Source organism: Lepus europaeus, chromosome 3 (assembly GCF_033115175.1).
Source record: "Lepus europaeus isolate LE1 chromosome 3, mLepTim1.pri, whole genome shotgun sequence".
NCBI lineage: Eukaryota > Metazoa > Chordata > Mammalia > Lagomorpha > Leporidae > Lepus > Lepus europaeus.
This window is the reverse complement of record NC_084829.1, coordinates 15,845,989-15,918,077: the sequence shown is the minus strand read 5'-3', so window position 1 is coordinate 15,918,077 and position 72,089 is coordinate 15,845,989. Positions and strand designations below refer to the sequence as shown.

The 72,089-nt window shown below is 39.0% G+C and overlaps 3 protein-coding genes across 3 annotated transcripts in view; all 3 read right to left on the bottom strand.

Moving 5' to 3' along the window:
- Nucleotides 1-22,342: 22,342 nt before the first annotated feature.
- Nucleotides 22,343-23,281, bottom strand: LOC133756749 (olfactory receptor 2B11-like). The gene has a single exon (XM_062187345.1). It carries the CDS (start codon nt 23,279-23,281, stop codon nt 22,343-22,345), a length of 939 nt encoding a protein of 312 aa, XP_062043329.1.
- Nucleotides 23,282-53,434: 30,153 nt separating this feature from the next.
- LOC133756748 (olfactory receptor 2B11-like) lies at nt 53,435-54,373 on the bottom strand. The gene has a single exon (XM_062187344.1). The coding sequence runs from the start codon at nt 54,371-54,373 to the stop codon at nt 53,435-53,437; it is 939 nt and encodes a 312-aa protein (XP_062043328.1).
- A 17,246-nt stretch (nt 54,374-71,619) lies between these two features.
- The window catches only part of LOC133756747 (putative olfactory receptor 2B3), a 942-nt gene continuing 472 nt past the window's right edge, over nt 71,620-72,089 (bottom strand). The window contains exon 1 of the mRNA XM_062187342.1: nt 71,620-72,089. This exon is cut by the window's right edge and continues 472 nt beyond it. Coding sequence (XP_062043326.1) covers nt 71,620-72,089 — 470 coding nt within the window.

Genomic DNA, 72,089 nt, shown 5'->3' with positions numbered 1-72,089 from the left:
AAAAGTCAGTAATTCCTAAAAAATCAGCAAAATATGAGATTATAAATCAGAATTTTAAGATTCCAAAGAAAAACATGTATTCTAGGCCAGTGCCACGGCTCACTAGGCTAATCCTCTGCCTGCGGTGCTGGCACACCAGGTTCTAGTCCCGGTTGGGGCCCCAGTTCTGTCCCGGTTTCTCCTCTTCTAGTCCAGCTCTCTGCTCTGGCCTGGGAAGGCAGTGAAGGATGGCCCAAGTGCTTGTGCCCTGCACCCACATGGGAGACCAGGAGGAAGCACCTGGCTCCTGACTTTGGATCGGCACAGTGTGCCAGCCGTGACGGCCATTTGGAGGGGTGAACTAACGGAAGGAAGACCTTTCTCTTTCTCTCTCTCTGTCTAACTCTGCCTGTCAAAAAAAAAAGGAAGAAAAATATGTATTCTAGATGTGTTTCTTGAATGAGATTGGTTCCTACCCCCCATGTGAGCTTTATTTTATTCAAGATGAGTACACTGAATTTAGGAACATATCTTTGCATAAGATCTTTTTCTGGAGAAATTCTTTGTTGTAGGTGGCACATGAAATAAGTATGGTGTGAATTAATTGATTTTTAAAATAGTATTCTGAAAAACTCTAAACTGCCAACATCATTAAGCAATTGTGTTATAAAATATTTTCTCTATTTATGTAATATCTTTACATTTGCATTTTATATTTGTCTATTATGAGTCATTCTCCAATTCTTTAGATATCTTTTATTTGATCCTCCATGAATCTTCCATGACTAATTATGTCTAACTCTAATGACTGTAATCTATCCAGTATGTATTCAGCCATTTTATTAAATTTGTATAATTTATAATTTTGTTTATATTATTTATCATATTAAATATTGATTTGTTTAAGATTGTTGATCACTTCAGAGTCCTTTCATTTCTCTGGATCCTTCCCTGGAGATTTTGGAAAATTAATCAGTGTGATTATTCAAAGATGAATAATCATTCAAGATGAGTTAGCCTTAAAATATATTTAAGCATTGCAATGTGATACTTAAATTTTTAATCTTTTTCTTGTAGTTCTTACATTTTGTTACTGTTAGCTGTTGGATTCCATCTGTTATTTTTCAGTCTTCTGTTTTCAGCGATTTTCCATTGCTGTTTGACTGCACTAACCATCAGAGAAATGCAAATTAAAACCACAATAGGTTTCAACTCATCCCAGCTAGAGTGGCCATCATACAAAAATCAAAAAACAACAACCACTGGCAAGGATGTGGAGAAAAGTACCCTAATACCCTCTTGGTGGGATTGTAAACTAGTACAACCATTGTGGAAGACAGTCTAGAGATTCCTCAGAAATCTGAAAATAAATAAACCATATGACCCAGCCATGCCACTCCTAGGAATCTGCCCAAAGGAAATAAAATCAGCATATGAAAGAGTTATCTGGGGGCCGGTGCTGTGGCACAGCAGCTTAATGCCCTGACCTAAAGCACTGGCATCCCACATGGGTGCTGATTTGAGTCCCGGCTGCTCCACTTCTGATCCAACTCTCTGCTATGGGCTGGGAAAGCAGTAAGAAGATGGCCCAAGTCCTTGGGCCCCTGCAACCATGTGGGAGACCCGGAAGAAGCTCCTGGCCCCTGGCTTCGGATCAGCATAGCTCCGGCCATTGTGGCCAATTGGGTAGTGAACCACAGGATGGAGGATTTCTCTCTCTCTCTCTCTCTCTCTGCTTCTCCTCTGTGTGTAACTCTGACTTACAAATAAATAAATAAATCTTTAAAAAAAGAATTATCTGTACTCCTATGTTTATAGCAGCTCAATTCACATTAGCTGAGATATGGAATCCACCCATATGTCCATCAACTGATGATTGGGTAAAGAAAATGTGGTATATATGCACTATGGAATACTACTCAGCCAAACAAAAGAATGAAATATCTTTCACAACAAAATGGATGCAACTGCAGACTATTATGCTTAGTGAAATAAGCCAGACAGACACAAAAAGACAAATATATGCTTTCTCTGGTTATAGCCAATACAAAGAGTAAAAAGAAACTTAGGTATATTGAGCCAAGCTGATATCATGTTTGTTGTCTATAACTGTTTTCTAGACTCAGAACAGTGGTGGTCTAGCTTTTACTTGTAGAGCTCTTTGTTTAGAGGAGCATTGAATCTATGATTATATAGTTAATTCAAAGTGTGCAATTGCAAAAATACAAAGGAAAAAGGAAATGAAGGGAGGTTGTGGAAGGGAAGAAGGGAGGGAGGAAAGCATCATTGTATTCTTGAAATCATATCCATGAAATTAATAAAATCTCTTCTCCATAAATAAAAAATATAAAAAAACACAGTGAAATTATAAGATTTCACAGCTTACTGTAAATTGTAAAGATAATAAAAAGGAATTGGAAATAGGGAGCTGACTGTGGAAAATACATATTAGATTTGTGAATGTAACTCTTTGGAATAATAACACATAACTCCCCAGAATATTCAGTCACTTTATAAAGTGCCAGACTCTGTCCCTATTGATAGTTCCTTTGTATCTACACTCAAATTTTCATTCTAGCTTATCTTATTCATACTTTATTGTATCATATAATATTTTATGCTTCCATAACTTTTTAGATTTATTACTAATAAAACATCAAAAGAGAAAAAAGTTTATTTTTATTTGAAACCAAAATACCTGGATGAAACATATTCATAGTTAATCTGTGTAGTTTTCCCCAAATGTTAAGAAATAATTCATATGATACGTTCACATGATTCAATGACAGCTTCACACTTAACTCAGGTTTTTAATAGCTGTTGGATATAGTTTTAATTAAAAGCTTAGTGTTTTTAAATTTGGTGCAAGTGAATGTCTGAGAAGCAGATTAATTGCAATGGTAAATTTAGTTTGTTGAACGACTGACGTAGATTTTTCCCAAGGTTTGGAAAGGCTCCTTGAGATGAAATTCTCTGCCTTTTGTACATGTAGACTAGCTACTAAGGTCTGCACACTCCAGTCTTCCCTGAGGATTCCATATCTTTAAAAAACAAGTGTGTTTTACTCACCTTATTTTGATAAATATCCTTCAATAAAAAGGAATTATGAAGGAATACGGTTGAATTCTTCAAGCTTTCAGAAAAGGAAAGTGAATCCGTATGACAGAGAAGAGTGTAGTATTTATGAATTCATTTCAGAATTCGTAGTTTTTCAATTGATACAAGGATGTCAAAGAGAAAAGAACCCATAGGTTAGAAAGACAGTCATAGAAAGTGTGAAGAAGACTTTGTGTACATGTATTTGTATGATATTGTTGAAAGCTCTTGGGCATTGTTTTCAAATAGTCCCTTAATATTTATCCCAGAGAATTTCCTTGGGGCATAGCTCTCTGTGGAAATGCTTCTAATGTACAATTTGGTACTTACCGAATTGAAGTTTGGGAGCAAGACTATTTATTGTGCTTTAAATAAATTCATTCAAATATTCAAAAATTAGATATTTTTTGGAAATCATGTATTATCTTTTTTTAGTGACTGTAATTTTTTTGTGTGTTTTTTTTTAACTTTTATTTAATGAATATAAATTTCCAAAGTACAGCTTATGGGTTACAATGGCTTCCCCCCACCAAAACTTCCCTCCCACCCGAACCCTCCCCTTTCCCGCTCTCTCTCCCCTTCCATTCACATCAAGATTCATTTTCAATTCTCTTTATATACAGAAGATCAGTTTAGCATATATTAAGTAAGGATTTCAACAGTTTGCCCCCACATAGCAACACAAAGTGAAAAAATACCGTTGGAGTACTAGTTATAGCATTAAATAACAGTGTACAGCACATTAAAGACAGAGATCCTACATGATATTTTTTAAAAATTGATTACTTTTGTATGCAATTTCCAATTTAACACCAGGTTTTTTTTTCATTTTCAATTATCTTTATATGCAGAAGATCGATTCTGCATATACTTAGTAAAGACCTCATCAGTTTGTACCCACACAGAAACACAAAGAGTAAAAATACTGTTTAAGTACTAGTTATAGCATCACTACACATTGGAAAACACATTAAGGACAGATCCCACATGAGACATAAGTACACAGTGACTCTAGTTGTTGACTTAACAATTTGACACTCCTGTTCATGGCGTCAGTAATCTCCCTAGGCTCTAGTCATGAGTTGCCAGGGCTATGGAAGCCTTTAGAGTTCGCTGACTTTGATCTTATTCCGATAGGGTCATAGTCAAAGTGGAGGTTCTCTCCTCCCTTCGGAGAAGGGTACCTCCTTCTTTGATGGCCCCGTTCTTTCCACTGGGATCTCACTCACAGAGATCATTCATTTAGGTCTTTTTTTTTCCATGATATCTTGGCTTTCCATGCCTGCTATACTCTCATGGGCTCTTCAGCCAGATCCGAATGCCTTGAGGGCTGATTCTGAGGCCAGAGTGTTGTTTAGGACATCTGCCATCCTATGAGTCTGCTGTGTATCCCACTTCCCATGTTGGATCCTTCTCTCCCTTTTTGATTCTATCAGTATTAGCAGACACTAGTCTTGTTTCTGTGATCCCTTTGACTCTTAGACCTATCAGAGTGATCAATTGTGAACTGAAATTGATCACTTGGACTAGTGAGATGGAATTGGTACATGACACCTTGATGGGATTGTATTGGAATCCCCTGGCACGTTTCTAACTCCACCATGTGGGGCAAGTCTGATTGAGCATGTCCAAATTGTACATCTCCTCCCTCTCTTTTTCCACTCTTAGATTTAACAGGGATCACTTTTCAGTTAAAATTTAAACACCTAAGAATAATTGTGTGTTAATTACTGAGTTCAACCAATAGTACTAGAACAACAACAACAACAACAAATACTAAAAAGGATAAAGTATTACATTGTACATCTAAAGTCAGGACAGGAGCTGATCAGTTCATTGTTGCTTATAGTGTCCATTTCACTTAACAGGTTTCCCCTTTGGCGCTCAGTTGTCACCGATCAGGGAAAACAAATGATATTTTTCTCTTTGGGACTGGCTTAATTCACTCAGCATGATGTTTTCCAGATTGCTCCATCTTGTGGCAAATGACTGGGTTTCGTTGTTTCTTACTGCTGTATAGTATTCTATGGAGTACATGTCCCATAATTTCTTTATCCAGTCTACTGTTGATGGGCATTTGGGTTGGTTCCAGGTCTTAGCTATTGTGAATTGAGCTGCAATAAACATTAGGTGCAGACGGCTTTTTTGTTTGCCCAATTAATTTCCTTTGAGTAAATTCCAAGGAGTGGGATGGCTGGGTTGTATGGTAGGGTTATGTTCAGGTTTCTGAGGAATCTCCAGACAGACTTCCATAGTGGCTTAACCAGTTTGCATTCCCACCAACAGTGGGTTAGTGTCCCTTTTTCCCCACATCCTCTCCAGCATCTGTTGTTGGTAGATTTCTGAATGTGAGCCATTCTCATCGGGGTGAGATGGAACCTCATTGTGGTTTTGATTTGCATTTCTCTGATGGCTAGTGATCTTGAACATTTTTTCATGTGTCTGTTGGCCATTTGGATTTCCTCTTTCGAAAAATGTCTATTGAGGTCCTTGGCCCGTCTCTTAAGTGGGTTGTTTGTTTTGTTGTTGTGGAGTTTCTTGATTTCTTTGTAGATTCTGGTTATCAATCCTTTATCTGTAGTATAGTTTGCGAATATTTTTTCCCATTCTGTTGGTTGCCTCTTCACTTTCCTGACTGTTTCTTTTGAAGTACAGAAACTTCTCAATTTGATGCAATCCCAAATGTTAATTTTGGCTTTGACTGCCTGTGCTGTTGGAGTATTTTCCAGGAAGTCTTTGCCTGTGCCTATATCTTGCAGAGTTTCTCCAATGCTCTCTAACAATTTGATGGTTTCGGGTCGTAGATTTAAGTCTTTAATCCATGTTGAGTGAATTTTTGTGTAAGGTGAAAGGTATGGGTCTTGCTTCAAGCTTCTGCATGTGGAAATCCAATTTTCCCAGCACCATTTATTGAATAGACTGTCCTTATTCCAGGGATTAGATTTGGATCTTTGGTCAAATATAAGTTGGCTGTAGATGTTTGGATTGATTTCTGGTGTTTCTATTCTGTTCCATTGGTCTATCCATCTGTTTCTGTACCAGTACCATGCTGTTTTGATAACAACTGCCCTGTAGTATGTCCTAAAATCAGGTATTGTGATGCCTCCGGCTTTGTTTTTGTTGTACAGGATTGTTTTGGCTATTCGAGGTCTTCTGTGTCTCCATATGAATTTCAGCATCATTTTTTCCAGATCTGAGAAGAAGGTCTTCGGGATCTTGATGGGTATTGCATTGAATGTATAAATTGCTTTTGGGAGAATAGACATTTTGATGATATTGATTCTTCCAATCCATGAGCATGGAAGATTTCTCCATTTTTTGGTATCCTCTTCTATTTCTTTCTGTAAGGTTTTGTAGTTTTCATCGTAGAGATCTTTAACGTCCTTGGTTAAGTTTATTCCAAGGTATTTGATTGTTTTTGTAGCTATTGTGAATGGGATTGATTTTAGAAGTTCTTCCTCAGCCGTGGCATTGCCTGTGTATACAAAGGCTCTTGTTTTTTGTGGATTGATTTTATATCCTGCTACTTTGCCAAACTCTTCGATGAGTTCCAGCAGTCTCTTAGTAGAGTTCTTTGGGTCCCCTAAAGAAAGAATCATATCATCTGCAAAGAGGGATAGTTTGAGTTCGTCCTTCCCGATTTGTATCCCTTTAATTTCTTTTTCTTGCCTAATAGCTCTGGCCAAAACTTCCAGAACTATATTGAATAGCAGTGGTAAGAGAGGGCATCCCTGTCTGGTACCAGATTTCAGTGGAAATGCTTCCAACTTTTCCCCATTCAATAGGATGTTGGCCGTGGGTTTTTCATATATTGCTTTGATTGTATTAAGGAATGTTCCTTCCATACCCAGTTTGCTTAGAGTTTTCATCATGAAAGGGTGTTGTATTTTATCAAATGCTTTCTCTGCGTCTATTGAGAGAATCATATGGTTTTTCTTCTGCAGTCTGTTAATGTAGTGTATTAAGTTGATTGTTTTGCGAATGTTGAACCATCCCTGCATACCGGGGATGAATCCCACTTGGTCTGGGTGGATGATCTTTCTGATGTGTTGTTGCATTCTATTGGCCAGAATTTTATTGAGGATTTTTGCATCTATGTTCATCAGGGATATTGGTCTGTAATTCTCTTTCAATGTTGCGTCTCTTTCTGGCTTAGGAATTAAGGTGATGGTGGCTTCATAGAAAGAATTTGGGAGGATTCCCTCTTTTTCGATTGCTCTGAATAGTTTGAGAAGAATTGGAGTTAGTTCTTCTCTAAATGTCTGGTAGAACTCAGCAGTGAATCCATCTGGCCCTGGGCTTTTCTTTGTTGGGAGGGCCTTTATTACTGTTTCAATTTCTGTGTCAGTTATTGGTCTGTTTAGGTTTTCTATGTCTTCCTGGCTCAATTTATGGAGGTTGTATGTGTCCAAGAATCTGTCCATTTCTGATAGATTTCCCTGTTTGCTGGCATACAAGTCCTTGTAGTAATTTCTGATGATTCTTTTTATTTCTGTGGCGTCTGTTGTTACGTTTCCCATTTCATCTCTGATCCTATTGATTTGGGTCGTTTCTCTTCTTTTTTTAGTTAGCTGGGCCAATGGGGTGTCAATTTTGTTTATTTTTTCAAAAAACCAGCTCCTCGTTTGGCTGATTTTTTGTAATGTTTTTTTTGGATTCAATCCTGTTGATTTCTTCTCTGATTTTAATTATTTCTCTTCTCCTACTGGGTTTGGGTTTGGTTTGCTGCAGATTTTCTAGATCCTTGAGATAACTTGAAAGCTCATCTATTTGGTGCCTTTCCAATTTCTTGATGTAGGCACCTATTGATATAAACTTTCCTCTTAACACTGCTTTTGTTGTATCCCATAGGTTTTGGTATGTTGTGCTGTTATCCTCATTTACTTCCAGAAAATTTTTGATTTCTCTTTTAATTTCTTCTATGACCCATTGTTCCTTCAGGAGCATGTTGTTCAATCTCCATGTGTTTGCACGTGCTCTAGGGATTCCTAAGTTGCCAATTTCCAATTTCATTCCTTTGTGGTCTGAGAAGCTGCATGGTATGATTCTAATTCTTTTGAATTTGCTGAGACTTGCTTTATGGCCTAGTATGTGGTCAATCCTAGAGAAGGTTCCATGTACTGCTGAGAAGAATGTAAAGTCCTTAGATGTAGGATGAAATGTTCTGTAGATATCTGTTAGATCCATTTGGGCTATAGTGTCATTTAAATCTACTGTCTCCTTGTTGATCTTCTGTCCTGTTGATCTGTCTATCTCTGAGAGTGGAGTATTGAAGTCCCCCAGTATTATTGTATTGGGGTCTAAGTATCCCTTTAAGTCCCTTAAGAAGTCTTTTAAATAAGCTGGTGCCCTGTAATTAGGTGCATATACGTTGATAATCGTTATATCTTCCTGTTGAATGGATCCCTTAATCATTATATAGTGCCCCTCTTTGTCTCTCCTAACAGTTTTTGTGGTAAAGTTTATGGTGTCCGATATTAAGATGGCTACGCCCGCTCTCTTTTCATTTCTGTTGGCGTGGTATATCTTTTTCCAGCCTTTCACTCTCAGCTTGTATGGATCATTGTTGGATAGATGGGTTTCTTGTAAGCAGCAAAAGGATGGGTTTTGTTCCTTAACCCAATCAGCCAATTGGTGTCTTTTAACTGGACAGTTCAATCCATTAACATTCAATGTGACTATTGAGAAGGAGTAACTTTGCCCTGCCATTTGCCAAAGATATTTCTAATATCTGGTTTGAGATTCCTGTGATCCTTTGCTGTGAGGTTTCCTTCCTTTACCTTCTTTCATATTGGTGACCGTGTTTCTGTGTTTCTGTATGTAACACGTCTTTAAGCATCTTTTGCAGGGCTGGACGAGTGGCGACAAATTCTTTCAATGTCTGTTTGCTGTGAAAGGTCTTAATTTCACCTTCATTCACAAATGAGAGCTTTGCAGGATATAATATTCTGGGCTGGCAGTTTTTCTCTCTTAGCACCTGGGCTATATCTCGCCATTCTCTCCTGGCTTGTAGGGTTTCTGATGAGAAATCAGCTGTAAGTCTAATTGGAGATCCTCTGAGAGTAATCTGGCATTTCTCTCTTGCACATTTTAGGATCTTTTCTTTATGTTTCACTGTGGTGAGTTTGATTACGACGTGTCGTGGTGAGGATCTCTTTTGATCATGTTTATTAGGGGTTCTCTGAGCTTCCTGTACTAGGATGTCTCTGTCCTTCTCCAAACCTGGGAAATTTTCTGCTAGTATCTCACTAAAAAGGCCTTCTAATCCTTTCTCCCTTTCCATGCCTTCAGGAACTCCTAGAACCCGAATGTTGGGTTTTTTAATAGTATCCTGTAGATTCCTGACAGTATTTTTTAGATTTCTGATTTCTTCTTCTTTTCTTTGATTTGACTGTTTCCTTTCCTGTTCTCTGTCTTCTAATTCCGATATTCTCTCTTCTGCTTCACCCATTCTGTTTTTAAGGTTCTCTAATGTGTTTGCCATTTGATCTATTGAGTTCTTCATTTCATTGTGGTTTTTTGTCACTATCGCAGTTTCCTGTTCCACTAGTTTTTTCATTTCATTTTGATTCCTCCTTAATATTTCATTTTCACGGGAGAGATTTTCTATCTTGTCCATAAAGGATTTCTGTAGTTCAAGAATTTGTTTTTGAGAACTTCTTAATGTTCTTATCAATTTTTTGAAATCTGCTTCTTGCATTTCCTCTATGTCTTCATCTTCATAATCTTGCATTGGCGTGTCTTGTTCACTTGGGGGCGTCATAGTGCCTTCCTTGTTCTTGGCACCTCCACTTCTATGTTTCTTGCTTGGCATGTTAGAGATAATTTGTGGTGTTTTTGTTTTTGTTTTTTTCTCTCGTTATACTATGCCTCTAAGTGAGCTGTCTGCTTTGTTGGATCCTTAGGGGCTGTGATGGGTGTGGCCAGAGAGCTATGCTTGTTTCTTGAGGTTTAAGGCTGTGTAAAGAGCGACTCTCCCAGATTACTTGCTCCTTGCTGGCTCGCTCTCTCTCTCTCTCTCTCTCTCTCTCTCTTTTTTTTTTTTTTTGACTCAGTTGGGAGTGGAGTTGAGGGTAGTTGAAATCTGGCCTCTGTGAGTATTCGTTTGATCTACCCCTGGGACCATACACAGAGTTTATGCAGCCCTCAATGTGTTCTCCAGTTTCGCTAAAGATACTGAGTTTGGCTGAGCTTTACATATGTAAAATCGCGGTGCTCTTTGTTTTGCTTGGTGAGTGAAGGGAGAGGCCTCTGTTCCCCCTCCCCCCAATGTCTCGGACTTCTCAGGTCTTTGTCTTTCCCTCCTCCGTTCCCGCGCTGGTGAGATTCTGTGGCTCTGGCTCCTCTCCCGCCGCTGCTGCTCGGCTTGTCTCGGTTGGTTTTCCACGCGGTGGGTTCCCTGTAAGTCCTCTGTGTCTCATCCACAAGATCCGGAAGCGTTTCCTCTGCAGTTTTTTTCTTGAGTCTTTTCCTGAGGCTACAGTAATTCCACTTTTATGAAAGTTTATTTTCCCAAACTAAGGCACACGTCCTCACTATCTGCCATCTTGGCTCCGCCCCCCCCATGCTGTGCAGTTTTTATGCTATATAGGACTGAGGACATCTCTAGTGTGGAGAAAACCCTTGTAAAAACATTTGGGTTTCTACCGTGAAGAGTCTCCTCAAGGCATATCTGCCTTCTTCCCATTTCTTTTAACTTTCATATTGTTTTTAATCGTTAAACTTTGTGTTCTTCCATTTGTTTTTCAGGAAAGGCTGCTTGCTGGGGAAACAGAAAAGTTTTAGATCACTTTCCTTGAAAATTCTTTCCCAGGATTTATCAGGGCTTCCATCAAAGGTAAAGCACACTTTCACCTTCAAATATAACATGGGCCTTTGATTCAACAGAACTTCCCCAAAATTAGCAAAAATATTGCTCATGCTGCTATATTCTCAAGATATGTACATATTTTTTTCTATATATATTTCAATATATATTCCAGAAATGGAAAATAATACAAATAAAGCATATCTATGAGTATAAATAAAACCTTTCCTCTCACCACTTTTTAAAAAATTATTTATTTATTTATTTGAAAGGCAGAGTTGCAGAGGCAGAGGCATATATATTTTTAGAGAGAGCTTCCTTCTGCTGGTTAACTCCCCAAATGGCCACGATGGCCAGAGCTAGGCTAATCCAAAGCCAGGAGCCAGGAACTTCCTTTGGGTCTGTCATATGGATACAGGGGCCCAAGGATTTAGGCCATCTTCTCTTGCTTTCCTAGGCCATAGCAGAGAGCTGGGTCAGAAGTAGAGCAGCCAGGACTTGAACCAGTGCCCATATGTGATGCTGGCACTGCAGGCAGCTTCACCTGCTATGCCACAGCACCAGCCCCTTTATCATCTATTATTTGTTTCTTTAATGTTTGTAATCTTATAATTAAGATCTTTGATGTCCATGGCTAAATTTATTCCATGTATTTTATTTTACTTTTTGGTTATTATGAATGGGATTGATCTTAGACATTCTTTCTCAGCCTCGACATTGTTTGTGTATACAAAGACCGTTGATTTTTGTGTGTTAATTTTATACCCTGTTGTGGGGAAATTAGTTACATGAAGCAATTCAAAGATGGTGCCCAAAGGAAGTAAGGTGGGTGGAATCCAAAGTTGTTTACCACTAAAACTAATTGGCTGTGCAACATCAGGGGAGGTAACAAAACTAGTAACAAGTGTATAGACATATGGCTAGTCCTATAGAAATCCCCCCGTAAGGTGATTTTTTAAGTGATTGGTTGGTCCTTAGCCCTGCCCCAATGACTCTGCAGTTTTGTGCTATAAAAGGTTCTGTTATACACGAAGTAAATGAGTTCTTGCTAGACTTGACTCCCCGCTGCGTCTGATTGTCTCTGGGATAGGGAGGCTGGGGAACGGTGAGAGGCGCACTTACATTTCCTTGGACCCAGTCCATCCTTGTACGGGTGGACTAAGACCCAGCACCTGGCGCCCGACGTGGGGCTCGAACAGTTAGTTTTCGGCTGAGGCTAAGCGGTCTCTCAGGGTAAGTGAAACCTTAGTATGGGTTATGCAGTTTCGTCCCAAAAGGACCCAGCCTTAAAGGCCTTACGCTATATGTTAAAAAGTGTCTGGGAAGCCGTCATAACCTTGGCCCTTTGGATTCAGATGGCCAATCTCTTTTCTTGGAACACTTGGTCATGGGTGGAAAAACTCACCCTTAAGAGGGAGAGACACTTTGATACCGCCCTTAAAGCATCCTTCCACCCAGACGCTATAACCCCACCTTCAGAGGGTGAGAGGGAGAAAGAGGAAGTGCAGGACTTGGGAGAGCCTAAAGCCTCAGAGAAAGATGGCAGGGAGAGAAAATGGGCTAAGTTTGATCAGGAATGCAGAGAGCCCGTGGAGGCACGAACTGAGGTAAAAGCTAAAGTAAAAATCGTCCCACCTAGCCCATCCTCCCAAGAAGGGCCGGGACCCCCCCCCATACCTCCCGGGGGCAGAGGCAGCCTCCCCCTATGTAGAGCCACAGAGGGAGCTTTGTGATCTGGGCACTTACGATTGCCCAGGAGAGGAGAGGAGAAATGAGGCGACCTTTGCGGAAGCTTATCTGGTGGACATAAAGCAGCATAGGGAAGTGAACTCTGGGCCAGGGAACCTGCTGCCTCAGGCCTACCCTGTTAATTTAGCTCCAGGCAGCAACAGAGCTCTGAAGTGGTATCCCTGGGAAGCGAAGGACTTAAAGGAGCTTTGCAAGGCAGTGGTGGAAGATGGGCCAAACTCCCCCTGGGCCCAAACCCTGCTGCAAGACATAGCTTATCACCCATGTGTCCCCGAGGACTGGTTGGATGTGGCCAAGGCAGTCCTCGCAAGTTTCCAGTTCATAAAGTGGTGCGCCTTCTTTAAGGAGGAGTGCTGGGTGAGGGCCGAAGCTAACCGAGCAGCCCAGCTGGCTATCCTTATTACATATGCTATGCTGGCTGGGACGGGGGAGGGATTCTCTACCAGGATCCAGCAAGCCGCGCTACCCGCTCTGTACCATGAACAAGTAAGGCAGGCAGGACTTAATGCTTGGTACAAGCTGGATGAGGGGCCCACTGAATCTCCCATTGCGGAGGTGCAACAACAACCAGGAGAGTCATTGCCAAATTTTATAGCCAGAGTCCAACACAGTCTCCATTGTAAGTTGCTGGCTGGGGACCTTCGGGATCAGTTTGTTAAGATGCTCGTCTGGGAAGGAATGAATGCTGATCATAGGACGGCCTGCGCTGGCCTGAGGGAAGCTTTGATAATTCGATGGATTGTGGCCTCACAGGATGTAGGTACACAACAGCATCAAAATCAATCCCTGGCCATGACCCTACAGGCTCAGATGGTGGCCATGACCCAGGCCCTCTCAGCCCAGACATCAGCAATGACAGAGGCTATTACTCAGGCTCTGGCCACCCAAAGTTCCAAGTCACTCGGGCAGGCCACTCAGGGAGCCTGCTTCAAGTGTGGGCAAGAGGGGCATTTTAAATGGGAGTGCCCTCAGGCCTCCTTGACTAATAGACCGGGAGGGTCAAAGCCGCCCCATACCCCCTGCCCTAGGTTCAGGAAGGGATATCATTGGGAAAATGAATGCAGGTCCAAATCTGATATAGAAGGGAAACCTTTAAACTAGAGGGGGGGCATCCTCCAGCCCTGTTAACTCAAGGAGGAACCCCATCCAAGGGGAAACCGGGGGTAACCCATACTAGAACAATCCAAGCCCACTGGACTGCCCCCCTTATGGAGGGGCTCCATCCCAAAATGAGTATTGTCATAGGTGGAAAAAGGTTTCACTGCCTAATCGACACTGGGGTGGATAGGACGGTACTCTGAGAAGAGAAGGTGCCACCCACCTGGGAGCTGGCGGATGGGCCATCAATATTGGGAGTGGGGAGCAATTCTTGATCTAAGGAAACAGTTGCCCTCATGAAATGGGTCAGTCTTGATGGAGAACAGGGAAAAATACGGCCCCTGGTAGCAAAAAACCTCACAGTTTATTTATTGGGACAGAATATGCTAGGGCAAATGGATGCTGTGGTTACCACAGATCACCGGACCTTTTATGAGCATATTCCAGAGGAAGGAGAGGCCCAGGAACATGACTGGGGCATAAAAGAGGTCAACTAAATAAAAATTCCAAAAATGCTGGGGCCAATTAAACCCCAGGCCCCAGGTTCAGGTTAAATGAAAGGACCCTCTAACACAACTCCTTCATTAGGGGACCAGACCCCTTAATCACCATGGGCAGAGGATTTAAATACATCTTCCCCATAGGGGAGACAGCCCCAATCTGGCTTCCAGCCAGAAATCTTAAGTTTCTGCCTGTTTCCTCTATACAGGAAAATGCCCCCAAACAAAATAACCAACAACAACAACAACAACAAAATATACAAAAATCGGCCAAAGCTAATAGACAGGCATGGCCAGATATCTCTTGGGAGAGCACTGGCTAGGGCTGCTTTTTTCCTCTCCATTTACAATTCAATGTTGTCCTCACTAAAAGGGGGAAAATGCCTTTGGCTACCACTGGCCTTACCTAAAAGAACAAAAACCTTCATCCATTAACCCTTTCCAACCTGATAAGTCTTTCCTTACAGTTAATAAAACTTTTTCTCCAGCACTACAGAAGTCTCTCATTCCCTGCCACTTTGTTTCAGATGTGTTTCCCTGTTCTAAGCAATAGGCTCCTACGCTGATGACCAGCTCAATTCTGGGCTGCTGTAGTTAACTTATCAGAGTTTACACATGTCTTGAAGGTTTCGTGTTTTATTGAATTTGTCTGTCTTTAATGTTTGAGTGATTACCTAACCCTAATCAGATCTAGCCCACAGCCTTGGTTACTAGTTTTTGGCTGAGCAGTTTGATTCTCTAACAGTTTAAATTCTCAAGTGGAGTCTAACAACTTTGGGACTTCCAGTAGGATCCCTGGAACTCTCAAAGAATGAGACTCTAAATTTGTTAAAGTAACAACTGTTTGAGTGAATTCAAATTATACAAAGTGTATTAAAATGTTACAAATAATGTCAGACCTATGTTGTATTCATGTTTTTGCTTTCCAGCTAAAGTGGTCTTATATTCTGTGTATACAAGTCTTTACATGTCCTTAATATGCTTTAAACTTGTTTCTTTCACAGATCTGTTTTTGCAAAAACTATAGTGTCTCTTTTTAACAATGTCTACTTAATTGGTTACTCTGCCATTTCTAAAGTTAGGTCATGTAAGCTTTTTTTGACTCTGTTAAATAGTTCTAAGTTATATGATAATCTTGTGTGCTAACTCTTATGTTCAAGGTTTTTATTTCTGGTTTATTCAACAATAAAAAACATAAAATTCATGTTCTGCCAAGGTAATCTAGTGTGTACTCTATTGTCTCTGTTAAGTTCAAATTAATAAAAAAAGCATTATTAAATATCATTATGATTAGATCTGGTCTAAAAGTGTTAAAATCACCCTGTCTAATGAAGGGCTATCATTTCAGGATGTTAAAAAATTCTATTCTAACTGTCAATTTCTTGTTAGAGATGCCCCCTGCCTTTACCTGGCCAGCTCTCCTCCCAGGCCAGCCAAGTAATGAAAGTCAACAGAGTGCCTTCCCCTAGGAGGTTCACACCTCCCTTAGGATGTACCCCACGTGAAGAGATAGATAGGTCTGGGCCTCTGAATTTACAAGGCCTAAAGCCCACCAGATTATTATCAAGCCCCTTCTATCAGGTTCTATTTGCCTCTCAATCAGAAAACTTAATTGTAGCTTAGACAGCACCTTTCTTAGCTCCTCTAATAATGACTCTGTCCTTTGTTCTAGACCCTGTCTAGCATACTTGGGCCTCATTCCTTGGTAATCATAACCTCTACTCTACCACCAATGGCTCTACTCCCAACCTGTGTGTACTGATGGTCCTCTTCTCCACTTAATGCTGTATAATTGTTCAAACCTGGTTAATGCCACTCTTAGGATGATTGGTTACTATCCTCACCCTGTCTTTTATGACCTTGTCTAAATATGATCAGAGTCGGCAAACTTGGAAGGCTTCCATAGCCTTGGCAACTCATGACGACAGCCTAGGGTGGTTACTGGCGCCATAAACTAGAGTGTCAATTTGTTGGGTCAACAACAGGAGCCACTGTGCACTTGCTCCTCATGTGGGATCTCTGTCTTTAATGTGCTGTACATTTTGATTTGATGCTATAACTAGTACTCAAACAGTATGTTTCACTTTGTGTTTCTATGTGGGTGCAAACTGTTGAAACCTTTATACTAAATTGATCTTCTGTATATAAAGAGAATTGAAAATGAATCTTGATGCAAATGGAAGGGGAGAGGGAGCGGGAGAGGGGAGGGTTGCGGGTGGGAGGGAAGTTATGGGAGGGGGAAGCCACTGTAATCCATAAGCTGTACACTGGAAATTTATATTCATTAAATAAAAGTTAAAAAAAAGAATTTGTTTTTGAGAACTTCTTAATGTTCTTATCAATTTTTTGAGATCCGCTTCTTGCATTTCTTCGATTTCATCATCTTCATAATCTTGAATTGGGGTGTCTTTTTCATTTGGGGGCATCATAGTGACTTCCTTGTTCTTGTTAGCTTGGGTTTTGCGTTTGTTGTTTGGCATGTTGGAGATATTTGGTTTCTTCACTGTGGGGTTTTTTCTTGTTACACTATGGCTCTATATTAAGTGGACTGTCTGCTTTCAGTGGAGCCTTAGAGGCTTGAGATGAGTGTGGACTGAGAGCTGTGTTTGGTTCCTCAGGGTTGAGGGTGTGTCAAAGATGACACTCCCAGGTTAGGTGTGGTAAATCTCTCTTTCTTTTTTTGATTCCAAAGGGAAGTAATTCCGCACAGCTGAACGTAATTGGAGGTAGTTAGCAGGCAAATGATATACCCACAGGAGCCAGAGATCGGAAGCTCTTTCCCAAGGAATCACTGGGAATCTCTGCTGCTCTCAGTGTGGGCTCCAATTCTCCTGCAGTCTCCCACTGTGTTGCCAAGTTAGATCCTAATCTCCTGTTATTTCACCCCTCCCCCCAGAGTCAGGTTTTTCTGCTAGGCTCAGGGCCGGTGCAGACCTGAGGTCGCCCTGCTTATGACGTATGTCCAAAATGGCGCCTGCTCTTTGTCTTGCTCGCCTTTGAGAGGTGAGCGGAGAGAGAGAAACTTGTGTCTGTATCGGTCACTTTTTTAATTTTTTTCCTCTCTCTCTTCTAGTTAGCCTGGTGAACTTTTCCCCACGGAGCTTCAAGCCTCGTTCCCTCTAGCCTCCTCTTTCCGCTTGCCCACTGGTGTCTCGGGCTATTGAGGTTCGGCTCACCTCGCGTTCCAGCGCTGGTGTGTTGAGTCTGCCGCTGGTGTCCCGAACTTGGGCTCCCACGCTCTCCACGCAGGTCCACTGTGAATCACTAGTTCCAGAAGAGTTTCCTCTGCTGTTTCATCCCCTACTCCTCCTTGACCCTGCAGTATCTCCACTTATATTAAACTGTCTCTCCCCTGGACTAATAGTGTGCTCCCTGCCTATTCCGCCATCTTGCCGCTCTCCGGTTTTATAGTAGTTCTTCTTTAAATGTCTGGTAGAATTCAGTGGTGAATTCTTCAGGTCCTGTGCTTTTCTTCGTTGGGAGGGCCTTTATTACTGTTTCAATTTCTGTGTCAGTTATGGGTCTGTTTAGGTTTTCTATGTCTTCCTGGCTCAATTTAGGGAGGTTGTATGTGTCCAAGAATCTATCCATTTCTGATAGGTTTCCCTGTTTGCTGGCATACAAATCCTTGTAGTAATTTCTGATGATTCTTTTTATTTCTGTGGTGTCTGTTGTTACATTTGCTTTTTCATCTCTTATTTTATTGACTTGGGTCTTTTCTCTTCTTTTTTTAGTTAGTTGGGCCAATGGGGTGTCAATTTTGTTTATTTTTTCAAAAAACCAGCTCCACGTTTGGCTCTTTTTTGTAATTTTTTTGGATTCAATTCTGTTGATTTCTTCTCTGATTTTAATTATTTCCCTTCTCCTACTAGTTTTGTGTTGGTTTGCTGCAGATTTTCTAGATCCTTGAGATGGATTGAAAGCTCATTTGGTGGCTTTCCAATTTCTTGATGTAGGCACCTATTGATATAAACTTTCCTCTTAACAGTGCTTTTGCTGTATTCCATAAGTTTTGATATGTTGCGTTGTTATCCTCATTTACTTCCAGAAAATTTTTGATTTCTCTTTTAATTTTTTCTATGACTCATTGTTCATTCAGGATCATGTTGTTTAATCTCCATGTGTTTGCATATGCTCTAGGTGTTCCTGAGTTGCCAATTTCTAGCTTCGTTCCTTGGGCTGCGAAGGTGCATGCTATGATTTGGATTCTTTTGAATTTGCTGAGACTTGCTGTTTGGCCTTGCATGTGGTCAATCCTAGGTTCCATGCACTGGTGGGAAGAATGTGTATTTTGCAACAGTAGGATGGAAAATTCTGTAGCTATCTATTAGGTCCTTTTGATCTATAGTGTCAATGAACTCTGCTGTCTGCTTGATGATTTTCTGTCTGGTTGATCCGTCCATTGCTGAAAGTGGGATATTGAAATCCCCCATTACTATTGTTTCAGAGTCTATGTCTGCATTTAGATTCCTTAACATTTCTTTTAAAGAGCTAGCTGTCCTGAAATTAGGTGCATATAGATTTATAATAGTTACATGTTTCTGGTAATTTGATCCCTTATTCATTACATAGTGTCCTTCTTTGTCTCTTAACAGTTTTTGTGTTAAAGTCCATTTTGTCTCACATTAGTATGGCTAAACCAGCTCTTTTTTTGTTTCATGTTAGCATGTAAGATATTTCCATCCTTTCTTTTCCAGTTTCTGTTCATCTTTGTTGGTGAGATGTGTTTTTTGTAGGCAGCGAATAGATGGGTTTTGTTTTTTAATCCATTCAGCCAGTCTCTGTCTTTTAACTGGAGAGTTGAAGCCATTTACATTCAAGGTTACTATTGAGAAGTAATAACTTTGCCCTGCCATTTTTCCATCAATATTCTTATTTTTTACTTTGAATTTCGTTTGAACTTTTACTGAGAGATTTTCTTCCTTTACCTTTTTTCATGATGATGACCATGTTTCTGTGTTTCTGTGCAGGACATCCTTAAATATCTTTTGTAGGGCTGGACAGGTGGTGACAAATTTTTTCAATTTCTGTTTGTTATGGGAGGTTTTTATTTCACCTTCATTCCTAAATGAGATCTTTGCACTGTATGGTAGTCTGGCTTGAATGTTTTTCTCCCTTAATACTTGGACTATATCTTGCCATTCTCTCCTAGCCTGTAGGTTTTTTGATGAGAAGTCTGCTATGAGTCTAATTGGAGATCCTCTGAAAGTAATCTGGAATTTCTTTCATGCACATTTTAGAATGTTTCTTTATATTTTACTGTGGAGGGTTTGATTGCAATGTGTAGTTGTGAATATCTTTTCTGGTCATGTCTATTAGGTGTTCTATGTGCTTCCTGTACTTGGATGTCCCTTTCTTTCTCCAAGTTGGAGAAACTTTATGTTATTATTTAACTAAAAGACCTTCTAACATTTTCTCTCTTTCTACACCTTCAGGAATTCCTAGAACTTGTATGTTTTGTCATTCGATAGTATCCTGTAGATTCCCAGCAGTGTTTTTTAGTTTTCTAATTCCTCGTCTTGTTTTCTGTCTGACTGCATAGTTTCTTGCATTTTTGTCTTCTATGTTGGATATTCTTTCTTCTGCTTCACTGCTTTTGTTTTAAGAGTTTCTATTGCATTTTTTATTTGTTCTATTGAATTCTTAACTTCCAAAACTTAATTTTGTTATCTATTTAAATCTCAATTTTGTAGGCAAAATTTTATTTCATGTATATGGATTTCATTAGTTCATTCATTTGCTTCTAATTACTTCTATGTAATCTGAAGAACATTTTTTGAATTACATTTCTTGCATTTCTTCAAACTCTTCATTTTCAGAATCTAGTATTTAAGTGTTGTATTCTTTTGGGGGTACCATCCTGTGTTCCTAATTCTTGTTTCTTGAGTTGGTGCATATATTATTCATCATTTGTAGAGATACTCATTGGTTTCTTCTTCTCCTTCTTCTATTTTTTTTTTTTTGCTGTGGTATCTTTTATCTTTGGACTATGTTTGGATTAGTGGAATTTCTGCTTTCAGAGAATACCTAGAGGCACGTGGTGGGTGGGCTAGGGAACTCTGTTCAGTGCTCCAGGGTGAAGGGAATGTTAAGGTGACCCCAGGTTGGGTGTGGTAAATCTCTTTTATTTAAAAATTTTTAATAAGAATGGATTTTTTTTCTGTTGTTGATGTAGACTCAGCTTATTTCCTCTCCTCAAAGGAGACCCACCCAGTCTCAGTGTTTCCCAAACCCTGAAGTCTCAGTGTTTTCACAGTCCTCACACACAAGCTTCCCCCAGTCACAAGCACCAAGTCCCGTGCCAGTTCTCCCCACCAGACTCTGGGATCTCTGTTCAGCTGATTTCTGGGTGCTGCCACAAGGTGGTAAAGCTGTTACATATGTCCAAAATGGTGCCCACTGGGTATTGGCTTATTATAGGAGGCCATTCCAGGGTGATCAAGGAGAGAGAAACATGCCCCCACCTTCTTTTTTTCTTCCTCTAATTTGGCAGGTACACTACACCCACAGGGCTCCCAGCTGGATTCCCTCCTGGCTTTTCCATTAATTTTATCACCAGTGGCTTGGGCTGCTGCAGTCTAGTTTCACCTCTTTCCAAAGCTGGTACGGAGGCTCTCAGCTGCTGGGGTCCTGATTTGTGCATGCCTTCACATTCTACATAGGTCTGCTGTGTCCCTCTAATTTGTGTGGACATTTTTTCCCTAACTCTTGACTGAGATTGTACTCTCTCCACTATATAAAAACTATATTCTCCTAGACTAGAGCAGTAAGCTCCCTCCTTATTCCACCATCTTAATCCTGTCCCTATTTCCAGAAAACTTCTTTGTCTCTGCTCTGCCTCTCTCCTTCTCTGTAACTCTGCCTTTCAAGTAAATTAGTTAATTAAAAAAGAAGCTGAGAGATATAGAAATAAATTAGAAGCAAAGAGGGAGGGAGGGTGGGAGGAAGAGAGAGAGAGAGAGAGAGAAGAGAGAGAGAGAGAGAGAGAGAGAGAGAGAAAGAACACACTCCCATCCATTGGTTCACTCCTCAAATGCCTGCAAAGTCTCGGGACTAGGACCAAACCTAGGAGCTGGGAACTCAATATAGGTCTCCAATGTGAGTTGCAGTAGTAACCCAATTACTTGAACTATCACTATTGCCTCCCAGGGTCTTCATAAATTTGAAGGTAGAGTCAGGAGTCATAGCCAGGTATTGAACCAGGCATTCTGATATCAGTTGTGGTTGTCTTAACTGGTATTTATATACTTAACCTTTTTATTTTAAAATATTTATTTATTTATTTGAGAGTAGAGTTACAGACAGTAAGTGGGAGAGAGACATAGAAAGAAAGGTCTTCCTTCCATTGGTTCACTCCCCAAATGGCCACAATGACCAAAGCTGCGCTGACACGAAACCAGGAGCCAGGAGCTTCTTCCTGGTTTCCCACATGGGTGCAGGGACCCAAGCATTTGGGCCATCTTCTACTGCTTTCCCAGCCCATAGCAGAGCTGGATTGGAAGAGGAGCAGCCAGGACTAGAACCGGCATCCATATGAGATGCTGGCACCACAGGCAGAGGATTAACCTATTGCACCATGGCACCAGCCTCCATATATACTTAACCTTATAATGTATTTTTCTAAAGAAGCAATAGCATCTATATGAATTGAGGCTGATATTATTTTTATAAAGTCTAGTATGCTTCACAATGAGTACACAGCGAAATAATCTTGACTACTGATTATGTAGTAAAACACAAAGAATGAGATAACATTTCTGAGATAACACTAATAGGAAGTCCATAGATGGTATTTGTAGTCATGCTGTTTGATGATGGTAAATTTGAACTAATTAATACCATGTTATATATTTTCTACTTAACATAGTTACTATTTCAGTGTGTGCCAAACAGAAGTATTTTAGTGCACTTTTAAAATCAGAGGGATCATTTTGGTGAATATTAACTGAGCATGGTCCTGATCTAACATGATTATAAAAGAAAAAAACATGACATTTTTTGAAAGAAGACCATGTAACATGAAATTTGTTTATAAATCAAAAATGAGTTTTTAGAAAAATCCATCTAGATCTACATTAATTGTCATGTAAATTTATTTGATGTTTAAAAACTATCATTTAGAACTGAAAATATTTCTCACCAGGTTTCCTAAGGCTCCTTTTATGTCCTTGCTCCTAAGGGCATAGATGAAAGGGTTGAGTGTAGGAGTCACCACTCCATAGAAGACAGCCATGAACTTGGGCTGGTCCCTTGAGATGGTGGAGGGGGGCTGAAGGTACATGCTAATGCCAGGACCATAAAATAAGAAAACTACAATGAGATGGGAGGAACATGTCCCAAAAGCCTTTTTCCTTCCCTCAGAAGATTTCATCTTAACTACAGCATTGCCAATACTAGCATAGGAAGCAAGGATTAAACATAGAGGAATAACTAACAAGAAAATGCACACCACAGAGAGTGTGAGCTCATTATCCCCCTTTTCTCCACAGGCAGTCTTTATCAGAACCGGAATCTCACACAGCAAGTGATCCAGTGTATTGACTCCACACAGAGGCAACTGTAATGTAATAGTGGCCTCCGAGACAGCGTAGGTTATTCCACTGAGCCACACAACGGATACTAATAGGATGCAGATGTGCTGATTCATGATGAGCGGGTAGTGCAGAGGTCTACAGATGGCCACATAGCGATCAAAGGACATAAGCGCCAAGAGCAGACACTCTGTGCCCCCCATCGTGTGGAAGATATAAAGTTGAATTGCACACCCCATGTAGCTGATGGTCTTCTTGGAGCTTCCCAGGTTAAACAGCATCTGAGGGACAATGCTTGTGGTGTAACACATGTCCAGAAAGGAGAGGTTGGTGAGGAAGAAATACATGGGGCTGTGGAGACGGGGGTCTAACTTGGACACCAGAATGATGACGATGTTTCCCAGCAGGGCCATGGGGTATGTTATGAGGAGAACAATGAAGAGAGGCAGCTCCAGCCAAGGTCGGTCAGCAAAGCCAAGTAGAATGAACTCTTCAGGGTGGCTTGCATTAATCAGTGCCATTATCTTTAAATGTTTCCTCTAAAGAAAGAAAGTAGCAATAACCTGAAGTTATGAGGAGTGATAAAATATAATTATTCATTGGCCATTAATAGAAGATGTCAATCAGTTACTACTAGGGTAATTAATATAAGGAATCTGCCTTCAGTTGATGATATCTGCTTCCATGGCATTAAAGTAAAGCTTATTATTTTCTTGTTTTAAATTTATTTGACAGGCAGAGTTATAGACAGAGAGAGAGACAGAGAGAAAGGTCTTCCATCCATTGGTTCACCCGCAAATGGACACCATGGCCAGCGCTGTGCCAATCTGGTTCAGGAGCTAGGTGCTTCTCCTTGGTCTCTTTCATGGCTGCAGGGGCCCAAGTACTTGGGCCATCCTCCACTGCCCTCCTGGGCCACAGCAGAGAGCTGGACTGGAAGAGGAGCAACCGGGACTAGAACCTGGCACTCATAAGGGATGCCAGTGCCACAGGCGGAGGATTAACAAAGTGAGCCATGGCCTGGCCCCGCCTATTACTTTCAAGCAGTAAATTCTTAATGTGACTATCCTCTTGTGAATAATAAAGATGATGATAACTATCTATTTTACTTTTGATGAGCATTAAATGTAAAGTGGAAGTGACTCCAAAGTAATGTTGTTCAAATTTAGGTTTGTATAAAAATCAGCCAAGGAGGCTGTTAAACTGAAGTTCACTAGTTTCTATCTCCTTGTGCCTGATAGAGTAGGTGTAGCCTGGTACCCTGGAGTTGAGTGGCTCAGTTTCAGAATATCTGCTACAATACATTACCAAGATGTTCATAAGAGTAAAAACATTGAGATCGCAATAGTTCTAGAAAAGGCAGAAGATACCTGGATCTCTGAGAATCAAGATAGCTTTATCCATCTCCAGATAGTTCATTGCATAGTCATGTCTTTGCATAGCAAGATTTTGTGTTTAAAAAAGTATTTCTTAGCTATTTCACGTTAAGTAAGAGATATGAAAACTTTAGCAATAGTTTCTCTAAGTATAAATTGCAGTTCAGCTACTGTCAATTTTCTCACTGCATGATAATTTGTTTCTGTTGTCTGACTACTTTTAGACTGTGACTATTGTCCTTCAATGTGAAGTTTTATTTAATTTTTCTATATTGTCAGGGTTTTTATTTAGCAAATTGCTTTATCATCCTATTCTATTGTAAGATATTGGACAATGACTCACTGATTGTACAACTACAAATATATTTTTACCTTCAAGTAATTGTTCTCAGGGGTAAAGTCAACATTCCAATTTAAGCCCAGAGATGTACTCAAATCCAGAAGTTATTTTTCATTTTTAGGTCATATTCCTTTGTTTTTTCTTAACCTGAAAGTCACATTTAAACAAAACAAAATCAAGTTACTCTGCTAATTAGTGGCTTAATAGTACCGTGTTGTATTTTTAAGGTTACAAAGCACAGTTTCCATATGCTCTCTTCCATTGAAATCCCAAAGTCATTCTGGGAGGTGTCATGCAAAGCTACTCAGAACTAATATGTGAATAGTGTCCTTTGATTATATTCATTATAGGTCAGAAGTATAATAACAAGAATTAGATAATAATTCCAACCAAGCCTTAACAAGTGCTATGTGTCAAACACTCCAAAGGGCTTTTTACATTCATTAAATTACTTAGGATTCTCCCCCAAAGCTTACTAAAAAGGAAATTTTACTATGTATATTTTAAGGTTTGTTAACTATTCATTTCCTTTTTTCTCCCAGAAGCCTTTTATTTAAGGTATACAAACTTCATGCATTTCATAAATACAACTTTAGAAACAGAGTGATTCTTCCCATAGTACCAACCTTCTCACCCACACTGCCACCTTCTTCCTCCACCCTCTCCTATTTCCATTCATACTCTCTACTAAAAAAATTCATTCATTTCTTTTTCTTTTTTTTTTGATTTTTGACAGGCAGAGTGGACAGTGAGAGAGAGAGAGACAGAGAGAAAGGTCTTCCTTTGCCGTTGGTTCACCCTCCAATGGCCGCCGCGGTAGCGCGCTGCGGCCGGCGCACCGTGCTGTTCCGATGGCAGGAGCCAGGTGCTTATCCTGGTCTCCCATGGGGTGCAGAGCCCAAACACTTGGGCCATCCTCCACTACACTCCCTGGCCACAGCAGAGAGCTGGCCTGGAAGAGGGGCAACCGGGACAGGATCGGTGCCCCGACCGGGACTAGAACCCGGTGTGCCGGCGCCGCAAGGCGGAGGATTAGCCTGTTGAGCCACGGCGCCGGCCAAAATTCATTCATTTCTATAGTGTGCTAATAGCTAAGGAGGATTATTATATAAAAGCAAATAATTCCTAAAAAATCAACAGAATATGCGATTATAAATTCAGAATTTTAAGATTCCAAAGAAACATATGTATTCTAGGTGTGTTTCTTGAATGAGATTGGTTTCTACCCCTCTAAGCATAAATTGTATTTTACTCAAGATGAATACACCAAATTTAGGAACATACCTTTGCATAAGATCTTTTTATGGAGAATTCTTTGTTGTAAGTGGAATGTGAAATAAGCATGGTGTAAATGAAGTGATTTTTAAAATAGTATTCTGAAAATCTGTAATCTGCCAATATCATTAAGCAATTGTGTTATAAAAATCTTTTGTCTATTCATGTAACATCCTTACATTTGCATTTTATATTTGTCTACTATGAATCGTTCTCCAATTCTTTAGATATCTTTTATTTGATTTTACGTGACTAATTATTTCTAACTCTAATGACTGTAATTTGTATAATTTATAATTTTGTTTATGTTATTAATCATATTAAATATTATTTTGTTTATAATTGTTGATCATTTCAGAGTCCTTTTAAAAAGAAAAATATATGCTTTCTCTGGTTACAGCTAATACATAGAGTATAAAGAAATTTATGTATATTGAGCCAAGCTGATATCACGTTTGTTGTCTATAACTGTTTTCTAGACTCAGAACAGTGGTGGTCTAGCTTTTACTTGTAGAGAAGAGCACTGAATCTATGATTATATAGTTAATTCAAAGTGTGCAATTGCAAAAATACAAAGGAAAAAGGAAATGAAGGGAGGATGTGGAAGGGAAGAAGGGAGGGAGGAAAGCATCATTGTATTCTTGAAATCATATCCATGAAATTAATAAAATCTCTTCTCCATAAATAAAAAATATAAAAAACAGTGAAATTATAAGATTTCACGGCTTACTGTAAATTGTAAAGATAATAAAAAGGAATTGGAAATAGGGAGCTGACTGTGGAAAATACATATTAGATTTGTGAATGTAACTCTTTGGAAAAATAATACATAACTCCCCAGAATATTCAGACACTTTATAAAGTGCCAGACTCTGTCCCTATTGATAGTTCCTTTGTATCTACACTCAAATTATCATTCTAGCTTATCTTATTCATACTTTATTTTATCATATAATATTTTATGCTTCCATAACTTTTTAGATTTATTATTAATAAAACATCAAAAGAGAAAAAAGTTTATTTTTATTTGACACCAAAATACCTGGATGAAACATATTCATGAGTTAATCTGTGTAGTTTTCCCCAAACGTTAAGAAATAATTCATATGATACGTTCACATGATTCAATGACAGCTTCACACTTAACTCAGGTTTTTAATATCTGTTGGATATAGTTTTAATTAAAAGCTTAGTGTTTTTAAATTTGGTGCAAGTGAATGTCTGAGAAGCAGATTAATTGCAATGGTAAATTTAGTTTGTTGAACGACTGACGTAGATTTTCCCCAAGGTTTGGAAAGGCTCCTTGAGATGAAATTCTCTGCCTTTTGTACATGTAGACTAGCTACTAAGGTCTGCACACTCCAGTCTTCCCTGAGGATTCCATATCTTTAAAAAACAAGTGTGTTTTACTCACCTTATTTTGATAAATATCCTACAATAAAAGGAATTATGAAGGAATACGGTTGAATTCTTCAAGCTTTCAGAAAAGGAAAGTGAATCCGTATGACAGAGAAGAGTGTAGTATTTATGAATTCATCTCAGAATTCGTAGTTTTTCAATTGATACAAGGATGTCAAAGGGAAAACAACCCATAGGTTAGAAAGACAGTCATAGAAAATATGAAGAAGACTTTGTGTACATGTATTTGTATGATATTGTTGAAAGCTCTTGGGCATTATTTTCAAATAGTCCCTTAATATTTATCCCAGAGAAGTTCCTTGGGGCATAGCTCTCTGTGGAAACGCTTCTAATGTACAATTTGGTACTTACTGAATTGAAGTTTTGGAGCAAGACTAATTTATTGTACTTTAAATAAATTCATTCAAATACTCAAAAATTAGATATTAGTTTTTGTGGAAATCACACATTATCTTTTTTTAGTGACTATAATTTACAACTGAGGATTTATTTTATATGCAAATAGAAGGGAGCTCCAAGTTTCTTTTTTTTTTTGTTTTGTTTTATTAAACTTTTATTTAATGAATATAAATTTCCAAACTACAGCTTATGGGTTACAATGGCTTCCCCCCTCCCATAACTTCCCTCCCACCTGCAACCCTCCCCTTTCCCGCTCCCTTTCCCCTTCCATTCATGTAAAGATTCATTTTCAATTCTCTTTGTATACAGAAGATCAGTTTAGTGTATATTAGGTAAAGATTTCAACATTTTGCCCATATAGCAACATCAAGTGAAAAAACTACCATTGGATTACTAATTATAGCATTAAATAGCAATGTACAGCACATTAAAGACAGAGATCCTACATAATTTTTTTTTCAAATTAATTAATTTTCTATGCCATTTCCATTTTAACACCAGGTTGTTTTTTTTTTTTCATTTCCAATTCTCTTTCTATACAAAAGATCACTTCAGTATATAATTAGCAAAGACCTCAACAGTCTGCGCCCACACAGAAACGCAAAGTATAAAAATACTGTTTCAGTACCAGTCATAGCATCACTTCGCTTTAGACGACACATTAGGGACAGATCCCACATGGGGTGTAAGTACACAGTGACTCCTGTTGCTGCCTTAACAATTTGACACTCCTGTTCATGGCGTCAGTAATCTCCCTAGGCTCTAGTCATGAGTTGCCAGGGCTATGGAAGCCTTTAGAGTTCGCTGACTTTGATCTTATTCCGATAGGGTCATAGTCAAAGTGGAGGTTCTCTCCCCCCTTCGGAGAAGGGTACCTCCTTCTTTGATGGCCCCGTTCTTTCCACTGGGATCTCACTCACAGAGATCATTCATTTAGGTCTTTTTTTTCCCATGATATCTTGGCTTTCCATGCCTACAATACTCTCATGGGCTCTTCAGCCAGATCTGAATGCCTTGAGGGCTGATTCTGAGGCCGGAGTGTTGTTTAGGACATCTGCCATCCTATGAGTCTGCTGTGTATCCCACTTCCCATGTTGGATCTTTCTCTCCCTTTTTGATTCTATCAGTTAGTATTAGCAGATACTTGTCTTGTTTGTGTGATCTCTTTGACTCTTAGACCTATCAGAGCTATCAATTGTGAGCTGAAATTGATCACTTGGACTAGTGAGATGGCATTGGTACATGCCATCTTGATGGAATTGTGTTGGAATCCCCTGCACATTTCTAACTCCACCATTTGCGGCCAGTCCGATTGAGCATGTTCCAAATTGTTCATCTCCTCCCTCTCTTTTTCCACTCTTAGATTTAACAGGGATCACTTTTCAGTTAAAATTTAAACACCTGAGAATAATTGTGTGTTAATTACTGAGTTCAACCAATAGTACTAGAACAACAACAACAACAACAAATACTAAAAAGGATAAAGTATTACATTGTACATCTAAAGTCAGGACAGGAGCTGATCAGTTCATTGTTGCTTATAGTGTCCATTTCACTTAACAGGTTTCCCCTTTGGCGCTCAGTTGTCACCGATCAGGGAAAACAAATGATATTTTTCTCTTTGGGACTGGCTTAATTCACTCAGCATGATGTTTTCCAGATTGCTCCATCTTGTTGCAAATGACCGGGTTTCATTGTTTCTTACTGCTGTATAGTATTCTATGGAGTACATGTCCCATAATTTCTTTATCCAGTCTACTGTTGATGGGCATTTGGGTTGGTTCCAGGTCTTAGCTATTGTGAATTGAGCTGCAATAAACATTAATGTGCAGATGGCTTTTTTATTTGCCAAATTAATTTCCTTTGGGTAAATTCCAAGGAGTGGGATGGCTGGGTTGTATGGTAGGGTTATGTTCAGGTTTCTGAGGAATCTCCAGACAGACTTCCATAGTGGCTTAACCAGTTTGCATTCCCACCAACAGTGGGTTAGTGTCCCTTTTTCCCCACATCCTCTCCAGCATCTGTTGTTGGTAGATTTCTGAATGTGAGCCATTCTCACCGGGGTGAGATGGAACCTCATTGTGGTTTTGATTTGCATTTCTCTGATGGCTAGTGATCTTGAACATTTTTTCATGTGTCTGTTGGCCATTTGGATTTCCTCTTTCGAAAAATGTCTATTGAGGTCCTTGGCCCGTCTCTTAAGTGGGTTGTTTGTTTTGTTGTTGTGGATTTTCTTGATTTCTTTTTAGATTCTGGTTATCAACCCTTTATCTGTAGTATAGTTTGCGAATATTTTTTCCCATTCTGTTGGTTGCCTCTTCACTTTCCTGACTGTTTCTTTTGAAATACAGAAACTTCTCAATTAGATGCAATCCCAAATGTTAATTTTGGTTTTGACTGCCTGTGCTCCTGGGGTCTTTTCCAAGAAGTCTTTGCCTGTGGCTATATCTTGCAGGGTTTCTCCAATGCTCTCTAATAATTTGATGGTTTCGGGTCGTAGATTTAAGTCTTTAATCCATGTTGAGTGAATTTTTGTGTAAGGTGAAAGGTATGGGTCTTGCTTCAAGCTTCTGCACGTGGAAATCCAATTTTCCCAGCACCATTTATTGAATAGGCTGTCCTTATTCCAGGGATTAGTTTTGGATCTTTGATCAAATATAAGTTGGCTGTAGATGTTTGGATTGATTTCTGGTGTTTCTATTCTGTTCCATTGGTCTATCCATCTGTTTCTGTACCAGTACCATGCTGTTTTGATAACAACTGCCCTGTAGTATGTCCTAAAATCAGGTATTGTGATGCCTCCGGCTTTGTTTTTGTTGTACAGGATTGTTTTGGCTATTCGAGGTCTTCTGTGTCTCCATATGAATTTCAGCATCATTTTTTCCAGATCTGAGAAGAAGGTCTTCGGGATCTTGATGGGTATTGCATTGAATGTATAAATTGCTTTTGGGAGAATAGACATTTTGATGATATTGATTCTTCCAATCCATGAGCATGGAAGATTTCTCCATTTTTTGGTATCCTCTTCTATTTCTTTCTCTAAGGTTTTGTAGTTTTCATCGTAGAGATCTTTAACGTCTTTGGTTAAGTTTATTCCAAGGTATTTGATTGTTTTTGTAGCTATTGTGAATGGGATTGATTTTAGAAGTTCTTCCTCAGCCGTGGCATTGCCTGTGTATACAAAGGCTGTTGATTTTTGTGCATTGATTTTATATCCTGCTACTTTGCCAAACTCTTCGATGAGTTCCAGCAGTCTCTTAGTAGAGTTCTTTGGGTCCCCTAAATAAAGAATCATATCATCTGCAAAGAGGGATAGTTTGAGTTCGTCCTTCCCGATTTGTATCCCTTTAATTTCTTTTTCTTGCCTAATAGCTCTGGCCAAAACTTCCAGAACTATATTGAATAGCAGTGGTGAGAGAGGGCATCCCTGTCTGGTACCAGATTTCAGTGGAAATGCTTCCAACTTTTCCCCATTCAATAGGATGTTGGCCGTGGGTTTTTCATATATTGCTTTGATTGTATTAAGGAATGTTCCTTCCATACCCAGTTTGCTTAGAGTTTTCATCATGAAAGGGTGTTGTATTTTATCAAATGCTTTCTCTGCGTCTATTAAGAGAATCATATGGTTCTTCTTCTGCAGTCTGTTAATGTAGTGTATTAAGTTGATTGTTTTGCGAATGTTGAACCATCCCTGCATACCAGGGATAAATCCCACTTGGTCTGGGTGGATGATCTTTCTGATGTGTTGTTGCATTCTATTGGCCAGAATTTTATTGAGGATTTTTGCATCTATGTTCATCAGGGATATTGGTCTGTAATTCTCTTTCAATGTTGCATCTCTTTCTGGCTTAGGAATTAAGGTGATGGTGGCTTCATAGAAAGAATTTGGGAGGATTCCCTCTTTTTCGATTGTTCTGAATAGTTTGAGAAGAATTGGAGTTAGTACTTCTCTAAATGTCTGGTAGAACTCAGCAGTGAATCCATCTGGCCCTGGGCTTTTCTTTGTTGGGAGGGCCTTTATTACTGTTTCAATTTCTGTGTCAGTTATTGGTCTGTTTAGGTTTTCTATGTCTTCCTGGCTCAATTTATGGAGGTTGTATGTGTCCAAGAATCTATCCATTTCTGATAGATTTCCCTGTTTGCTGGCATACAAGTCCTTGTAGTATTTCTGATGATTCTTTTTATTTCTGTGGCGTCTGTTGTTACGTTTCCCATTTCATCTCTGATCCTATTGATTTGGGTCTTTTCTCTTCTTTTTTTAGTTAGTTGGGCCAATGGGGTGTCAATTTTGTTTATTTTTTCAAAAAACCGGGAGCTCCAAGTTTCTAATACTAAAGTAATGTCAAAGAAAGGGAGAGGTTGATAAGCTGATTTGATCAGTAAACATTGTATACATGTTGAAACATTATACTGTAGCATATAAATATGTATAATTATTTATTACCAATTTTTAAAATTGTACATAAAATTTTTTGCATATTCATAGTGTTCCATGTGATGTTTCAGCATATATATATATATATATATATATTACCTCATTACATATTGAAGCTTCATTTTGGAGTTGCGTGTATCAACTACATAATTTTCACTATTGTAAAATTGCACAGTTCATCAAAATATAATCTTTTAATAGCATGAAAATAAGGTTAAAATGGCCACTTTTTATACTGAATTAGGACAGTATTTGTCCATGTTTCTGTCTAGCATCCTTTATAGTGTCAAACAAAATCTGATGTGGATTTCCTTACCCTACCACATCCCGTTCTTCTGTGCCTCATCCTAATCCTATATTATCCTCCAGAATTCCACCAAGTAATTGGAATTCTGAGTATCACAGATGGAAAGTTGAATACTTATTAGTCATAAAGGCATTTGTTTAATCATGATCCTGCTGTGCATTTATTTTAATCATCCTCTTGAGAGAAAGACGCACTTCATGCTGTGCAGTTTTTATGCTATATAGGTCTGAGGACATCTCTAGTGTGGAGAAAACCCTTGTAAAAACATTCGGGTTTCTACCGTGAAGAGTCTCCTCAAGGCATATCTGCCTTCTTCCCATTTCTTTTAACTTACATATTGTTTTTAATCCTTAAACTTTGTGTTCTTCAATTTGTTTTTCAGGAAAGGCTACTATGCTGGGAAGAGAAAAGTTTTAGATCACTTTTCTTGAACATTCTTTCCCAGGATTTATCAGGGCTTCCATCAAAGGTAAAGCACACTTTCACCTTCAAATATAACATGGGCCTTTGATTCAACAGAACTTCCCCCAAATTAGCCAAAATATTGCTCATGCTGCTATATTCTCTCTCTCTCTCTCTCTCTCTCTCTCTCTCTCTCTATATATATATATATATATATATATACACATATATATACACATATTTTTAAAACTAAATTTTGGTTTGGTTTGTTGTAGTTTTTCTTTTTTTTTAAACTTTTATTTAATAAATATAAATTTCCAAAGTACAGCTTTTGGATTATAGCAGCTTTCCCCCCATAACCTCCCTCCCACCCACAAACATCTCCTACTCCCTCTCCCATCCCATTCTTCATCAAGATTCATTTTCAATTTTCTTTATATACAGATCAACTTGGTATATACTAAGTGTCGGGGCCAGTGGCCCTGGCCCGACATGAGATGCAGCAGGCTGAGGCTGTCCCTTATCTAATCCTGTTTCCAAGACTTTTTGTCCCATATTCCTGCAGGCAGGATGTGACTTCTGATGAAGGTTTATGATGTTCTTTGCACTATCTGCAGAGCTTGTACCCTGATCATTGCTACTTTGTAAACTTGCTCTGTTCCTGTGCTACCCATGATTACACACAATGAATGTTATCTGTATGGGGCCTGGGGTATATATCCTTGTGTTACTTGGTGCTCGCTGCTGGAGACTGAAGGGTTTCTTTAGGGAGGCTGCCTCCAGTCCCTCATCGCCGGGCCCCCTACTTTGGCTTGGAACGCGATGAGGCAATAAACGTGGTGATGAATTGACTGAGTGCTGCGTGTCTCCATGTGGTTTGTCGGGTGGCCTCCGACAGCTGGTGCCGTGACTCGGATTCATCTCATCCACAGGTAATCCTCTGTAAGAGGGAAGGCTGCAGTGGTAGCAGGCTGTAGGGATTACAAGGGAGGCACATAAGCACGAGTACGGCGTGGCAGACTAGGGCTTGCCCGGGGAGCCTCTCCTATTGCCCATGGGGAATATACAGTCACATCTAAATGTGACAAGGATATAAAGGCCTTGTTAAAAAGCACCGGGACGCCGGTTGCAGGAGAAAGGAGGGAGCAATTGGCACGTGTAGGACTTAAAAGACAAAAAATTTCTCAGGAGCCCCTCTAAGCCATAACTATGGAATATGCGCATTTAAACGTGTCAAAGTGTCCGGACTACCCATTCTATTTTTGTATTATGTACTAACTCTACCCTTATTATTGATAGGAATGCTTGGGCAGATTATGCGTGGTTGGCTTTAAAAAAAATGTAAATCAAAATATGCCACAAATAGTTAAGATTGCACAAACCTACAAAAATGTAACAATTACAGATAGTAAGAGGCTACTATCATTATGGCTAAATGGTTACCCACTGTGTTCCATCCGCTGAAAAATTTGTTGTTTTATCAAAAGGAGATGTTACAAATATTTCATAAAACCCGAATCACTAATTTCAGAGTAATGCAAAATGTTAGCACATTTGTTAATTGGATGTACACCTCAACATGTCTGTTTAACAAGTATCAATGCCTCAGATCTCCATGCCATGGGATTGTCTAGCCAGTTCTCAGGCTGTCTGCAGCAGCTTGAGTTGTTGTATTGGAATGGTACTGTTTTTTATGTCCCTGACATGGGTGCCCAAGAAGCTAATTCTCCCTCAGTTATGTTTCAATTTAACCTTAAAACACATTGAGTATTATTGTGTTTGATTACTAAATGTATGCTTGTATGAAAAATTTGTATTGTATTCTTATAATGTGTTAATTATGTCTACCTCTCAATGCAGCCCTAGGGCCAAATGTAAGGACAAATTTTTGGAATAAAGAGGCTTGTATCTAGGTTCAGCTCTGGTGGACAAGTAACTTTGTTGCCAAATGACCTTCTCCTGCTCCTTGGGAGCCTGGCCAGTTCCCAGGGAGGAGGATAAAGGAATGTTTCTGATAAACAGGTGGGCATGCTTTGTGTCTTGGTTCTCTGGCCAAGATCCGGGACGGGACGCACTGCTTGCCTAAAATCTTGGCAATGAGCCACCCTTGTCCTTGGGGCTTTAAGAGGGAGCCAGAACAAGCCTCTACTGCTGCTTCATCCCAGGGGAACACACAGTCAAGCTAAATGTTAAACATGCCTGTAATGATTACTAATAATGTCTGATTCTCAGTTGGATTCTTTTCCGGTGCTTTGTAAAGATTGCCTAGTGATGCCCACAACACTATAAATTCTACTAAACGTAAGTACAATGTAAACATGGATCAATTGGCTACTATGACTGAGGTGTTCTGTGACAGTTCCTTTGATGAAGGATTAACAAAATAAATTCACTTAAAAACAGGACATTTAGGACCTGCCACTCTACATGGTTTGTCATTACAAAAATTATCAAGGAGGGCTATGCCCAATAAATAAGGGTGCTATAAATGTGGACAGCAGGGACATGTACAAAAATTGTCCAAAAGTCAAAAATCAAAATAAGGCTCCTCCTGATATTTTCCCCCAGTGCTAAAGGGAAAGGCATTGGGCCAATATTGTCACTCCAAAACTGATAAAGAAGGTAATTCATTAAAAAACAGAGTTCAGAAAACTGGAAGTGGGGCCAGCCTCAGGCCCTTCCAACAGGAATCAGTGGACCGTCTTGCTATAGTATCATTAAAGCAATGGAGCCATGTTTATTGCAACATTCTGTTAATCTATGCTCCTTTACCATCTTTCCTCTAAATAATTTTAGTGTGCATTATAAGGCTTGCAGCATATTTCTTGCAGATTAAACTAAAAATAACTAAGTCTGTGCACAGCAGACAGCTAAAAAATAATTTACTGTCACAAATTGGTGTAGTCGACAGGATCTGCAAGTATACAAAGCAATGCCTTTCTTTAAAAGGAAAACTAAAGTCGCATGTGTAACCTGTAATGTTCCTGGCTGGAAAGACCCTCAGTTCGCCTCTTTGGCAAAGGAATGGGCTCTCTGCTCAGGATTGAGTAAAATTAAAATGACAAGTTATGGAGTGCACAGCCTCCACAAGTTATTAAGGTTTTACAATCGGTAAAATAAAGGGATCCTACCGCCAATCAATGATATATACCTAATCCAATACTGGTATGGGACATGGACTCCTAAGGGGTGGGTTTTTTTATGTAGCAAATATGCCTTCACATCGTTAGCCTCTGATAACTTCTGCAATTGCTCCCTGGACTGTGTGGCCCCGATGCTGACATCTGTATTTACAGTGGCGGATAGAGCGCGTCGGCAACATGCTTCACCTAAAGACTGTAATGGCAACGTCATCCTAATAGGAGAGGACACTGCCCTGGCCATGGCTGTACCAGTAGTAAGTGTTCCTGGACTGGCCTTTGGAAATAACCGTGGACTGCGAAGGCTTGCATATTCAGTGACCAAAACAATTAATCTTACTGCTACTGGACTGTCCAATATAGCCAAAACATTGGATCAAGTTCACTCAGGAGTACTTTTAAACCATGCAGCTAACAATTACTTAATGTTAAAAGATCATATAAGTTGTAAATCTGTAACAGGAAAATGTTGTTTTAACATTACTAACAATGTGCCATATATAGAGTCTGTCATTGATAAACTTAAGAATGAAATGCAACATATGTTTATTACTAACCCCCTAACATTTGGAGGGTTTCAATGGATTCATTGGTTATTAATGTTGACTGGACCACTACTGCTTTTCCTACTTGGTATGGGATGTTTTCTGTGTGTTCTGTATTTTATGCTGACTTCGCTACAGTCTGTATGAACTGACATTCATCATTATTTGTAATCACAAATAATTAATATTTGGCTGTATGTTTCATCTCTCACCTAATGTTGGGCTGGAATGGTACTCAGAGACGGGTAAGACGCTCAGCATCCTGTACCAACCTAAGACAGGGCTCTAGGCCAAGCTGCCAGAGTTACCAATGACGGGTAAGGACAGAGATGACTGAGGGCAACCTAAGACAGAGGCCATTCTCAGTTAAATAAAAAAGGGGGAGCTGTGGGGAGCCGGCCCCCACAACCTCTGTCTTCTGCCTGCCTGTAGACTGATGTGAAGTAATACAACCAAACGTTCCCACCGTTCCAATGTGCGCAAACAGAGAGGCTATCAAAAGGACAGTACATACCCTCTAGGACACTCTAAAACAGGGGGCTGCAGTATGTGATATGCCGTGGAAGCCTCGGTCTCTCTCTTCCTAACTGCCTCATTGACCGCTTGCTCCTACACTGTTCTTAGGGTGGACCGGTAGTCAACGATGGGTAAGCACTCGCAGGCTTCTCTAGCAACCTAAGACAGAGGGCAGGACATGCCTCCTGTATCCTTGATGACGGGTAAGCAGAGTAAGCGCTGCAGGGCACCTAAGACAGGCACGAGTCCATGCCATTCAGCGTTTAACGCGAGGGACTTGTGGGGGATGGATCCTCCCCCGTGGCCCTCTGGACAGTGTAGACACCGGTTACCATAAACACCAGGCCATTCTTGTACAAACAAGAAGGGGGAGATGTCGGGGCCAGTGGCCCTGGCCCGACATGAGATGCAGCAGGCTGAGGCTGTCCCTTATCTAATCCTGTTTCCAAGACTTTTTGTCCCATATTCCTGCAGGCAGGATGTGACTTCTGATGAAGGTTTATGATGTTCTTTGCACTATCTGCAGAGCTTGTACCCTGATCATTGCTACTTTGTAAACTTGCTCTGTTCCTGTGCTACGCATGATTACACACAATGAATGTTATCTGTATGGGGCCTGGGGTATATATCCTTGTGTTACTTGGTGCTCGCTGCTGGAGACTGAAGGGTTTCTTTAGGGAGGCTGCCTCCAGTCCCTCATCGCCGGGCCCCCTACTTTGGCTTGGAACGCGATGAGGCAATAAACGTGGTGATGAATTGACTGAGTGCTGCGTGTCTCCATGTGGTTTGTCGGGTGGCCTCCGACAACTAAGTAAAGATTTCAACAGTTTGCACCCACACAGATACACAAAGTATAAAGTACTGTTTGAGTAGTAGTTTTACCATTAATTTGCATAGTACAACACATTAAGGACAGAGGTCCTACATGAGGAGCAAGAATACAGTGACCCTCATTGTTGATTTAACAATTGACACTCTTATATTTGACGTCAGTAATCACCCGAGGCTCTTGTCATGAGCTGCCAAGGCTATGGAAGCCTCTTGAGTTTGCCACCTCTGACCTTATTTAGTCAAGGCCATAGTCAAAGTGGAAGTTTTTTCCTCTCTTCGGAGAAAGGTACCTCCTTCTTTGATGGCCTGTTCTTTCTGCTAGGATTTCACTCATAGAGATCTATCATTTAGGTCATTTTTTTTTGTCACAGCATCTTGGCTTTCCATGCCTGAGAAACTCTCATGGGCTTTTTTGCCAGATCCGCATGCCTTAAGGGCTGATTCTGAGTCCAGAGTGCTATTTAGGGCATTGCCATTCTATGAGTCTGCTATGTATCCCACTTCCCATGTTGGATTGTTCTCTCTTTTTAAATATTATCAGTTATTATTAGTAGACACTAGTCTTGTTTATGTGATCCTTTTGACACTTAATCCTATCTTTATGATCAATTATGAACTTCAACTGATCACCTTGACTAATAAGATGGCATTTGAACATGCCACCTTGATGAGATTGATTTGGAATCACCTGGCATGTTTCTAGCTCTGCCATTAGGGGTAGGTCTGAGTGACCATTTGCAAAATTGTACATCTCCTCTCTCACTTATTCCCACTCTTATATTTAACAGGGATCACTTTTCAGTTAAATTTAAACACCTAAGAATAATTGTGTGTTAATTAAAGAGTTCTACCAATGGTATTATTTAGAACAAAAAAATACTCAAAGGAATAGAATAGTAAGTTGTTCCTCCACAGTAAGGACTAGGGAAGATCAAGTCATTGTTTCTCATGGTGTCCATTTCACTTCAACGGGTTATCTTTTAGGTACTCATTTAGTTGTAACCAATCAAGGAGAACATATGATATTTGTCCTTTTGGGACATGACTCAGCATGATATTTTCCAGGTTCCTCCATTTTGTATCAAATGACCAGATTTCATTTTTTTTTACTACTGTATAGTATTCTATAGAGTACCTATCCCATAATTTCTTTATCTAGTCTTCTGTTGATGGGCATTTAGGTTGATTCCATATCTTAGCTATTGTGAATTGAGCTGCAATAAACATGGAGGTGCAGACAGCTCTTTTATTTGCCAATTTAATTTCCCTCGTGTAAATTCTCAGGAGTGGGATGGATGGGTCATGTGGAAGGCTATATTCAGGTTTCTGATGAATCCCCAAACTGACTTCCATAGTGGCTTTACCAGTTTGCATTCCCACCAACAATGGATTAGTGTCCCGTATTCCCCCACATCCTCACCACCATTTGTTGTTGATTTCTGTATGTAAGCCATTCTAACTGGGGTAAGGTGAAACCTCATTGTGGTTTTGATTTGCATTTCTCTGATGGCTAGTGATCTTGAAATTTTTTTTCATGTATCTGTTGGCCATTTGGATTTCCTCTTTTAAAAAATGTCTATTGAGGTCCTTGGCCCATCTCTTAAGTGGGTTGTTTGTTTTGTTGTGGAGTTTCTGGATCTTTTTGTAGATTCTGGTTATTGATCCTTTATCAGTTGCATACTTTGCAAATTTTTAACCCATTCTGTTGGTTGCCTCATCACTTTCCTGTTACTTTTGCAGTACAGAACCTCTCAATTTTTTGTTATCCTAATTGTTAATTCTGGCTTTGACTGCCTGTGCCTCTGGGGTATTTTCCAAGAAGTCTTTGCCTGTGCTTATATCTTGAAGGGTTTCTCAAAAGTTCTCTAATAATTTGATGGTATCAAATCATAGATTTAGATCTTTAATCCATGTTGGGTGGATTTTTGTGTAAGGTGTAAAGTAGGGGTCTTGGTTCATGCTTCTGCATCTGGAAATCCAGTTTTCCTAGCACCATTTGTTGACTAGACTGTCCTTGCTCCAGGAATTGATTTTAGATCCTATATCAAATATAAGTTGGCTGTAGATGTTTGGATTCATTTCTGGTATTTCTATTCTGTTCCATTGGTCTATTCATCTGTTTCCACACCAGTACCATGCTGTTTTGATAACAGCTGCCCTGTAGTATATCCTGAAATCTGGTACAGTGATATCTCCAGCTTTGTTTTTTGTACAAGATTGCTTTAGCTATTTGAGGTCTCCTGTGCCTCCATATGAATTTCAGCATCATTTTTTCCAGATCTGAGAAGAATGTCTTTGGTATTTTGATTGGTATCACATTGAATGTATAAATTGCTTTTGGGAGAATGGACATTTTGATGATATTGATTCTTCCATTCCATGAGCATGGAAGATTTTTCCATTTTTTGGTATCTTCTTCTATTTCTTTCTTTAATTATTTGTAATTCTCATGTAGAAATCTTTGACAACCTTTGGTTAAGTTTATTCCAAGGTATTTGTTTTGTAGCTATTGTGAATGGGATTGATCTTAGAAAGTCTTTTCAGCCATGGCATTGCCTGTGTATACAAAGACTGTTGATTTTTGTGCATTGATTTTATATCCTGCTACTTTGCCAAACTCTTCAATGAGTTCCAATAGTCTCTTAGTAGAGTTCTTTGGATCCCCTAAATAAAGAATCATATCATCTGCAAAGAGGGATAGTTTGACTTCTTCCTTCCCAATTTGTATCCCATTAATTTCTTTTTTTTATGTCTAATTGCTCCAGCTAAAACTTCCAATATATATTGAATAGCAATGGTAAGAGTGGGCATCCCTGTTTGGTACAAGATCTCGATAGGAATGCCTCCAATTTTTTCCCATTCAATAGGATGCTACCATGTGTTTTTCATCAATTGCCTTGATTATGTTGAGGAATTTTCCTTCTATACCCAGTTTGCTTAGAATTTTCATCATGAAAGGGTGTTGTATTGTATCAAATGCTTTCTCTGCATCCATTGAGATAATCATATGGTTTTTCTTCTGCAGTTTGTTAATATGGTGTATCACATTAATTGGTTTGCAAACATTGAACCATCCCTGCATACCAGGGATAAATCCCACTTCGAATGGGTGGGTGATCTTTTTGATTTGTTGTTGAAATCTATTGGCCAGAATTTTATTGAGGATTTTTGCATCTATGTTCATCAGGGAAATTGTCTGTAATTCTCTTTCAATGCTGCATCTTTTTCTGGCTTAGGGATTAAGGTGATACTGGCTTCATAGAAAGAATTTGGGAGGATTCCCTCTTTTTTGATTGTTCTGAATAGTTTAAGAAGAATTGGCGTTAGTTCTTCTTTAAATGTCTGGCAGAATTCAGCAGTGAATTCTTCAGGTCCCGGGCTTTTCTTCGTTGGGAAGGCCTTTGTTAGTGATTCAATTTCTGTCTCAGTTATGGGTCTGTTTAGGTTTTCTATGTCTTCATGGTTCAATTTAGGTAGGTTGTATATGTCCAGGAATCTATCTATTTCTGATAGGTTTCCTTGTTTGCTGGCATACAAGTCCTTGTAGTAATTTCTGATGACTCTTTTTATTTCTGTGGTGTCTGTTGTTACGTTTGCTTTTTCATCTCTGATGTTATTGATTTGGGACTTTCCTCTTTTTTTATTTAGTTGGGCAATAGTATGTCAATTTTGTTTATTTTTTCAAAAAACCAGCTCTTCATTTGGCTGATCTTTTGTAATGTTTTTTCGATTCAATTCTGTCGATTTCTTCTCTAATTTTAATTATTTCTTTTTTCTCCTTCTAGTTTTTGGCCTGGTTTGCTGCAGTTCTCCTAAATTTTTCGGATGCATTGTTAGTTCATTTGTTTGGTGCCTTTCCAATTTCTTTTTTTTAATCTTTTTTTTCATTTATTAAACTTTTATTTAATGAATATAAATTTCCAAACTACAGCTTATGGGTTACAATGGCTTCCCCCCTCCCATAACTTCCCTCCTACCCGCAACCCTCCCCTTTCCCGCGCCCTCTCCCCTTCCATTCACATTAAGATTCATTTTCAATTCAACTTTCCTCTTAAGACTGTTTTTGCTGTGTCCCATAAGTTTTGATATGTTGTGTTATTGTCCTCATTTATTTCCAAAAAGTTTTTGATTTCTTTTTGGATGTCTTCTATGACCCACTGTTCATTCAGGAGCATGTTGTTCAGTCTCCAAGTGTTTGCATATACTTGAGGTTTTCCTGAGTTGCTATTTTCTAGCTTGATTCCACTGTGGTCTGAAAAGCTGCATTGTATGATTTTGATTCTTTTGAATTTGCTGAGACTTGCTTTATGGCCTAGTATGTGGTCAGTCCTAGAGGAAGTCCCATGTACTGCTGAGAAGAATGTGTATTCTTTAAGTCCCGAATGAAAAGTTCTGTAGATATCTGTTAGATCCATTTGGTCTATAGTGTTGATTAAATCTGCTGTTTCCTTGTTGATCTGCCTGCTTGGTCTGTCTATTGTCGACAGTGAGGTATTGAAGTCCCCCAATACTATTATATTGGAGTCTCAGTCTCCCTTTAAGTTCCTTAATATATCTTTTAAATAAACTGGTGCCCTGTAATTTGGTGCATATACATTTATATTAGTTACATCTTCCTGTTGAATTGATCCCTTAATCATTATATAGTGCCCCTCTTTGTCTCTTTTAACAGTTTTTGTCTTAAAATTTATTTTATCTGATATTAAGATGGCTACACCATCTCTTTTTTCATTTCTGTTGGCATGAAATATCTTTTTCCAACCCTTCACTTTCAGTCTGAATGCATCTTTGTTGGAGATTTGTGTTTCTAGTTCGCAGCAAAGAGATGGGTTTTGTTTTTTAATCAAATTAGCCAGTCTGTGTTTTTCACATACATTTTCATATACATTAAATGTGATTATTGATAAGTAGTGACTTTGCCTTGCCATTTTCCCAAAGATATTTCTAATATATACTTTGAACTTGATGTGATCTTTTACTGTGAGGTTTTCTTCCTTTCCCTTATTTTGTACTGATGACTGTGTTTCTGTGTTTCTGTGTGTAACACATCTTTAAGCATCTTTTGCAGGGCTGGATGAGTGGTGACAAATTCTTTTTTTTATTAAACTTTTATTTAATGAATATAAATTTCCAAAGTACAGCTTATGGGTTACAATGGGTTCCCCCTCCCAAAACTTCCCTCCCACCCACAACCCTCCCCTTTCCCACTCCATCTCCCCTTCCAATCACATCATGATTCATTTTCAATTCTCTTTATATACAAAAGATCAGTTTAGTATAAATTAGGTAACGATTTCAACCGGTTGCCCCCATATAGCAACACAAAGTGAAAAAAAAATACTGTTGGAGTACTAGTTACAGCATTAAATAAGAGTGTACAGCACATTAAAGGCAGAGATCCTACATAATATTTTTTTAAAAATTAATTAATTTTCTATGCCATTTCCAATTTAACACCAGGTTTTTTTTTCATTTCCAATTATCTTTATATACAGAAGATCGATTCAGTATATAATTAGTAAAGATCTCATCAGTTTGTACCCACGCAGAAACACAAAGTGTAAATATACTGTTTCAGTACTAGTTATAGCATCACTGCACATTAGACAACACATTAAGGACAGATCCCACATGGGATGTAAGTACACAGTGACTCCTGTTGCTGAGTTAACAATTTGACACTCCTGTTCATGGCGTCAGTAATCTCCCTAGGCTCTAGTCATGAGTTGCCAGAGCTATGGAAGCCTTTAGGGTTCGCTGACTTTGATCTTATTCCGATAGGGTCACAGTCAAAGTGGAAGTTCTCTCCTCCCTTCAGAGAAAGGTACCTCCTTCTTTGATGGCCCCGTTCTTTCCACTGGGATCTCACTAACAGAGATCTTTCATTTAGGTCTTCTTCTTTTTTTCTTTTCCATGGTATCTTGGCTTTCCATGCCTACAATACTCTCATGGGCTCTTCAGCCAGATCCGAATGCCTTAAGGGCTGATTCTGAGGCCAGAGTGTTGTTTAGGACATCTGCCATTCTATGAGTCTGCTGTGTATCCCACTTCCCATGCTGGATCTTTCTCTCCCTTTTTGATTCTATCAGTTAGTATTAGCAGACAGTTGTCTTGTTTGTGTGATCCTTTTGTTTCTTAGGCCTATCCAAGCCATCGAATGTGAACTGAAATTGATCACTTGGACTAGTGAGATGGCATTGGTACATGCCACCTTGATGGGATTGTATTGGAATCCCCTGGCACATTTCTAACTCCATCATTTGGGGCAAGACTGATTGTGCATGTCCCAAACTGTGCATCTCCTCCCTCTCTTTTTCCACTCTGAAATTTAACAGGGATCACTTTTCAGTTAAATTTTAAACACCTAAGAATAATTGTGTGTTAATTACAGAGTTCAACCACTAGTACTAGAACAACAACAACAAATACTAAAAAGGATAAAGTATTACATTGTACATCTAAAGTCAGGACAGGAGCTGATCAGTTCATTGTTGCTTATAGTGTCCATTTCACTTCAACAGGTTTCCCCTTTGGTGCTCAGTTGTCACCGATCAGGGAAAACAAATGATATTTGTCTCTTTGGGACTGGCTTAATTCACTCAGCATGATGCTTTCCAGATCCCTCCATCTTGTTGCAAATGACTGGGTTTCATTGTTCCTTACTGCTGTATAGTATTCTATGGAGTACATGTCCCATAATTTCTTTATCCAGTCTACTGTTGATGGGCATTTGGGTTGGTTCCAGGTCTTAGCTATTGTGAATTGGGCTGCAATAAACATTAATGTGCAGATGGCTTTTTTATTAGCCAAATTAATTTCCTTTGGGTAAATTCCAAGGAGTGGGATGGCTGGGTTGTATGGTAGGGTTATGTTCAGGTTTCTGAGGAATCTCCAGACTGACTTCCATAGTGGCCTAACCAGTTTGCATTCCCACCAACAGTGGGTTAGTGTCCCTTTTTCCCCACATCCTCTCCAGCATCTATTGTTGGTAGATTTCTGTATGTGAGCCATTCTCACTGGGGTGAGGTGAAACCTCATTGTGGTTTTGATTTGCATTTCCCTGGTGGCTAGTGATCTTGAACATTTTTTCATGTGCCTGTCGGCCATTTGGATTTCCTCTTTTGAAAAATGTCTATTGAGGTCCTTGGCCCATCTCTTCAGTGGGTTGTTTTTTCTGTTGTTGTGGAGTTTCTTGATTTCTTTGTAGATTCTGGTTATCAACCCTTTATCTTTAGTATAGTTTGCAAATATTTTTTCCCATTCTGTCGGTTGCCTCTTCACTTTCCTGACTGTTTCTTTTGAAGTACAGAAACTTCTCAATTAGATGCAATCCCAAATGTTAATTTTGGTTTTGACTGCCTGTGCTCCTGGGGTCTTTTCCAAGAAGTCTTTGCCTGTGCCTATATCTTGCAGAGTTTCTCCAATGCTCTCTAATAATTTGATGGTTTCGGGTTGTAGATTTAAGTCTTTAATCCACGTTGAGTGAATTTTTGTGTAAGGTGAAAGGTATGGGTCTTGCTTCAAGCTTCTGCACGTGGAAATCCAATTTTCCCAGCACCATTTATTGAATAGGCTGTCCTTATTCCAGGGATTAGTTTTGGATCTTTGATCAAATATAAGTTGGCTGTAGATGTTTGGATTGATTTCTGGTGTTTCTATTCTGTTCCATTGGTCTATCCATCTGTTTCTGTACCAGTACCATGCTGTTTTGATGACAACTGCCCTGTAGTATGCCCTGAAATCTGGAATTGTGATGCCTCCGGCTTTGTTTTTGTTGTACAAGATTGTTTTGGCTATTCGAGGTCTTCTGTGTCTCCATATGAATTTCAGCATTATTTTTTCCAGATCTGAGAAGAAGGTCTTCGGTATCTTGATTGGTATTGCATTGAATGTATAAATTGCTTTTGGGAGAATAGACATTTTGATGATATTGATTCTTCCAATCCATGAGCATGGAAGATTTCTCCATTTTTTGGTATCCTCTTCTATTTCTTTCTGTAAGGTTTTGTAGTTTTCATCGTAGAGATCTTTAACATCCTTGGTTAAGTTTATTCCAAGGTATTTGATTGTTTTTGTAGCTATTGTGAATGGGATTGATTTTAGAAGTTCTTCCTCAGCCGTGGCATTGCCTGTGTATACAAAGGCTGTTGATTTTTGTGCATTGATTTTATATCCTGCTACTTTGCCAAACTCTTCGATGAGTTCCAGTAGTCACTTAGTAGAGTTCTTTGGGTCCCCTAAATAAAGAATCATATCATCTGCAAAGAGGGATAGTTTGAGTTCTTCCTTCCCGATTTGTATCCCTTTAATTTCTTTTTCTTGCCTAATAGCTCTGGCTAAAACTTCCAGAACTATATTGAATAGCAGTGGTGAGAGTTTGCATCCCTGTCTGGTACCAGATTTCAGTGGAAATGCTTCCAACTTTTCCCCATTCAATAGGATGTTGGCCGTGGGTTTTTCATATATTGCTTTGATTGTATTGAGGAATGTTCCTTCCATACCCAGTTTGCTTAGAGTTTTCATCATGAAAGGGTGTTGTATTTTATCAAATGCTTTCTCTGCGTCTATTGAGAGAATCATATGGTTTTTCTTCTGCAGCCTGTTAATGTAGTGTATTACGTTGATTGTTTTGCGGACGTTGAACCATCCTTGCATACCAGGGATAAATCCCACTTGGTCTGGTTGGATGATCTTTCTGATGTGTTGTTGCATTCTATTGGCCAGAATTTTATTGAGGATTTTTGCATCTATGTTCATCAGGGATATTGGTCTGTAATTCTCTTTCAATGCTGCATCTTTTTCCAGCTTAGGAATTAAGGTGATGCTGGCTTCATAGAAAGAATTTGGGAGGATTCCCTCTTTTTTGATTGTTCTGAATAGTTTGAGAAGAATTGGAGTTAGTTCTTCTCTAAATGTCTGGTAGAACTCAGCAGTGAATCCCTCTGATCCTGGGCTTTTCTTTGTTGGGAGGGCCTTTATTACTGTTTCAATTTCTGTGTCAGTTATGGGTCTGTTTAGGTTTTCTATGTCTTCCTGGCTCAATTTAGGGAGGTTGTATGTGTCCAAGAATCTGTCCATTTCTGATAGATTTCCCTGTTTGCTGGCATACAAGTCCTTGTAGTAATTTCTGATGATTCTTTTTATTTCTGTGGTGTCTGTTGTTATGTTTCCTTTTTCATCTCTGATTTTATTGATTTGGGTCTTTTATCTTTTCTTTTTAGTTAGTTGGGCCAATGGGGTGTCAATTTTGTTTATTTTTTCAAAAAACCAGCTCCTCGTTTGGCTGATTTTTTGTAATGTTTTTTGGATTCAATCCTGTTGATTTCTTCTTTGATTTTAATTATTTCTCTTCTCCTACTGGGTTTGGGTTTGGTTTGCTGCAGATTTTCTAGATCCTTGAGATGACTTGAAAGCTCATCTATTTGGTGCCTTTCCAATTTCTTGATGTAGGCACCTATTGATATAAACTTTCCTCTTAACACTGCTTTTGCTGTATCCCATAGGTTTTGGTATGTTGTGCTGTTATCCTCATTTACTTCCAGAAAATTTTTGATTTCTCTTTTAATTTCTTCTATGACCCATTGTTCATTCAGGAGCATGTTGTTCAATCTCCAGGTGTTTGCACATGCTCTAGAGATTCCCGAGTTGCTAATTTCCAATTCCATTCCTTTGTGGTCTGAGAAATTGCATGGTATGATTCTAAATCCATTGAATTTGCTGAGACTTGCTTTATGGCCTAGTATGTGGTCAATCCTAGAGAAGGTTCCATGTACTGCTGAGAAGAATGTAAAGTCCTTAGATGTAGGATGAAATGTTCTATAGATATCTGTTAGATCCATTTGGGCTATAGTGTCATTTAAATCTACTGTCTCCTTGTTGATCTTCTGTCCTGTTGATCTGTCTATCTCTGCGAGTGGAATATTGAAGTCCCCCAGTACTATTGTATTGGTGTCTAAGTCTCCCTTTAAGTCCCTTAACAAGTCTTTTAAATAAGCTGGTGCCCTGTGATTAGGTGCATATACATTGATAATCATTATATCTTCCTGTTGAATGGATCCCTTAATCATTAAATAGTGCCCCTCTTTGTCTCTCCTAACAGTTTTTGTGGTAAAGTTTATGGTGTCCGATATTAAGATGGCTATGCCCGCTCTTTTTTCATTTCTGTTGGCATGGTATATCTTTTTCCAGCCTTTCACTTTCAGTCTGTATGCATCATTGTTGGAAAGATGAGTTTCTTGTAAGCAGCAAAAAGATGGGTTTTGTTCCTTAACCCAATCAGCCAATCGGTGTCTTTTAACTGGACAGTTCAAGCCATTAACATTCAATGTGACTATTGAGAAGGAGTAACTTTGCCCTGCCATTTGCCAAAGATATTTTCTAATATAAGGTTTGAGATTCCTGTGATCTTTTGCTGTGAGGTTTCCTTCCTTTACCTTCTTTCATATTGGTGACCATGTTTCTGTGTTTCTGTATGTAACACATCTTTAAGCATCTTTTGCAGGGCTGGACGAGTGGCGACAAATTCTTTCAATTTCTGTTTGCTGTGAAAGGTCTTTATTTCGCCTTCATTCACAAATGAGAGCTTTGCAGGACATAATATTCTGGGCTGGCAGTTTTTCTCTCTTAGTACCTGGGCTATATCTCGCCATTCTCTCCTGGCTTGTAGGGTTTCTGATGAGAAGTCAGCTGTGAGTCACATTGGAGATCCTCTGAGAGTCATCTGGCATTTCTCTCTTGCACATTTTAGGATCTTTTCTTTGTGTTTCATGTGGTGAGTTTGATTACAACGTTTCGTGGTGAGGATCTCTTTTGATCATGTTTATTAGGGGTTCTATGAGCTTTCTGTACTAGGATGTCTCTGTCCTTCTCCAAACCTGGGAAATTTTCTGCTAGTATCTCACTAAAAAGGCCTTCTAATCCTTTCTCCCTTTCCATGCTTTCAGGAACTCCTAGAACCCGAATGTTGGGTTTTTTAATAGTATCCTGTAGATTCCTGACAGTATTTTTTAGATTTCTGATTTCTTCTTCTTTTCTTTGATTTGCCTGTTTCCTTTCCTGTTCTCTGTCTTCTAATTCTGATATTCTCTCTTCTGCTTCACCCATTCTGTTTTTAAGGCTCTCTAATGTGTTTGTCATTTGATCTATTGAGTTCTTCATTTCATTGTGGTTTTTTGTCACTATCTCAGTTTCCTGTTCCACTAGTTGTTTCATTTCATTTTGATTCCTCCTTAGTATTTCATTTTCATGGGAGAGATTTTCTATCTTGTCCATAAAGGATTTCTGTAGTTCAAGAATTTGTTTTTGAGAACTTCTTAATGTTCTTATCAATTTTTTGAGATCTGCTTCTTGCATTTCCTCTATCTCTTCATCTTCATAATCTTGCATTGGCGTGTCTTGTTCACTTGGGGGCATCATAGTGTCTTCCTTGCTCTTGTTACCTCGGCTACTATGTTTGTTGTTTGGCATGTTGGAGATAATTTATGGTTTTGTTTTTTTTTTCTGTGGTGTTTTTTTTTCGTTATACTATGCCTCTAAGTGAGCTGTCTGCTTTGTTGGATCCTTAGGGGCTGTGATGGGTGTGGCCAGAGAGCTATGCTTGATTCTTCAAGTTTAAGGCTGTGCAAAGAGCGACTCTCCCAGATTGATCACTCCCTTGCTCCTTGCTGGCTCGCTCTCTTTTTTTTTTTTTGACTCAGTTGGGAGTGGAGTTGAGGGTAGTTGACATCTGGCCTCTGTGAGTATTCATTTGATCTACCCCTGGGACCACACACAGAGTTTATGCAGCCCTCAATGTGTTCTCGAGTTTCGCTAAAGTTACTGAGTTTGGCTGCACTTTACATATGTAAAATCGCGGTGCTCTTTGCTTTGCTTGGTGAGTGAAGGGAGAGGCCTCTGTTCCCCCCCCCCCCAATGTCTCGGACTTCTCAGGTCTTTGTCTTTCCCTCCTCCGTTCCCGCGCTGGTGAGATTCTGTGGCTCTGACTCGTCTCCCGCCGCTCGGTTCGTCTCGGTTGGTTTTCCACGTGGTGGGCTCCCTGTAAGTCCTCTGTGTCACATCCACTAGATCCGGAAGCGTTTCCTCTGCAGTTTTTTTCTTGAGTCTTTTCCTGAGGCTACAGTAATTCCACTTTTATGAAACTTTATTTTCCCAAACTAAGGTGCACGTCCTCGCTATCCGCCATCTTGGCTCTGCCCCCGACAAATTCTTTCAATTTCTGTTTGCTATGAAAGGTCTTTATTTCACCTTCATTCACAAATTATAGCTTTGTGGGATATAATATTATGGGGTGACAGTTGTTTTCTCTTAGTACCTTGGCTATATCTCGTCATTCCCTCCTAGCCTGAGGGTTTCTGATGAGAAATCTGCTGTGATTCTAATTGAAGTTCCTCTGAGAGTAATCTGACGTTTCTCTCTTGCACATTTTAGAATCTTTGCTTTATGTTTCACTGTGGTGAGTTTGATTACAATGTGTTGTGCTGAGGATCTCTTTTAGTCATGTTTATTGGGGGTCCTATATGCTTCCTGTACTTGGATGTCTCTTTCCTTCTCCAAATCTGTGAAGTTTTCTGCTGGTATCTCACTAAAAAGGCCTTCTAATCCTTTCTCTCTCTCCATGCCTTCAGGAACTCCTAGAACCTGAATGTTGGGTTTTTTAATAGTATCCTGTAGATTCCAACAATATTTTTTAGATTTCTAATTTCCTCTTCTTTTCTTTGGTTTGACTGTATACTTTCCTGTGCTCTGTCCTCTAAGTCCAATATTCTCTTTTCTGCCTCACAGATTCTGTTTTGAAGGCTCTCAACTGTGTTGTTTATTTGTTCTATTGAATTCTTCTTTTCATTTTGACTTCTCTTCAATATCTCAACTTCATGTTCTATTAAATTCCTCATTTCATTTTGATTCCTCCTTAAGATTTCATTTTTACGAATAGATTTTCTTTCATGTCCTGCATGGATTTCATTAGTTAGTGCATTTGTTTTGGTTACTTCTAAATATTCTTATCATATTTTTTTGAGTTCTATTTCTTGCATTTCTTATATCTCATCATCTTCATAATCTTGTATTGGAATGTCATGTTCCTTTAGGAGCATCATTTTGTCTTCCTTGTTCTTGTTTCCTCAGTTGTTGCATTTGTTGTTTGGCATTTGTAATTGGACTGTCTGTTTTCAGTGCATAGCTAGAGGCTTGTGTTGGGGTGGCTAGAGAGCTCTGTTCTGTTCTTCAGGGTTAAAGTTTTGCCTAAGGATACATACCCAGGTTTGGCATAGTAAATCTCTCTCTCTCTCTGTCTCTCTCTCTCTCTCTTAATCAGAAGGGAAATAATTCAACTCAGTTGATCTCTTCCTCTCGATGGAGATCAGTGCCTGAGTGCTAATCCAAGGGTTTAATATTTGTCTGCTCCATCCCAAGGACCAGACAAAAGATCTGTGCAGTCCTTAGTGTAAGCTCAGATTCCCCTGCTATGTATCTCACCTGGTAGCCAGGGCCACCGGAGCCAGATTCCGCTGCAGTGTCTCTCACCAGGTAGCCAGAGCCGCCTGAGCTTATGGCATCTCTCACCGAGACTACTCAAGTCTCAGCCACACCATGAGTTCTCTCACACACCCTCGGGTTTTTTTTTCACAGTCTCAGTTCATAAGCTCCACACATTCACTAGTTCTTAGTGTTCTCATTACTCCCCACCAGAGTCAGGTTTTTCTGTTTGGCAGATTGCCTGGAGCAACCCTGAGCTGGTACAGCTGTTACGTATGTCCAAAATGGCACCTGCTCTGTTGGCTCATTCTTTTGTAAGGTGATTGGAGAGAGAGAATTGGCTCTTTACAATCCCTTTTATTTTTTCTCTCCTCTAGTTAGGCTGGTGTACTTTCTCCCATGGGGCTTCAAGCCTCGTTCTCTCTAGGCTCTTCCTTCCACTTTTCTGCCAGTGTATCAGACTTCTGTGGTTTCATCTCACCTCTCCAGAACTGGTGTGGAGACTCTTGGCAGCGGGGGTCCTGAGCTGTGGGTGCCCGTGCCCTCCACAAGTTCCACTGTGTCCCTCTAATTCCAGAAAAGCTTCCTCTGCAGTTTTTTCCCTAACTCTTCCCTGAGACTACATTATCTCCACTTTTATTAAACCATCTTTCGCTGGACTATCAGTGAGCTCCCTTCCTATTCCACCATCTTGGATCCAGGTCTCCATCTGTTGTTGTTTTTCCAAGACCTTGAAATGCATTGACAGCTTGTTTAATTGGCTCCTTTCCAATTATTAATGTAGGCACCAATTGCTATAAACTTTCCTCTAACTTGTATGAAGTTCCCACTGAAGTTTTCTCCTAACTCTTTCCTGAGATTGCACTCTCTCCACTTTTTAAAAACTATCTTTCCCTAGATTAGAGCAGTAAGCTCCCTCTGTATTCCACTACCTTGCAATATCATATTCAAAATTTATATTGATAAAAGATTCTCAAGGCTTTTTGATGTAATCATGAAATTTTCTATTGCAGAAATATAATCTATTTCTCATACAGATTTTTTTATTTTTTTTATTAAACTTTTATTTAATGAATATAAATTTCCAAACTACAGCTTATGGGTTACAATGGCTTCCCCCCTCCCATAACTTCCCTCCCGCCCGCAACCCTCCCCTTTCCCGCTCCCTTTCCCCTTCCATTCATGTAAAGATTCATTTTCAATTCTCTTTGTATACAGAAGATCAGTTTAGTATATATTAGGTAAAGATTTCAACATTTTGCCCATATAGCAACATAAAGTGAAAAAACTACCATTGGATTACTAATTATAGCATTAAATAGCAATGTACAGCACATTAAAGACAGAGATCCTACATAATTTTTTTTCAAATTAATTAATTTTCTATGCCATTTCCATTTTAACAACAGGTTGTTTTTTTTTTCATTTCCAATTCTCTTTATATACAGAAGATCACTTCAGTATATAATTAGCAAAGACCTCAAAAGGCATTCTTGGTTATTCCAATTTATGTACAGCAATGTACTAATTGCAAACTATTATATCATTTTTTGTTCTCTCACTGGTTCAGAAAATTCATGGCAATGTTATGTAAGATAAATATTAAGAATATTATCCATATTTTTACCTCCTTATTCTAGTTTATTTAATATGTAATTATAAATTCATTAACAAAAATAAAAACATTGAACACATTAATTAAATTAGAATTTTAATACAATTTAAAGAATCTATAGCATCACAGTAAGCTGAAGTTACAACCTCATGTGAAACTCGTGATTCTTTGAAAATATAATGTGGCTCACATGGAATGTTCAGTGTGCCACTTATACTTAGAACAAAATGAAGAGAGATGGCCAATTCTCATGTGACACTGATTGATCCCATTGATGAATGATTACCATGATATTCTTTTGAAGAGTCACTTGAACTAATGAATTGATATAATAACTTATATTGTTTATTTTAGCTATCTAACACATTTATTATTTATGTATGTATGAACCATGATATAATAATTTAAGGTATTTCCACAAGCAATGTACTATATTAGTAACTGAACTTCTTCTTTGCTTTATATATTTATAAAGGATGTCAGAATTGATACATTTTCCAAAAGAACATGTACTATAATATTTAGGATAAAATAATGAGTTATTAGAGAGATACATTTAAACCCACTCTAATTGATACCTAATTTCATTTGATGTCTACTATCACTTGGAACAGAAAATGCTCCTCATCAGGTTCCTCAAAGCCCCCTTTACATCTTTATTTCTTAGTGTGTAGATAAAAGGGTTGAGTGTAGGAGTCACCACTCCATAGAAGAGAGCCATGAACTTGGGCTGGTCCCTTGAGATGGAAGAAGGGGGCTGAAGGTACATGCTAATGGCTGGGCCATAAAATAAGAAAACTACAATGAGATGTGAGGAACATGTCCCAAGAGCCTTTTTTCTTCCCTCAGAAGATTTTATCTTAAATACAGCATGCCCAATATGAGCATAAGAAGCAAAAATTAAACATAGAGGAACAGCTAATAAGAAAATGCACACCACAGAGAGTGTGAGCTCATTAACCAGCTTTTCCCCACAGGCAGTCTTTATCAGAACTGGAATCTCACACAGCAAGTGATTCAGTGTATTGACTCCACACAGAGGCAGCTGCAATGTAAGAGTGGCCTCTGAGACAGCATAGGTGATTCCACCCAGCCACACAGTAAATACGAGTAAGTGGCAAATGTATTGATTCATGATGAGCGGGTAGTGCAGAGGTCTGCAGATGGCCACATAGCGATCAAAGGACATAAGTGCCAAGAGCAGACACTCTGTTGCCCCCATTGTGCTGAAGATGTAAAGTTGAATTACGCACCCCAAGTAGCTGATGGTCTTCTTGGAGCTTCCCAGGTTAAACAGCATCTGAGGGACAATGCTTGTGGTGTAACACATGTCCAGAAAGGAGAGGTTGGTGAGGAAGAAATACATGGGGCTGTGGAGACGGGGGTCTAACTTGAACACCAGAATGATGACGATGTTTCCCAGCAGGGCCATGGGGTACGTTATGAGGAGAACAATGAAGAGAGGAAGCTGTACCCATGGATGGTTAGCAAAGCCGAGTAGAATGAACTCTTCAGTGTGGCTTGCATTAATCAGTGCCATTATCTTCATTTTGTTTCACCTATAGATGAGTAGCAGCACAAAAGTAAAAAGATATGAGGAGTGATAAAACATAATTGTGCATTGCCCAGAAGATAGGTGAGGTGTGGGAAATAACACAAAGGATACAACACTGAGTGAACAGGTCTCTTTTGCTCATACTAGACAGCAAAGGAGGTTACCATCAACAAGTAAGTTAACCATTATGAACCTGAACTTCCCTCCTCTGTATACAAGGACTGCAGTATGTATCTGTTGTGGCACAGTGGATTAAGCCACCATGGGTTAAGCCATTGCCTGCAGCACCAGCACCCATTCAAGTCCCAATTGCTCCACTTCTAATTCAGCTTCTTGCTGATGTGCCCAGGGAAAGCAGTGGTAGACAGCAAGTGCTGGGACCCCAGCCACCCACACATGAGACCTGGATGGAGTTCTACATCCCTGACTTAAGCCTGGCCCAGCCCCCACAACTGTGGCCATTTGGGGAGTAAATCAGCAGATGGGAGATATTCTCTCTCTCTTTCTTTCTATCACTCTCTCTCTCACACACACACACATAGCCTTTCAAATAAATAAATAAATCTAAAATCAATTATAAACTTGAGTTCTTGTGAGGATTAAATGAAAATTAGAAGGGACTATATTTTTGAAACTTCGAAGTTAGGCTTTTCCAACTTTGGCTGACATAATATTCAGCTGAAGAGCTTGGTAAAATGTTTACTGGTTTATAATTCCAGACTTCTGATATAGTAGATGTGGCCTGAGCCCAGGGATCAGATGGCTCATTTTCAGAGTCACTGCCGCAAGGCATTGAAGAAATGTTGAGAAAGTAGAGGTACTATGGTAACAATCATAGCAGAGAAAGGAGAAGAAAACCTAGGATTACAAAGTCTTTGAGCTAGTCTTGTCCAATTCTCTTAGCGAGTTGAATAATTACATCATCTGCATGAGGAGTAAGAATTATATCACCTCCATGGCGAGTAGGAAGACTTAGTTGTCAGACCCTCGCCAGCGAGGGTCCAACATAGTCACGACACGGTCACTGTTTCTCGGTTCTCAAGGAACTTTTTACTTGTGGGGGCAGAAGGAAAGAGTGGGGAGGGGGAGAGAAGAAAAGAGAAGGAGGAGCTCCAAGCCCAATTCCCAATGTCCCTTTATACCCCAAGTCCCGTGGAGCATCCGCTCCACAGCCAATAGCGGCTCTCTTCACGTGCAGTTCACGCTGGTATCGTCCAATCAGATGAAAGGGCGCGTATAGTCTCAGGTCGAAAGTTCATCTGTTTCACCTGGTTCTTCCTAGTTGTTTATGCAGAGTCCATCCTGCCTCAACTTCATCTGTTTCACTGGGTTCCTTCTAGTTGTTTATGCAGAGTCCATTCTGTTTCATCTGTTTCACCTGGCTGTTTTCGTAGGCCTTGTGGTCGACTGATTGCTGCAAGCTGTGCAGATGAGGAGGTTCTCACAGGTGGCCAGCCTGCAGTTCCCCACATTTAGTTTTAAATTAAACTGACTTAACTTTTTGAAATTGAACAGGATATTTAAATAACTTATAACATTAGTTTCCTAAAGCATAAATTATCACTGAGCTGTAATGACAGGTTTTTTTCATGCTCAAGAATTTGTTTTGTATATTATAACTATTTTGTTTAAAATTTGCCAATTTGATCTTTCAAGGTAAAAAATTTTAATTTACCTATTTAATATGGATTTTGCTTTAGTTATGGGCTTATTAAACTATTTTTATAGAATTTGGATGGTTATTAGTGACTCAATAATTGTATATAGTGTCATATGCATTGTTGAACTTCAGGTAACTGATGTCAGGAGAAAAGACAATATTCCAATTCATGCCAACAGACTTATTCAGATTCACAAGTTATTTAATATTTTTAGGGTATATTCCTCTGTTCTTCAGCTAAAAGTTACATTGAAACAACAAAGTCAAGTAATGGGATAAAGTTTCATTTGAAAAAAATAATGTAAATATTGATGTTTTGTTGATATTATTTTCCTTTAGAAGTTAAATGTGTTTCATCAGGCTGGTGCTGCGGCTCACTAGGCTAATCCTCCGCCTGTGGCACTGGTACTCCAGGTTCTAGTCCTGGTTGAGGCGCCGGAATCTATCCCAGTTGCTCCTCTTCCAGTCCAGCTCTTTGCTGTTGCCTGGGAAGGCAGTGAAGGATGGCCCAAGTGCTTGGGCCCTGCACCCACATGGAAGACCAGGAAGAAGCACCTGGCTCCTGGCTTCAGATCGGCGCAGCGCCAGCCGTAGTGGCCATTTGTGGGGTGAACCAACGGAAGGAAGACCTTTCTCTCTGTCTCTCTCTCTCTCTCACTGTGTAACTCTGCCTGTCAAAAAAAAAAATGTGTTTCATCAAATCCACAATGTTATGTAAGATGTGGTATATTCAGATAAGAAGTTAAGATGGCATCACAGTGACAAAATTCCGAGTTATTATACCATCCAGTTAGTGGCTAATTAGTACCAGATAACATTCTTCAGGTTACAAAGAAAAGTTCTCACATACTCTATTTCCTGAAGCTACTCATAACTAAGATGTGGATGCTGTTCTTCAGTTATATGCTATCCTCATCCAGAAGTATGCAACCCCAATGATATAACATTAATAATTTCAACAAAAGTATATGCAATACATTAAAACTTTTTATACCTATTAGGTAATGTAGTAACCACAAAATATTGTGTCCATGTAGGATACAGTTAATCATTTGTTCCTATAGTCTGCTAGTAACAAGTGAAGTTTTAAATACCAGAAAGGAAAGAATGCTTTAAATGGAGTAGTGACATATCAAGATGAAATTTAGAGTTTCAAGATCCCAAAGAAATGATTTGTATTCTAGGGAGGTTTCCTGGATGAGTGTGGCCCTATTTCTTCTTTAGCACTGACATTATTTAAAATGTCATATGAGTACACTGAATTTACAAACACATCTTGGCCAAGGTTGTTGTTAAGGTGGAAATTCTATGTTGTAGATGGGATATGAAATCATCATGGTATGAATTAATTGGATTTTTAAATCTTCTAAAATCTTCTAAAATTATATTCTATTCATATTATTAAATAATCACACTATTAGAAACAGTGTTTCCTAGTTTAGCATCATTATATGCCTATTTTATATTTTTCTAAAATAGAACATTCTTCAGTTTATTAAAAAGTATTTTGTTATTTGATCCTCCATGAATTTTTCCATTTATATTTATTTTTCGAAAAGCGACCATTTATTAGAACCAATAGGAGAGTATCAAACAGAGGAAAAGAGGAGGGTGGTAGTAGGGTCTGCTTTGGAAGTCAGTTCCAGAAACACATAAATGCCTTTCAACATTTGCATTTAAAAGAGGAACATGTACACAGATCACTTACCCTTTAAAAGAAACAAAACCAGAAAAGTTTGGCTGAAATAAAAGCCAAAAACTCAGCCCAAACCCCTCCACAAACCAAAATGTCTGTAGAGAATTTCCTATTTACATTCAGAAATCTGGCTACGGAGTGAGACTCACGGCCACTCAGGGTGATGCAGGGCACTGAAGGGCAGCCAGCCCTGGAGTCTCTGGAAAACAACCTGTGAGAAGCTGGGGAAAGCCCGGGCCATGGTCCTTATTTAATTGTATCTGCTGCTCCATAATCACTCCAGTATACTTTCAGTAATTTTATTAAATTTGTATTAGCTGTAATTTTATTTATATAATTTATCTTATTAACTGTAGTTTTGTTTAGGGAATGGTGATCATACCAGTCAACAGACAACATTACAACACATGTAGTTATAGAGTTAAGTGGCTTGTATTTATAATTAATTAATAAGGGACACATCATCCTATAAAGTAGAATGAAAGCTTCCTCTAGGCTAAAACAGAACAATGGGTTTTGTAAGTGGGAACAAGGAAACAGAATAATAGAAAAATATTCATTGTTTAACATCAAGGTTATACCAGATTATTTTTTCATAAGGATTAAAGCTGAGGAAATGTCTTCATTATGCTGAGTCAGGCAGATAAAACTTTCCTGTTTTCAGGAAATACTGGTTTGTTATGGGATCTATCTGCTTCTTTAGTACTTAAGTTTGATTATGCATCATACAGTGGAGTGACTACAGTTTTGTTTGTTCTGATCTGTTGAAGCCTAGTGCAGGAGCTCAGTCCAACACTTGGAAAACACAACAGGTATAACTAATCAATGTGATCCACTCTGAAGGGTAAATTCTATAATTCTATCCTCAGATCTCTCATCTTTTCCTTGTCTTCCGTATAATAATTCATTACTTTCAGCTCTTGGATTCTGTGACTGCTTCCCAGTGATTTTTCATCACTGTTTCACCTCAAAGGGATATATTTGTCCATAATTGTTTAAAGTCATTTTAGCAAAGTAGGTGACACTCTTAATGGATACCATCTCTTTTGTATCTCTACTCACTTTTTCAATTTAGTGCATCTTATTCATACTTCACTATCATTACAGATTGTATTTATTTAACAACTCCTTAAGGCTTTATGTATGATAGAAGAGCATAAGAAGACATACACATATTTTATCTGATAAAAGATAACAATGGAACAGATATTAATCCATAAAATTTTATTTACATATTAAAAATGACTTGTGAGATACAGTCCAATGATTGAATAGCCTTGCTACATCATTGAGGTCTTTAAAATATATGTTTGACACAATGTATATTGTAATTCAAATTGTTTCAATTTTGATTTAAGTTAGAGACTGAAAGAGATATAAATTACAAAGATCAATGCAATTGTTTCTGGATCCACTGAATTCTTTCAAAAGTCTAAAAAATTAAATGAAATCTCTCTTTTTATGTTAGCCACAATGATCTACACATATTCCAACCTTCCCTAAGAATGCATTTTACTAGTAACTGTTTTTTTTTTTTACTTACCTTATTTTGATAAAAAGGAATTGTGAGGAAAACACTTCCATTTTTCAAACTTACTATAGTATCTATAGTATCTTATGAGTATTTAGGAATTACCTCCAAAAGTCCTAGCTTTTCAGTTGATACAGGGTGCCAAAGAGAAAAGGGCTTAGATTAGGAAGACAAGAGTAGAAAATGCCAAGGATACTTTGTGCATAGATTATTTATATGCTAGTCCTGAGACCTCTTGGGCATTGTTTTCCAACAGGCCACTTACTTGTATCCCAGATGAGTTAGCAGAGAAAGTTCCTTGGTACAGATTTTTTTTAAAAATTTTCTTCTAATGAACAATTAGCCACTGAACTGAGATCAGAAACAGGTCTTTTCTTTAATAGGTATATTTTAAAATAAACTCATTCTATATGCTGACATTTTTGTGGTAATTTTAAAAGGACACAATAATCCCATGGTATTCATAGGAAATTGTTCTAGGAACCTCACAAATACCAAAAGCTGTTGGTTATCAAGCCCCTCACATAAAATACCGTAGTATTTACATAAGACCATATCCTAGTATTCCTGAATGTTGCAAACCATTCCTGGATTACGTACAATATCAAATACAATGCAAATACTTGTAGTAAGTTTCTATATTGTATAGTTTAAAGAATAAAGGCAAGAAAAAGGTCTATGCACGCTTAGTACAGATATAGCCATCATAGCTAGGTCCTGGGAGGCTCACTCTGTAGATTTGATAGACCAACTATACAATTGGTTAAGTAAATAAATAGAAAACAATTACAGCAGAGTTAATTTAAAGAAATTATTTTGTGGAATTTAAATGATAATTATTTGAATATTTTCATCTAATTAGAATATTTCACATAATATTTAACTATTCCTAATATTAGCAATTAAAGGGCACAAATATAATTTTATTAGAGAAGAAAGTGATCTTTCCAAAGAGAAGAAATCAGTGATACTTAAAATGGAATCTTTGATCTATGTGAATTTGAATATAGAGGCCTTGTACTTGGCTCAGCTACAGAGCAGAACCACAACAAAGAAAGGACTGGGTTTTCAGAGGATTGAGAGAAAATCAGTGAAGAAGTGACCAGAACTATAATTGCACTGAGACTGGGCTATGGAAAGCCAGCAAAGAGAGGGAAAAAAATCACACTGCAGCTTCTTTTCAAGCTCGAGCTTTCTGGGAAAAATGTAGCTCTTCAAACCCAGCCATCCCTATAGGCCAGCAGCCCTAACCACAGCAGAATTCCACAGAACTCAATGACTTCAAACCTCGGCCAGAGCCAGAGTCAGGGCGCTAGCTTCATGTGACAACCAACAGGCCCCTCTGCATGCTGCAGGTGGAGATTTTTGGGCACAAGGCCAGGAGTCATCCTTACCCTGTGAGGTCCAGGGAAGTGCCTGAGGCTCAGTGTCAGCAGCAGGGAATACACAGTCACAGGGACCAGACTTAAGGAACTTCTTTCTCCATGTCTTAGCACAGGATGCTAGGTGGCCTGGGCTCAAGCATTGCTATGATCTTTGCATACTTTGTGGGAACTGGGGACAATCCCTTCTGTCAAGGGTTTGGCTGCTGGTGATAGAATCTCTGGAGTAATTCGTACTCACAGTGGACCCTGGCGGGCCTTATATGCATACATCTTTTTCAGGCTGATAGCTGTCAGCCCATAATCTCCTGCGTAACTTGCACTTTCCAGGGGTGACCTGGGTATGGACTCCATTGCATTCTGCATATTTAGGACTGGGACTATTGGGTTCCTAATTCCAGGGACACTTCTGTTTCCCTGTGAGGAGTCTGGGAAGGGCACTATGCATTGCTTTGCTCTAGGCAAGCACCTGCCAATGCACAATCCCCAGTATAACCTGAGATATCCATTTGGGACCTGAGTGAGTTACCCTATAAGTCCTGCAGCTATGGTACTGGGACTGTTGGAGCTATTCTCCACAGTTGTGTTCACACCGAGGGACCTGCGTGATAACCCCAATGCGTTTGGCCACTCTGGGTCTGTGAATGCTCTGTAATTCACAGGGATACATGGCCTGATACCATCTGGTGCGGGGAAGAATCTATCAGCATCACACTGATTCAGGTTTGCACCTGCTATTCTACAATCTCCATCATAACTTTCCTTTAACTGGGGCAATGCCAGCCAGGCTTCCCCCATTCTGATAACTTCAGGGGGAAAACTCAGAAAGGAATTTTTCATATTTACATCCAAAAAAGTCCTTTGTTCTAGGAGGAGGAGAAGGAGAAGAGGTGGGAAGACAAGAACCACTCCCTTAAAAAAAAACCCAGCCTAAATGTAAACTGCACACTCAGCCTTCTGCCTCTCTGCTGAGCTGCCCTCCTGGCCTGCCCAGGTGTATTCTCTCCACTCAGCCATGTAACCTCGCTCTCCCCCAGTCTGAGGGACTGGGCACTCTCTCTCAGGTTCTGTCTGGAGAGGTGCCCATCCATTCTTACAGATGTCCCTGCTATAATAAACCTTGCTACTATGCTTTTCACTACTCTCTGTCTTATGCCTCAATTCTTTCTTGAGTGAAGGCAAGGACCCTTTGCTTCTCCAGTAACAACAAGATTTCCCTTTCATTCCTATTCATTTTTTGCATTCTATATTAACTGCTGCACTGTGGGACTGTAGTCTTTGTATTTTTTACTTGTTGAATATTATGGTTAGTGGTGAATTAAGCTTGTGATTATAAACTGTATTGAAATTATGTCTTTGCAAAAATTAAAAAAAGAGGAAAGAACGAGGGATATTAAGGGAAGGAGGAGGAATGCATGGTTATCAGAACTGTACCTATGAAATACTTGAGATCTGTTCTCTTTATATTAATAAAAATTAATGGAATGAGCCAGTGGACAGGAGATCCTCTCTCTCTCCTCCTACCTCTTGTGTGTATGTATGTATATGTGTGTATGTGTGTGTGCTTTCTGTTGCTCTGCCTTTCAAATGCATCTGAAAAAGAAACAAAACAGGAGAGGTTCCATGATGGTGGAATAGGGAGGGAGCTCACTAATAGTCCAGAAAAAGATAGTTTAATAAAAGTGGAGATAGTGTAGTCTCAGGGAAGAGTTAGGTAAAAAATGGCAGAGGAAACTCTTCTGGAATTAGAGAGACACAGTGGATCTATGTGGAGGGCACAGGTGCCCACAGCTTGGGAACCCAGCTGCGGCCAAGAGTCTCCTCCATACCAGTACTGGAAAGAAAGGTGAGGTGAGACTGCAGTAGCCTGAGACACTGGTGAAAAGCAGTAGGAAGAGCCTAGAGGGCACGAGGCTTGAAGCCCCATAGGGGAAAGTACACCAGCATAACTAGAGGAGAGAAAAAATAAAGGGATGGTACGGACACGATTCTCTTTCTCCACTCACCTTACAAAGGTGTATGAGCTAATAGAGCAGGCACCATTTTGGACATATGTAATAGCTGTGCCAGCTTGGGGCTGCACTCACCCTCAGCCGAGCAAAAAGACCTGATTCTAGTGGGGAGAAATAACAGGAGAATAAGACCTAGTGAATGTGTGGAGCTTATGAACTGGGACTGTGAAAAAAAAGACCTGAGGGTGTGTGGGAGAACTCACAGTGTGGCTGAGACGTGAGTAGTCTCAGGGGGAGACACCACAAGCTCCAGTGTCCCTGGTACCAAGTGAAAGACACCACAGGGGAATCTGAGCTTATACTGAGGACTGTACAGAATCTTTGTGTGGTCCTTGGGACAGAGCAGATGAATATCATACCCACTGGGGCTAACACTCAGGCACTGATTGCCATCAAGGAGAAGAGCTCAGCTGAGTGGAATTACTTCCCTTCTGAATAAAAAAAAAGAGGGAGAGAAGATTTACCATGCCAAACCTGGATGTGTCACCTTAGGCACACCCTTAACCCTGAGAAGAACTGAACAGAACTCTCTGGCCACACCCACCACAAGCCTCTAGAGACTCACCAAAAGCAGACAGTCCACTTAATCTAGAGTTGTAATATAATGAGAAAAGCCACCACAGCAGGAAAAAAAAGAAACCAAAGAATATCTCCACAAATGCCAAACAACAAATGCAAAAACCAAAAAAAAAAACAAGAACAAGGAAGACATCATGATGCTCCCAAATGAACATGACACTCCAATACAAGATTATGAAGATGATGATATAGAAGAAATGCAAGAAATGGAACTCAAAAAATTTATAAGAATATTTAGAAGTAATCAAAAACAAATGCATGAACTACTGAAATCCATGCAGGTCATGACAGAAAATCTCGTGAAAATGAAATCTTAAGAAGGAATCAAAATGAAATGAGAAATTTAATAGAACATGAGATTGAGATATTGAAGAGAAATCAAAATGAAATGAAGAATTCAATAGAACGGGGGATTCCAAGACAATGCAATCAAGGTGGCATATACCAATGCCATCTTACTAGTCAGAGTGATCAGTTTCAGTTCATAATTGATCATAATGATAGGTCTAAGAGTCAAAGGGATCACATAAACAAGACTAGTATCTGATAATACTGATAGAATTAAAAAGCAGAGAACAATCTAAAATGGGACGCGGGATACACAGCATACTCACAGAATGGAAGATGCCCTAAATAGCACTCTGGACTCAGAATCAGCCCTTAAGGCATTTGGATCTGGCTAAAAAACCCATGAGAGTTTCTCAGGCATGGAAAGCCAATACATTGTGGCAAAAAAATGACCTAAATGAAAGATCTCTGTGAGGGAGAAAGAATTGGCCATCAAAGAAGGAGGTACCTTTCTCTGAAGGGAAGAGAGATCTTCCACTTTATCTATGGCCTTGTCTAAATAAGATCAGAGTTGGCGAACTCAAGAGGCTTCCATAGCCTTGGCAGCTCATGACAAGAGCCTTGGGTGATTACTGACGCCATAAACAAGAGTGTCAATTGTTAAATCAACAACGGGAGACACTGTGCACTTACTCCCCATGTAAGATCTCTGTCTTTAATGTGTTGTACTATGCAAATTAATGGTAAAACTGCTACTCAAACAGTACTTTATACTTTGTGTGTCTGTGTGGGTGCAGTCTGTTGAAATCTTTACTTAGTGTATACTAAGTTGATCTTCTGTATAAAGAATTGAAAATGAATCTTGATGAAGAATGGTATGGGAGAGGGTGTTGGAGATGGGATTGTTGCTGGTGGGAGGGAGGTTATGGGGGGCAAAGCTGTTATAATCCAAAAGTTGTACTTTTGAAATTTACATCTATTAAATAAAAGTTGAAAAAAAGAAAACAATGACAACAACAACAACAAAAACCAAATTCAAATAACTTAATAGGAAGTATAAATGAAGGTTTTCCTTTGACAGTCACCTCATATGGTACATAATGCTCTTTTTTTCTTGAAATCCAGTCATTAGTATTATGTGAGTGTGTCTTTCCCCATGATAGACAGGCTGAATATTTTTGACTTCTCTTTTGTACCCAATCCATTTCCTGTCCCACCATGTGAGGAGTCTAGCATGAGAGAAGAGCTACTATGGGTTACTTTCCCCTTGCTCCCTCTTGGCTGAACGCAGGAGGCTACCTGAGCTGCTCATCAACAGGTTACAGCTCCTGGGGTAGCCAGGTACCTTCAGATAGCTTAGGTACTGTGAATGGAGCTGCTCTAAACATGGGGGTAGAGATAACCTTTTCACATGCTGATTTCATTTCCTCTGGGTAAATTCCCAGAGGTGGGATGTCTGGATCATATGATAGAACACTTTTCAGATTTTTGAAGAATCTCCACATTGTCTTCCATAAGGCTGTACTAGTTCACATTCCCAACAACATTATGGGAGGTTAATCTGCAATGAACATGGAAGTTCAGAAATCTTTTTGATAGACTGATTTATTTCCTTTAGATCTATATTCAAAAGTAGGATGATATGTCATTTATGTAGATATATTTTCAGTTTTTTTAATTGGTTAAGATTTATTTATTTATTTGAAAGGTGGAGTTACAGAGAGGCAGAGACAGAGGCAGAGATCTTCCATCCACTGGTTCACTCCCCAAGTGGCTTCAATGGCTGGAGCTAGGTGGATCTGGAGCCAGGAGCCAGGGGCTTCTTCCGGGTTTCCCACGGGAGGGTGCAGGGGCCCAAGGACTTGGGCCATCTTCTGCTTTCCCAGGCCATAGCCAACGCTGGATCTGAAATGGAGCAACCGGGTCTCAAATAGGCATGCATATGTGATATTCCCACTGCAGGTGGCAGCTTTACCCTCAATGCCACAGCTCTGACCCTATTTTCAGTTTTTTGAGAAATCTTCATAATAACCACCATAATGGTTGTAGTAATTTGCATTCTATCCAGCAGTGTTTATACAGACCTTTTTTCCATATCCTTTCCAGCATTTATTGCTTTTGTCTTTTTGATCATTAACTATTCTTACTGGAGTGAGATGATGTGTCATTGGAGTTTTATTTGCATTTCTTTGATGGCTAGAGATACTGAGCATTTTTTTCATGTATTTCTTATTTGTAGTTCTTCTTTTGGGAGATGTGTATTCAGATCCCTTACTGTTTTCTAAACTGTATTATTTTTTTACTGAGTTTTTTGAGTTCCTCATTTAATCTAGATATTAATCATCTCCTTTGTGAGTTGAATACTTTGCAAATATTTTCTTACATTTGATCAGTAGTTTCTTCAATGTTGATTTTTTTCCTTTAATTTGGAAAAGCTTCTTAGTTTGATGTACTCTCATTGTCTAGTTAACTTTCATTGTAGATGCTTTTGAAGCTTTATCCAAAAAGTCTTTGCCAATACTGATCACTTTTAAAGTCATCTCGTAGTTTCATGTCCTATGTTTACATCCTTTGTACATTTTGAGTTGATTTTTATGTAGGATGGGGAGTAGAGGTCATATTTTAATATGCATGTGGATATTCAGTTTTCCCAGAATCACTTATTGAAGATATTGTCTACTTTCAGTGTATGTTTTTAGTGCCTTATTCAAGAAAGAGTTGGCCACAGATGTGAGAATTCATATCTAGGAACATTATTCTGTTTGTGGTCTATGTATCTATTTTTGTGCCAGGATTAAAGCCCTAAACAAACTAGGTATTGGAATTTCATACCTCCACATAGCAAAGGTTGTATTTGACAGCAACACATGGAATGGGAAAAAGCTGAAGATACTTCCTGTAAGAAAGATCTCAAACAATATAACAATGTCCTCTGTCACCGCTCTCATTCATTATTATATTGGAAGTCTTAGCCAGAGAAATTAGGAAAGAAAAGGAAATAAAAATATACAAATAGGAAATGAGGAAGTCAAATTATCCTTGTTTTCAAATGATATGATATATCTGAAAAACCTAAAGACACCACCAAAGACTATTAGATTTGATCAACAATCTCATTAAAGCAACAGAATAAAAAACACCAAATCAATAGCATTTTTATACTTCAAAAATGAGCTCACTAAAAAAATCATAAAAGCAGCTCCTTTTGCAATATGTGCAGTAAATGCCTAGCCATAAATCTAAACATGGATATGAAAAACCTCCTCTGTAAAACTTATAAATATTAATGACAAATTAGAGGGCAGGCAAAAAAATTAGAAAAAAGCTCCCACATTAATGAATTACTAGAGTTAGTGTTGTTGAAATGTCCATATCATCCAAAATGATTCACAATCCAGCACAATCTTCAAGAAAATACCAATGATATTCTTCACAGAAGTAGACAAAAATCCTAATATTCACATGGAAACACGAAGGTCCCCAAATATCCAAAGTAATCTTGACCAAAAAGTACAAAGCTAGAGGCATCACAATAACCGAGGTCAGTAGGTACTAAAGACCCAGTGTAACCGAAACAGCATGGTACCGGCATAGAAACAGACACATTATTATTATTTTAAAAGAAATATGACCAATTAAGGTATGTCAGTTATTAAGACCCAAATTATAGTAGTTCAACAAAACAAAATTTTATTTTTTGCATGTTTCACATCCATTGAATGTAGCTGGTGACTCTTTTCTATGTTATTCTCCATAAGAGTACAAATATACACTACTTAAGATTTCCTGGATTATCTGATGAAGGGATGTAAATGTTGCAATACACAGACTGGCCCTGAAAAATATTCCTGGATATTTAACAATCACTGTGACTCAGAACTCATGGTCACAGACTTAGTTTAAAGATAGAAAGAAGTATATTCTTATCGTATATCCAGAAAGAATGAGAAATATTTATGGAAAGTCTTAAAGCCTACTAGTCTTCCCCTATAGACATAAAAAATTGATATATTTTTCTGTCTTCATAAAAGTATACTTTATCCCTCTGGAAAGAGACAAGTAGAGGTTTTCATCCAATTAGAAGCAAGACCCAACCCAAAGTTCAGGAGCCTTGCTTAATGTCCCCTAGTGTTTTTGTTAGGTTTATAATTGAATTTTCTTGGTTCAGTAATCTATGAACTACAAAGAAAAGTTATCTTTCCTCTAAATGCAGAAAATGTAATAGGTGGGTCTGAAACAAGATGAAAAGCATAAACACTTCCAACCAAAATGAGGAAGTTTAGAGGTAAACATGAAGTCCCAGAAAATGCCCAAAACCAGTTAGCAGTTACTGTGAGGAGTTCAACTGAGAATTCAATAATGTTTTTGTCTTCTATATTTTAGAAACAGCTTCTCTGTCTATTATTCTTCATAACCCTTGGGCTCTACACTTTTGGAGGGCTGTTGGAATTATGCACAGTATCTATCTCTGTATAGGATAATAGACAAAATGCAAGGCTTTTCAATTCCATTCCTTCTTTAAGAAGATTGAGAGTCCAAGTATTAATTTGCCATAATCAGAAGCTTCTATAATCCAGGTTAATACTTTATTTGATATAATGCTTTCAACAATTTAGCCTTTTGTATATTTGTTGTTAGTCTGCTCTGTATTCTAATGACCAAATCCGCAATTGTTGTCTCTATATATTCACTTATAATTTCATTTAGCCAACTGGACTTTGGTGCAATAAATTTATTATCTTTACTTTTCCCTTTCCTTGAACCATTGATTTCAGTTGAAAGGATAAATCACGTGGCCATTGCCACAGCTCACTAGGTTAATCCTCCGCCTTGCGGCGCCGGCACACTGGGTTCTAGTCCCGGTCGGGGCGCCGGATTCTGTCCTGGTTGCCCCCCTTCCAGGCCAGCTCTCTGCTGTGGCCCGGGAGTGCAGTGGAGGATGGCCCAAGTGCTTGGGCCCTGCACCCCATGAGAGACCAGGAGAAGCACCTGGCTCCTGCCTTCGGATCAGCACGGTGTGCTGACTGCAGCATGCCGGCCGCAGCGGCCATTGGAGGGTGAACCAACAGAAAAAAAGGAAGACCTTTCTCTCTGTCTCTCTCTCTCACTGTCCACTCTGCCTGTCAAAAAAAAAAAAAAAAGGATATATCACGTGCTACTTTAATCCACTAGGAAAGTTTAATGACAGGTGTATTGATTACATTCTTGAATAAATTCTTATTGCTAGAGATATTTTAATTGATTTATTCAAAGAATGCTCTCAATTTTATATAATATCTCTAACTGGGAAGTTTTTTTTTTTTTAAAAGATATATCTATGTATTTGAAAGTCACAGTTTCAGAGAGAGAAGGAGAGGCAGAGAGGTCTTTCATCCATTGGTTCACTCCTGAGATGGCCAAAAGGGTCAGGGGAGAGCCAAGCTGAAGCCAGGAGAAAGGAACGTCATCAGGGTTTCTCACATGGGTGGCAGAGGTCTAAGAACTTTGGTCATCTTCTGCTCTTCCCAGTCCATTAGCAGGGAGTTGGATCAGAAGTGGAGCAGCTGGGACACAAACCAGTGCCCATGTGGGATGCTGGTGTTGCAAGCAGCAGCTAAGCCCACTATGCCACAAGCTGGCCCCCTTGGAGGGTTTTTTTCTTTTCTAACCAATTAAGACCCTGAATTTCTGGGTGCTTCCCATTTTCTTTCATTTCTACTTGGAAATAGGGAATTTTTTTTTTGAGTTTGAGTTTAGTTTTTTCAGTGAAATCTTGTCAAATGTACAAAAAATTAACAAATACATATTGTTATCTAATATCTTCATCTAGATTTATATTCATTGGTTTCACTATCAGCCTTCTAAATTATTGCAGGTGATAGTTCCAAAAATGATTGCATGCTTTATAGCATAGATCATTATGATTCCAATCTTTAGCATCTATTTTCACCATCTATTTTCACCTTACTCTTATGTCAGCATCTCCTATTTTATAATTATAAACATTAGAACCCAACTCCTATTATCAATTTCTATTATCAGTTAAGATTAGCTGTATTATAATTTAGTAATAAAAATCTCCAAACTCCCAGTGACTTTAAGTAATAAAGGTTTATTTATCACTTATGCTAATTGTCTATCAAGCTTTGGAGTTATACTTCACATTGTATTCAATCTATATGTCAGGCTAATTAAGGACCCCCAACCTGAAAATTGTCTTGATTGGCAGAAGGAAAGAGCCTGGGAGAATGTGCACTAGATCTTAAAGTCTCATCAGTAAGTGACTCCCATAGTTTATGTTCACATTTTCTTGGCAAATCAAATTAAGCAATGAGGACTGTATTCAACATGGAAGGGAAATGCCATCTCACTAGTAAAAGTGATCAATTTCTGTTCACAATTGATCATACTGATAGGTCTAAGAGTCAAAAGGATCACATAAACAAGACTAGTGTCTGCTAATACTAGCTGATCTAATTAAAAAGGGAGAGAAAGATCCAACATGGGAAGCAGGATACCCAGCAGACTCATAGAATAGCAGATGTCCTAAACAGCACTCTGGCCTCAGAATCAGCCCTTAAGGCATTCGAATCTGGCTGAAGAGCCAGACATATGAATAATATACTACTTTAAAAACTACTCAAGGAAATTAAAAATAGTAAGATGATAATATTTTTGCCTCTGAAACGGAAATGTCTCAACATATGAAAACTCTGAGTTTTCAAATAATCATGAAGCAAATATTCTCATTTGTGATATATAGTTGTGGTGAGAATGTGGAATACTTCAAAACTTTTGTAAAGCAATTTGGCAATATGTATTGACTCTTAGATATTCAAAGAATTTTATGATTTGAGATAGTACTACCATTTTCTTTCTTTCTTTTTTTTTTTGGACAGGCAGAGTGGATAGTAAGAGAGAAAGAGACAGAGAGAAAGGTCTTCCTTTTTGCCGTTGGTTCACCCTCCATTGGCCACTGCGGCCGGCGCATCTCGCTGATCCGAAGCCAGGAGCCAGATGCTTCTCCTGGTCTCCCACGCGGGTGCAGGGCCCAAGGACTCGGACCATCCTCCACTGCCTTCCTGGGCCATAGCAGAGAGCTGGCCTGGAAGAGGGGCAACCGGGATAGAATCCGGCGCCCCAACTGGGACTAAAACCTGGTGTGCTGGCGCTGCAAGGTGGAGGATTAGCCTGTTAAGCCACGGCGCCAGCCAGTACTACCATTTTCAAGAATATAAACTGACAATTAGACACAGATGCTTATCTGTTGAATTCTTTGTGATTGTATTTACAATAGTCAAAACAAGTAATGCAAATATTCAACAATACAAAAATAGTTAAATACATTCAATTTTCAACTATTTAAATTGTTTATGAAATGCTTGTCCATATAATTAACTAATTAAGGTTACTATACAAAAAGATTCCCATTAACATATCTTGTAACTAATTAACTTTACTATTAGCAGAAATTTCACTCCTTAGGACAGAAGTTGGGACAAATAAGGAACTCGATAAAAGGAAGAAAAAAGAACAATGTTAGAATTGTAAATGAAAGTCAAGTGACATTTCAGGTTTTTAATGAAATACAAACACTTAGCTAGTTTAAAGACAGCTGAATTTGAGCCAGACTACGTGTTTAGATCACGTAGTTATGGAAGTTATGGAAGGAAGCATACGACAGAATTTTTTTCAAGGCATGTGAGGGTATGAAGTTATTGAACAACTGGTTTTTGAATAATGAATTTTGGTTTAGGATCATAGGTTGTTTAATCATAAATATATCAAAATACCTACATCACAACATAAACAAGATGATTTAGAACAAATAGTATACAAATGGGAAGGTGAAACAGCCAAATCCCTGAAATTACAATGAGTTACCTCAAGGAACAGAGTGCATTGATGGGCTTCTGGCTATCAGTTTAACTTTAAAAAAATAAAACATACCCTTTGGTATTAGCATTACTTACTGTAGAGAGTAAGAATTTCCTAACTGTTGAAAGAATTCAATGAAATCACAAGAGCTTGGAAAATCACTTCAAATATTGTCATCTTAAAGGATAAAGAGAGACTTAGAAAATCCTCATCACATTAGTACTTCTTATTTCTTTAAAAAAAGGATTCTTGACATCACCCTCTTGAAGGCCTCCTTCATATCTTTATTTCTAAGGCTGTAGATGAGGGGGTTCAACATGGGTGTGATGATTCCATAGAAGAGGGAAATCGTCTTTCCCCAGTCTTTGGAGGTGGATGATGGTGGTTGTAGATACATATAGATGGCTGTTCCATAAAAGAGAGACACCACAGTCATGTGTGATCCGCATGTCCCAAAAGCTTTTCGCCGTCCTTCTGCTGATTTGATTTTCAATACTGCTTGAGCTATGAAGCCATAGGAGATGAGGATGAATGTCACTGGGATTAGCAGAATTAATACACTAAAGAAAAAGAGCTCAGCCTCAATGGGTTTTGTGTCAGCACACGACAACTTGAGAAGGGCAGGAACCTCACAGAAAAAGTGGTCCACTTCCCGATGGCCACAGCGTGGCATGTGAATGGTCAAGGTAGACTGCA

Coding starts and splice junctions, on each gene's coding strand:
- LOC133756749 (XM_062187345.1), bottom strand. CDS start 23,281: ATGGCACTGATTAATGCAAGCCACCCTGAAGAGTTCATTCTACTTGGC.
- LOC133756748 (XM_062187344.1), bottom strand. CDS start 54,373: ATGGCACTGATTAATGCAAGCCACACTGAAGAGTTCATTCTACTCGGC.